The 72089-nt window shown below is 35.2% G+C and overlaps 1 long non-coding RNA gene across 2 annotated transcripts; it reads right to left on the minus strand.

The window, feature by feature from the left end:
* Window positions 1–27780: 27780 nt before the first annotated feature.
* On the minus strand, window positions 27781–30315 carry LOC113963280. 2 transcript variants are annotated; one of them, XR_003532705.1, is made up of 4 exons: window positions 30238–30315; window positions 29982–30109; window positions 28501–28590; window positions 27781–27872 (listed from the first exon to the last, which is right to left on the minus strand). It is a non-coding gene; the product is annotated as an uncharacterized LOC113963280 (long non-coding RNA). The 2 variants fall into 2 exon arrangements; XR_003532704.1 differs by lacking the exon at window positions 27781–27872 and adding an exon at window positions 28345–28418.
* Window positions 30316–72089: the final 41774 nt, after the last annotated feature.

The raw sequence follows: 72089 nt of genomic DNA on the forward strand, positions 1-72089 counted from the left end.
ATGAGAACAGAAGTTAAAGTAAGGAGCTTTTCTAAATATTAATTCAGAACAGAGGAAGGTCATTATATTGTCACTTCTGGTTTCATAATTGGATTATACGTTCAGCAGTGAAATTGATTTTTATTTTTTCAGCTGTTAAGATTGGGGATAGTTTGTGGCTTAGTGTACTTGAAAACAAATTTTTATTACTATCCTGTATGCCTTCTTTCCAGTACATTTCCTGTGACAATTATAGTTAGTGGTATGATTTTATTTATCAATTTTTTTTTTCTGGATCTGATGTAACTCAGGAATGGCACTCTTATATGATTACTGTGTATAATAAAGACATATATGGACAAATAGTGTTGTTACTAGTTCTGCAAAGAGACTTGTATAAATGGAAAATAGAAAAATAGCTCTTTAAATGTGGAAATTTATGTATCATTCATGTGGCCTTAGTATCTGAATTCCAATGGATCTTGACTTTCTGAATGCATTCCACTGTTAGTGCTGCCCATTCAGAAGCCATGCTATACCATGAGACAGTGGCGAGTACAATGAAAGCAGCCAAAACCGCTTATCTGTACAAGTTATCTATCCTTTACATGTGGCTTTTGAGACAAAACATAAAAGCCCTTGAAGTTCTGCCTCTGTTCATATGTAAGATATTTTCATGTATTCTAAGCAAGCTCTCGAGCAGGACAATTTCCTTGAAAAAAGTCCATTGGTTCTAGCCATCAGCCAGAGGAAGAACAACTTACATTTAAAATCAACACTTTCTTTGGAAAACTTGATAAATATATTTGAAACAGATCAGAAGAAATTAATAAACCCCTCTGGTTCTCAGGAAAAGTAATCAGTTTAATAGTAAGGTTTTATGTCCAGGTGGGTAGTCAGCTTTCAATCCCTACTGCCATAAATTATGAATTATCCAAATACTTTATTATAATGCCTCAAGAAAATGATTGCAACAGTGAATATATTTTTATAAACGTTGAAAAATTGCCTTTTGTTAGCTCAATAGCTCCATTAAACTGGGAATTGTGAAACTAGAGTTATTTTCTTACTCATTTACTAACAAATGTATCAATTTAACAGTTATGATGCTTCTCAATAAGTCAAAGGCAGTTCAATTCATTTACATACTTTTCAAATCTTGACTCTGTTATACCCATAATAAGTCTGTTATAAAACCTGCTCTGAGTCCCAAATGACATTAAGGAGTTTGCCACAAGAGAGACATATGCAACAAGCGGTATACATGATAGCATTTCTAATGAACTTTTGGCAATGTACATGTAGATATCATCAGGACATTACTGAAAAAAAAAGAGAATGTTGAGCAGCATTTATGATTGCTCAGTAATTTAAAGACAGGTTTTGGGATTTATTCTTCATCTTTGCCTCTGGAATATGTGGAAGTTTGGTGCATTTTAGCATAATTATTTAAGGAAATGAGGTTTTATGACTAAGGGAAAGAGACTAATATCATGGTCTTCTCTTCTTCCCCTACACCACCAAAAATTTCACCCTCAAAAAATTCTTGAATCTGTTGGTGTTGACCATGTTTGTCAAAGAGATAAGAATAAAAAAGCTATATTTCTTCAAGTGGGATGAAGCTGATATCTGGTTAGAAGGTAGATACAATGTCCAGTTCATAAGTTCATACATAGCTCTTAAGTTAGCTAAAGCTCATATTCATACTTGCTTATCGGGATGGATATGTATGGTATGAGGAGAGACAAAAACCTGTGAAGTGTACATAGGCATGGACTCGGTGGAAAATGCTTGGAAAAACATAGGGCACAAACATACAGGAAAACTCAGTTTTGCTCATTCTGCTAATGCAGAACAAAGAAGAATATGAATAACCTTTCAAACTATGTATTCAGACATACCAGAGTTGAGGCATGTATGCATGATGTTGCTTCTACAATAAGGTATTATGGGCAAAATTTATCTAATTTTGAGTCTAAGGTTCTTACAACTAATTATTATTATGCATAAAATATAATAATACCAATATACAGATCAAAGTTGAGTATTTTTCTTATTGTGAAACAATTTTTATAGTGCATCCTATGTTTATAAGGCTATCACTGAATGGAAAAACCTCATCTCATGACATTTCCTCTGTTTTCTGACTTAAGTCTGTCTTGTGCATTCAGAAAGATTTTGAAAAGCCCCTTATTCCAAAAAAGAATAAGAAGAGTAGGCGTATCTAATATCTAATTGAAAATTCTAAACTTAGTGGATTTTACCTTTGGGATGAAAGTGTGTTCTCATTCCATGGTTTGCCTTTTTTTTAATTATGTACCAACTTTACTGGATAAATGCATTCCTTCATCTTTAACGTTATAATAAATCAAGGAAGACTGGTTGTGTTGGTTATAAGTACAAAGTGAATTTGACATCATGGTAAGGCAGCTTATAAATTAATCTGCTTTAATCTGTGCTAATTTTCACTTTTCTGGTTTTTTTGTGTAAGGCAAGTGAATCTCAAGCAAGTGAATATAGCAGAGTGTTTGCCTCCCATTTGCATTTATCTTGGTAGAGCTAAAATAAAATTGAAGGGATTGTAACAGACACAGTACCAATGGAGTTGGAGGAAGAGAAGAATTTAATATGGTGTGAAACAAGAACCTCCTCTCCTCTGTTCTCTATCATTTATTCTGTAGAAATCTTTTCTTCATCAGTATTACTACCAGATCCATTTTCTATTTTGGCAAGTAAGAATATCTTGTGTTTACACAGAATGACTCTAAACAGGACCATGTGTTTTGACAGAGAGTACATTGCAGGCATTATCTGGAAAAAAATAGATTAAGCACCTTTAGATGTAGTGAGGATCTTTATTGCTGGTGTAGAATTTTCCTGCTATTGGCAGAAGTCACATTTTGGCCCTTGTTTCAATCATAAATCCTGTTCCAGACTATCTTCCCATCAGACAGTACCAGAGTCTTTTGCTCTAACACAGGAGTATGGCTCGTGGCTGGCTACCTTTATATCTATGCCACCATCCTCTGGTTCCCTGAGAATCAGTATAAGCTTTGGCATTAAGTTTTTAGCTCAGACAAGACAAAGATAAATATTTCTTTAGACAGATATTACAGACACCAAGAAGTCTGATTTACTATGGGACATGAGAATTCAACCAAAGGCTGTTTAAAAGTAGAAGTGTGACGAAAGAGGATTGTTTTCCTGTCATCAGTGATAAAGGAAAATGGAGGAACAAAAGACTAAGAAAAGTGAAGTCTAAAACTCCAAAGATTATAGTCTAAACTCAAACACTTTATATTTCCATTTGATCTTATATTATAAAGGAACAAAATGTTGTATGAAAAAAGCTATATTTTTCCTCCATATTTTAGTTTTATTGTTCCTATTCTTCTAAATTCACTCTTAGAGAAAGGAAAACCTTTTGGAAATGTAGAACTATGCTGAAACAGGAAATTTTTTTTTATTTTTCTCCTGTTATCAATCCAGCTGTTCTAATGAGAGTGGAAATGTGCTTATTAGGTCTATTGGATTAATCCAGGGCTTAATCCATACATGAATTTTTAGATGAATGTGTACTCATGGATTTAAAAAATCTTTTGAAGAAATTTGTCTTTACAAATATAATTATTTAAAAAATTATCATAATTTACCATTATTAATTTTGCTTTTTATAGTGTATTTTTCTTTTTGGTAATGTAGAAAAAAAGAGTGAGAAAAAAGTTATGAAACTTAGTCAAGTATATTTTGGTTTCTTGCTTCTTAGGTAAGCACGAGACCCTTTAAAAAAATGTATAAAGACCTACTGGCTCCTGAAAATAAATTTGAGATATCGTTTCATGTCATGAGAACTAAACCAAACAGGAGTAGGACTTTAGTCATAAGTAAAGTTTTAAAAATATTAAGTTTTGGCTCCATTCCTCTTGTACTATGAAAGGATGAATTCTCTCACTGTGTAGACTCATTATCACTTTCCGGAGCATACCACATATTTATGTCAAAATGACCATTAAATCACATAATCTTGATGGATTTTGTAAAGCCCTAACAAGTTACTCTATATTACTGTGTTCAACTCTGAAGAACATGTATCATCAACTTGAAATTTCAAGAACAGTTAATTTACCTTAGAAGTTAGTTTTGGCATAATTTCATATCTATTTATTTATACAGTATGAGGTCATGACAGAACTACCTTCCTCTTTACAGAATTTAAAGATGTTTATTACCTTGGGATTTTGACAATACAGTGACAAATATTTGGGTTTTCTTGCTTATTTTATTACAGCATTCAGGTTGAATTCAAAATAAAAATCATCTGTAATATTTCCGGAGTTTGTCAGCCAGAGAAAAAGTGAAAGTGCATTTATGTGTAAAATATACAAATATGTTTATACAATTCCTGAAAGACTTAGAACTTATTAGAGAATGCAAGGCTTCCATTTTGCCTTAACTAATTTTTAAAGCTAAGCTTAATTTTAGAAATTTCTTACTTATCTATAAATGTCTTAGCACAGTTATCCATGAAATGTCTTAGTTATCTATCATTATCTAAATTATTGGGATTAAACTGTTTTATAGTATTTTTATACTATATCTTTAATACTATAAGACAGCAACGAAAACTTGGAAAGCTAAGAACAATTTGTTCTCAGCTCAAGATAACGAGCAAGAAACCTCTTTAAAAACAAAATCTCAGTAAGATACATATATTTAAAGACTTAATATTTAAAAAGAAAATGAACTGAATTAAAGTTTGATGGTGTCACATTTGGAAAGCGCAGTTCTTTAGACTTTTTGGAAGCAGATTTTAAGTTTCTATTAAGTTCTAAAGAAGCTTTAAAATAGTATTTCAGAAAACACTTTCTTTTTTGCTTGATTTGGTATTTAATGCACTCACAGCTTTAAACATGTATTAAATAAGTGGAAATTACTATACCAGAGTATATTATCATGTCTACAAATTCTTGAATGTGATGAGTTGACCTAGGCTGGACATCAGGTGCCCACAAAGTCACTCTATCACTCTCTTCTTTAACAGGACAGCAGGGAGGAGAAAATAAGATGGAAAAACAACACATGGGTTGAGGTAAAGGCAGTTTAATAAAGCAAAAGCAAAGGATTCATGCGTGAAAAGACAGGAAAACAAAAGATTTTATTCCCTACTTCTGCTCAGCAGGTAATGTCCAGACACCCTCTGGGAAGCTGGGCTTCAGTACATGTCGCAGTTGCTCTGGAAGACAGATGTCATAAATAACAAATGTTCCTTCTCCTCTTCCTTTTGCTTAGCTTTTATTGCTGAGCAGATGTCATATGATATGGAATATCCCTTTGGCCAGTTTTGGTCAGATGTCCTGGTGGTGTCCCCTCCCAAGGTCTTGCCCACTCTCGGTCTATTTGTGTCTGTGAGACGAACGCAGGAGGGAGAGCACTGATGCTGCGGGAGCACTGCTCGGCAGTAGCCAAAATACTGGGGTGTTACAAACACCGTTCTAGCTCTCAATACACAGCAGGGCACTATGGGGCTCCTATGGGGAAAATTAATGTCATCTCAGTCAAATCCAATAGGCTGAACCAAAAAACAGGGCACATTCAAAAACTTCAAAATACAGAGTAGGCTGAAAGACATTGTTTTTCTCCATTTAGAAACTTTTGAGTAGGGATTGGTCTGCGAGTGTCCCTGAACTAAATGTTTCATAATTTCTGACTACTCTTGTCCTCACCTTTGCAAAATTTCTTGTAGTTGGTATTTCTACAAGCAAAATACTTGAGAAAAACATTGGTACACAGGAGTATTAAGCAAAACACAATTTTTTAATTGGCAAACAGTATCACAATATGGGAACTTCATGAGATTGTTGACAAGAAATATTTGTCAAGTATTACCAAGAATCTGGAGTATTTTTGTTTATGTTAATGATTTAAAAAGCTACTGAAATGCTATTGTGGCTCAAAGGAACAATCACTTTAAATACAATGTTGTTTGTCCATGGAAATTCAAACCTCATCTTGATGGCATAAGAACACATAGAATGATGGTTTGTCGAATGAAGTATTTCACTTGTCATTTGTATTTTCTCATTTCTAGAAAAGCTGATCACATTCCAAAAATCCTAATGTTAATTGGCAAATCTTGAGAGACACTGAGACAGTATAAAATAAAGAGACATGTCTCTAATTGAGTTTAAAAGAGTGAATTGCTAAAAGGTATCCAAATGTTGTCTAATGCTGAAATTTTACATTATTGCTGTCTTGCTGTAGATTCTTTTGTTTATTTGTTTGAACTAGATATTTTCATCAGAAGTCTTGTTTAATCACATGTTTTGTACTCCATCATTAATGGAATACAGCATTTATTGTCTTCGTAGTTAAATTGTCAACCTGTCATAGTTCAAGCTAAAAAATTATAATACCCAGGAATTACTGACTTCTCTTAAAAAAAAATCTTTTCCAAAACTGAAATTAATTTTAATTTTGCAAAATAAGTGAGATTTTAGTACAAGTGTTATTTTTATCAAAACTCACATTCTCTATCCTTCTGTATTTCTCTGATAGTCCTTTTTAGAAGAGCAAACTGAAAGCTGATATATGTGGAGCATACTTTCTGTGTCAGTAGCTTCTGTTTATGCATGGGAAGAAAATTAAAACAACGTGTCAAATTACTAATTATCATCTTGATTCTTAAAACAATGTTAAATCCTGTCATAAAGCTTTAGGGTACTTTGTTGGTTCCAATGCTTTAAAGTCACACAGTGGGCACAAGAAAAAGAAAATGTGCATGAAAGTTTTAGCTTGCACTTTTGATCACAGCATTTTGAAAAACAGACAGATTCCTTTTCAAATGACTCTAAATTCTTGGTTATGAATAATGATGCCTGCTCTGCTAGTGCTAAGAAAAATTCAGGAGCCATAAGCTGGGGTGAGATAAGAAAGGGTTTAATTATGCCAAGGCAATAGAGATGTTACACGACGCGCCTGCGCCGGGCTGTGCCCGAGATGTTACATTTATAACAATATCTGGCCAATCCCAAGTGTGTCCATCCTCTAACTTTTGGTCTAGTCCACCCCCTGGCCCGCCTCCTGGAATTGGGTCGGGGGGCTTTTTGGGACCCCCTCTTCATCATTCTTCATCATCTTCGGGGTACAGAGAGCAGTGTTACCTAGTTCCTTGACTCTGTCCTGCGGTTTAGGCCAAGATACAAGTGTTCTCCAAACAAGACAGGCTTCCCTTGACTAAGAGACTAAACATTTTCTACTGGATATGGGAATAGGGTGAGAGGATTAAGGAATGTATAAACTAAGGGGTACTATGGGGAGGAGGGAGAAAGGGGTTTGTTTCTAAAATCTACTTCTATTACCTATAAAACTTATAAGGTAGAAAAATAAGAAAATCATTATGGGCTTAAGGCATCAATAAATTAGCTTAATATATATGTTTGGACAAATTACTGAGAGAAATTAACATGGACATTACATTTAAGATTATAAAGCACAAAATATATGAGAAATAATAACCACTATACTTTTTTCTCTTTAGTGATTTAATTATTGCAATTCTGCTTAATGCTCAATTTAACTGTTAAAACTTTAAATTAAAATGTAAAATTAAATTCAATAAAACAAAATTCAGCAAACTGGATGGACGCTGTTCTCTCAGTAGAGATTATCTTTCACTCTACACAGATTGGCAGAAAAATTAAGGGGTTGGGACTTAAATTTAGTTGTTCTTCTTATTTAGTTTAAAACTTAAAGTGAAAAAACACACGTCTTTTTTCTTCAAATACTTTTAGTGTGTGAAATAGAATTCTAACAAATTCTGATTACGTAGTTATGACCAATAGTGCTACCAGTGAAGAATATGCTTCCAAAACTCTCCAACAATGCTGGAGATGATATCACATTCCTCCTGTCACAGCTATTACTCACTGTCCCTGAAAAATAGTCAAGAAATTGAGAAGTGATTCCTTAAGCCACTCATCTGAAAAACTTGCAGATTCTATCACCCGAAAGTCTGGTTTTCTTAGAAGGACATACATTTTCTCCTAAAAAATATCTTTCTTAACTGGAAAATGCAGCAAAATCACATTCATTATGTAGTTTTCTCTAGAAACCTGACAAAAGGAGGTTTGGAATTTCCCTACATTGTTTGTTGATGCACTTGATATTCCAAATGGAGGCCTTAATTGAACTAGATTTATTTGTATCCTTCTTAAAGAGGTAGAAAAATGCCCAAAAATGAAAGAAAACCCCCCTGTCTTACTCTTGAATGTTTTGTAGTTTTCAGTACATTATTTTTCCAAAGCCTATGCAAATCCTGAAGATATATATAGCAGAAGGTGCCTAGACCTGTGTTGTAGAGCAAGGAACAGGGAGATCAAAAGGATAATAATTGTAAATTCAGGAAAGAAAGTAATTATCTATGGATTTCTGTCAGTAATATGACATGTTCACTTACACTTCCACTTTAGAAATTTTTTCTCAGATTTGTTTGTATTTTTCTTTCTCAGCACAAAATATAGTCCATTTTCACAGTACTGTTTTTTTTCTTGTTCACTTTTTTCCTCCCTGTGACGTTAATCAGGTTACTTACAATGGTTGTATAAGCATCCCATTCTATTCGACTGTGTTCAGGCTTCTGCAAATATCTAACCTGGATTTTTCAAAAGTACTCAGAGTTAACCTCATTCATCTTCTGAAACTAGATAAATTGCAATAGTGTGTCCAATGGAGCAGATTTGGGCCAAAGTGCACAGAGTTTCTAAATAAAATATTGTTGATATTGAGCATGTTTAGAAGTCTGATGCCACATTGCAATTTCTCTGTAGCTCTTTCCATGCCAGTTACAAAATGTTGATTCTTATTCTATTTGCTTAAATTTTTTTCCTCTCAAGGTCTTGCTGATGTTTTTTCTTACTTTTCTCTTTGTCTGTTCTGATACTTCTAGGAGCTTTCCAGAAGAGAACTGCTGTAAGAGCAGTAAGCCTCAGAGAAATTGTCTGTCTTCAGTAATTTTCACTCTGCCCAACATTTAACTTGTGTGTTTGCCTAAATACACAGCAAAGTGAATCTTAGGAAACCAAGCCAGTTTTACTTGGAACAGCAGTATCTTGAAGGAGAAAAAGGAAGAGAAATGCCCAGGTAATGAGCTGAAACAGCTTTGGGTAGAGGAAGTAAGTGCTCTCATCTAGGTTGGTGAGTGTGTTTGCAAGTTCTCATGTGGGGGTTACAAAAGTACCCAACCTTTCACTTCTCTTCCTTTCAACCTCTAAGCATTACTACTAGTAAATTAATCTTAAAAATAGACTATAAAAATGGCATTAGAGGAAAATGTCCCAGTAAGTGAGGTTCATTCTTTTTATCACTTGAGTTCCAAAATCATCCAAAGTGTTTAAAATCAGAACTCCCAGGTATCAACTTAATTACCACTTAGCAATGGAAAACTTCTGAAAATGTCTGGGTGGTAGACATAAGTTATCACATTTGCTGTGACAAAAAAATTGTATGACCTGCAGCAGGAAATTTTCTAAACTTACCTATTCATAGAAACCTCTTTAAAATGTATACATTTTATTTTACAGTCCCTACAGTGTTTTTGTTTCTGTAAAAACCCAGAAATATGGGGTCATATTAAGTCCCTATTTTGCTCTCAGCTTTTTAAAATTATGAATAAATTAATCTAAAGCTAAATATATGCAAAGGAATTATAGCTAATTTTTTATGAAATTTTAAGAAAAAAAAATCACCCCAGAAGGAAATTGTTTTGTGTAATGCTGAAAATACAATGTGTACAAATGGAAAAGATTCAAGAAATTGAAAATATGACATGGTATTGAATGCTGTCATATTGCATTAAGGTTACATGAGAATTTCTTATGTATTTTCATAAGAAGGATTTAATTGAAAGAGTAGAACTTTTTGAATTACCATTATTTAAACAAAATTACCTTGGAAGTTTCCAAAGCTATCAATACCTTTTTCTTTTCTTTCTTTTTTTTTTTTCTTACCCAAAGATGGGAAGAGGGATTTTTTTCTAAGATACAGTTAACAAATTTCCTCTACTGGAGAGTTAGGATTGCAATCAGTTTGCTAGTGAGCATTTTATGAGTCTAATTACAGACCAAAATTGAGAAAAAAATTCTACTTGTTCAATTTACATTTTTATAATGTATAGGCATTTCTAATACCCGTAGAGTCTGAACACTTTTATCATAATAGCAGAATTTTGTAGGTATGATTTATGATAATTTATTCACATTCAGCAATTTCTTAGGAAATTTCTTTAGTGTATAAATCTGTAGGCTTGAAAGCCAATCAATGGTTTTTCTAATATTCAACATTGAAAATTCTTGTGAAAACAGAAAAAAAGATTACTTTTTTTCTTATGTAAGCGGTGACTTTAGAACATGTCGGATATTTCAGCTGGTGATATCCGATGCAGGACAGAACCTAGTTTACTCTGCTCTTCCAAGGAGTCTGCATCTCCTGTTCTGTCATTAGAGAAGTTCAGAGCAATTTGGAACCTAATATTTTTGAGCTTGTTTCAGGTCAGTTGTTGCCATGGATGTAGCAATTAGGTTGCATTACTTGTGGGGGTTCATAATCTTTTCTTTGACCATGCTTTTTCTTTCTCCCTATCACAGAAGAGGCTCAAAAATGGAGAGCAGCAGTCAGACAAAAGCAACTGTAACATGACAGAAATTATTTACCAGAGCAAACTTATCTCTGGTTTATGGTTAGAGTACTGAACTATGTTTCTCCTCTAGTACCAAAGGGATTAAACTTTAGGGTTGAAAGTTTCCAGATCTCAGGTTGTTCTCGAATTCCCAGATAACCTGATAGTTCAACTTTCTTATCATGATGTAACTTGAACTTCAAGAAAATTCTATTTGATACAATTCTATTCACTGGAATTGTCTTCTGTCTGCTGTGACAATTTCTATGTTTTCCAGGTATGGAATCTCCCCAAAACAATGGAAGATCCCAAAGCTGGTCTGACTCTTGGTTAATCCAATTAATGTATCTCATTCCAGAAGTGATTTGTATTCATTCAGTCATGGAAATGATAACACATTTCTAACGTCTTTGGCATCATGAAGATCACCTTTTTGAGTGATCCAGGACAAGAAAGCTGTATTTTTAGTATAGTAGAGACATAATATAAATGTAATGCACCTGAGACTTTATCAAATCAATATAGATCAGAAAAGGAGACAAATATTAATATTTCAGTTACGTAATAGGAATTTTCCATACTTTTTTTCTGGAATTCTTTGAATGCACCTCTGCTGGGATTTTAATACTGAGATCCACTTTGCCACAGAAGCATATCTGTGATAGATTTTCATCAATTTTTTGATAAATATCCATACAGATTTATTAGTGCATTTGTCTATGAAGCATAATGCCTATGCCATTATGCTTCACTCTCAATTAGAGATTGAAAGCTCACAAATATCCCACAAAGCAGTGGGAGGTCTATCAGAAATGCTATGATGTACAACTACAGTAAACCCCTTAGGAGTGCTGGTTTGTTGGTTTTTGTTTGTTTGTCTCTGTTCCATCATCTCACAGGAAAATAGCCAGTAGTAACAATTGTTCTAATTTGTAACTTTCATTCAAAGGAAATTATAGGGATGCACAGCATGCTGGCTTTGGTGTTTGGTTTTGGCTCCTAATATGCTCCATTCTTGCCTCCTTCAGACAACCCCTATTAAGAACCTGGTGATACTGAGTTTGTCCTCTTAAAGCAGTTTTGGATACCATTAAACCACCATAGCTAAAATATCCCACATACTTCAAAGTGTTCGCTCTGCCACGTGCAGAAGCATTGGGAGATCAGAGAACTAACAAACCAAGGTCAAAAATGAAAGTTTTTCTAGGAGTTATGACCTGAGTGCCTGATGATCTTCTAGTGGACCCCACAGCTCTCCTTGAAAGCCTTCCATATCTGGAATGATGGGAAACAGCAATGTAGTAGCACTCAGGTCCAACTCATGCCACTTAGCTGAAAAGTTATCTGCTAAACTTTTCTCTAGTTTGTCAAAAATGAAGGCATATCTATATGTGGAAAAAAAGAAATTAAACATTGTTCTGGTAACAATAAATTTTATTGGTTTCTGAGAAACCAGAAAACTACTGTCATCATAACTAGATCTATATCCTAATAAACAACTCAGTAACTCAGAAGGGCTCTTATTATGCATCAGCTGTTCCTGAAAGATTATACATGTGGACATAATAATTGCCCAGAGAATCAAAACCAAAAAGAAATAAGCTTGCTTTTAATTGAAAAGACACTGAGCAAAAAAATTCAAATGTAAAGTAAAAGAAGATATTTTTCAGTCTCACTTGACTAACATAGGAAATCCATGCTATTTCTGAATTGTTTGCTTTGGTAAAGGCTTGTTTTTTGGTTGTTGGTTGTTTTGTTTTTGGGTGGGTAAACAGTGCAGCATTCTTGAAAAGGTTGTAATAAGAGAAGAAGATTGTCTTGGTCACCTACATATTAAGACTGCTGTTCAATGAATAAGACTGTCAGCTCTCCCTGCAGTTCAGCCACTTGCCAACTGCATGTGTGACATTTCCTTAAAAATCCCTAAGGGCACCCAATAATGCACTTTGCTTTAATATATGTGCTCTGTGTGTAGAGGGAAAAGAGAAAACCCTAGATTTATTCATTGTTTCAGATATATAGCAAAAATTTAACTTTGAATGGAAGATATAATATTTTCATTTTCAAATTTGTATCTAGTTTGACACCCTCTTGGCCACGACAAGTAACAGATGCTGTCAATAGACATTTACAGCACTTACTATGGTATACCTGAGTGAATTCAAGCATTCATCTGAACTGACTGCCTCTTACAAGGGCAACTCTTCACATTTGTCCTTCTGCTTTCTTATAGTATCAGCCCCACTGTTTAGAAAATAAAAAATACTGCATTACCTATGAAAATCCCTTGTCTGGAATGTAGTAGATGAGTATCTTTGTTTTCTCCTGGAAATTTTGTGTATGAAAACTCTTTACTCAGAATATTACAGATGTTGATACTAAAGGGAACCATGCAGTGAGAGTGGTACATTTCAATCTTGCCTTTAGAATCCACTTATTTTGCTGAGAACATCTCCACTTCTTTGCTTTTTCAACCATTTACCTTAGTACTGCACTCTAATCACACCTATTTGCCAGAAATAACACAATCTCCTTTTGCTGGGCTTGGAATGATATACAAGAAGATAGGTACCCTTCCTCACCATTTCATTTGAAAAAAAATGCAAAAGAGACTAACGGAACAAAAGGAAAAATATAAACAACAGGTGATGTAACTTTTTGCACAGTACATTTATCTTCAATTACAGATCATGAGTACCATTAAACTATCAGCAATAATCAGGATGATGACTATAGTGGGAGTTTTTTTGCTCCCTGTTGGAAGTAGTATTGCGCTCAAGTTGAATTAACTATGAGAAAGGGATAAAAAATAGAGTAACTTTTATGACAGGGTCTGGAACTTATATGGATTCTCTAACAAGTGCTTATCTTAAATAGTTAATATCAGTTTCTCCAAATGGCTTACCTAAATCAATGCAAGGCTGTCTCAAGACACATGTTCCAAATTTTTGAAATCATTAGCCAGTGAAAGAAAAACTCAGCTAAGACAGATGGTTAAAAGTGCCCTAGGAATGTAAGTGGAATTGAATACCATTATTATGAAATTCATTAATCTAAATGGCTTTGCTGATTTGGGGTTTATTTTTTTGTTTTATTTTGTTTGGATGGTTGTTTGTTTGGTTGATTTGGTCTGGTTTGTTTTAATTCAAAGAAAGTGCTAGTTGTATATATGAAAATTATGTATTTATCTTAGCAGCCCCACCAGTACTCTGTGATAGACTTTATATAATTCCATCAGGAATATTAAGTGCTAACATTGGAAGCATTTTTGAAATTATTTTTTCAATTATTCACTTTTCCTAAAAGTGTATGAACAATACACAATTAATTACTCACACAGATGTCTACTACATTGCAAGCCCTGTCAACCAGGTGTTCAGCTAAGCTTTTGGAAGCAACTGTTAGAACTTATCTACAACATCAGGTCCATGATAATAATGCAAATTGTGTAAGGGAAACAGTTAAAAACTAGGATATCAAGGCTCCTCAAAAAAAGGAATAAAAATATAGAGCACAACTGCTGTCAAAGGGCAACTTTGTTCCAGTATTCCTACTCTTTTGCATAAAGAACATCTGAAATTTATCACAAATCATTCCATTCATGCCTGGGTGGTAAACAAATTCTGGTCTTAAAAAATGCCATTACTTATGGGGAAATGACAAAAGATTCTCTCTCAGTGAATATTATTCAAAGCGCAACATACAGGAATATTTTAATTTTTTTTTTACCAAATTTTGAATGTTCCATGTTTGTCAAAGTATCTCTGGACAACTGGAGCATAGGCACACTTGCTGCAAAACTTTCTTGCTTATGTAAGTCTGCATAAGTAGAATCACCAGTCACTCCAAATATCCCTAAAACAACTTGGACATCTTCTAGAAGTGGTCTATGTTATTCTTTAAATAGCCAGGAATATTCCATTGGGGAATTCCTCAGATTTTTTTTTTTGCTCATTAACTTCTCTTGTCTTTTTCAATATACCTTTGTTTTGTTCAGAGATGTCTTTGGCTCTGTTTCTGTGTTTCCTTTTCAGATACCAGTTTTATTCTTCTCTGATACTGTTTCAGGCTCTTCTTAACAAAGTAGAGTGAGCAGAGCACTCAGGGCCACAGATATGTTGGAACAAAATTTTGAGAAAATGTAAAGAGTCTGAAAGTGCTCATCTGATATGAAGTCTGAGTATGTTACAGAAAGTAACTTCTCTTTTTATAAATATAAGCAGGTATTTTCCAACCACATGACCTCAGTTTTACATCTATTCACATTTAATATCACCAGGAGCATGCACTGGTGCAGCATTATGGTTGAGTAACAATTTATTGTAGGAACCTTCTCTCTACTAAATTCTTTCAGTACATATTTTCCTCTTTCCTTACAGGACCTATTATTGTAAAACACAAGTAAGTAATTACAGTCCAAATTCTTACGTCAAGTGCTCCCAAATAAAGTAAATGTTCATTAATAATGGGTTATTATTTGCAAAATAAATAGTATGCATAATAAAATTAATATGAGCTTATAATTTAGGCAATGGCAGTTAAAATTATCATGGTCAATTTTCGTACGAGAATTGTAGGCACTAAAAGTCGTCCTAAAATACAACCTGGCAAAGACAGTACACAGCCATTAAATGGCATGCTGTGAGGCTATACAGGACACTGGAAGACAAGACATCTTAAATCAGTATCTAGTGTCAGTGACTCCCATCTCACTCACCTGGCGGACAAAATTTTGGAAGGACTGAAAACCAGAGAATATTCCCTTTCAGAGGCAAAATACCACAGGAGACTACCAGCAACAACTTAACTATTTGAAAGGCAGAAATTTGGAAATTCAAAAGTCAGTCTGGCAAGCTCTCTGTGAAAGGTTTTCAACCGCTCTACTAAGCTGCACACACAGAGAAAGCCTGACACAAAAAAGAATGTGATTCATTTTTTTCTAAACAAGTTCTAATATCTATTTTAACAGCAAGAACTATCATCATTTCATGTTTATTTTCCATGTAGAATGGTTTTTGCAGTTTTATCTCCTAGTTTTCCTTAACTGAGACACATAAAAGTGAAATTAAGCAAATTATAACTGCCTAACTATTCACAGTATTAAACTTCTAATGTGTTTTCAGCATATCAGAGCACTGGTTTAGCTTTTCCTGTATTCCTATCTCCAGTTTACACACACCTACATATGCATATTAAAGGCAGAAAATAAATTTGACTGTTACATTGTAAATAGTAAGAAGAGTATATATTAGACCAATGAAAATGTTTCCTTTGTGTTAGTGTTTCTTTTGTATCAGTATTGGTGTTCACAGGACATATCTTTCCATCTATATTGTTTTCCCTTATTGATAATTGTATCACATCTTCATATTACTATTCACGTTTTTCTGTTTCATCCACTTAACTGGTATGTTCTGTGATGTTCCATATTACAGAAATTCGTCTTATTTAATGTATTTAAAGTTCAGTTCTGAAAATCTTCAAACTGCTTACCTCTTCTTATGAAGATACCTGTTATTGTGACCTCTATCTGTGAAATCTAACTTATTCTATGATGTATAACATAAAGAATGCCATTTATTATTTCTCTTGGAAAATATATGTTTAATCTTCCAGTAGAAAGCTTCCTAAAGCAAGATTTATTTTTTTTTTTGGCATATATCGCCTGTGACAACAGCATTGTGTAACAGATAGGTTAGATGCAAAATTTGGTTTATCATCTAGGTTTCAGTCCTGCCACCTGTCCCAAAATTGTTGGCTAAGTGTATTGGACGATTCCATGTTAAGAACAGACAACAGTCACAGATTCAAGAGAGATCTAAATATTCATGAAACTCAAGACTCTTTGTAATAAGGCATAATAAACAAGGATGATGGAATAATATTTTTTAAATTTAAATTAATATCATCTTGAGCTACAATGATTAATGTATCAACATTTAAGAGCATTGACAAATCTCATTGGGAAAATCAAAATCAGAAAGCAAGTGGAATTGGAACAAAAAAGTTCCATTTTTTATTGGATTTTACATGATCTATCATTAATTATTTTTCAAGAAAAAGGTATTCTAAGGATCCTGCCTCTGTAAAACAAAGAGCTGTTTTAACAAACAGCACAATTTTGAGGGTCAAGAAAATGTAATCCTGAATGACTACAGATGTTTTTCAAGAGTAAGTTTGTTATCTAGAATATCAAAAGAGATAAATAAATGAAACGGTTTGATGATTTGAACAGGCCAATCACAGAAGCTGCATACGTTCCCACAGTGGTTATAAATTTGCTGTTGTCTTGTCACAGGGTATGCCAACTGCTCCCTAAGACACAGGTTGCCAGGAATGACGGGGGGTCCCCAAAGGGGCAAGGCAGGGACCTGACCAGACAGGGATTCTTCCATTGACTTCAGGGAGGCAGAAGGGCAGGCCACATTTGGAGGAACAGCCAGCTTCAACTGAGAGCCCAGATTGCCACGCAATTCCTTGTCCAGCAAGGCAGGACAGGAACTCACGGGCTAGCCAGGGTCAGGGACAGGCATGGTGACAGTGAACAGGGTCAGACACAGCCTCATCACTGGGTCACCGCAAGTCTGCAGTGGCGAGGCAGGTGGGGATCAAGCCAGGAATTCAGCCAGTGGTTTGCATCCCAGCTACAAGGTGGTAGGAATGGAGCTCCAGTGGGGCCCAGCACTGGAGCCTAGGGCAGAAGTGTTTCCCGTGAGACAGGTGTCCCGTCTGGGCCCAGGCTTCGCCGCCGCAGCGCTGCCAGGGAGCGCTGGCTGTGGGGAGGGGGCAGCTCTCACATGCACCAGCTCTAGGCCCCCCCACTGCCAAACCCCCAGGAGCAGGGACACGTTCAGGGCCCTGGAACCAGCTTCTTTCAGCAAGGTTTGCCCTCATGCCTTACACAGCTCTGCAGGCACTTGGTTATGAAATGCTGTGGTCACAGTCAGGGCATGCACAATGTCAGCTGGATCCCAGGCCAGGTCAAGGGTCCCAATAGCTTTATTTCAGGGATTCATGGGGCTCTGTGGGTTCACATGATCATGGATCAGACCCCAAACACCATGGTGTGCCCAGGCAAGAGTTGCCAGGGGACATTGTCAGGTCACAGGGTGGGCAGAGACATCAAACCACCACCACTGAAGGGTTTTCAAGGCCAAGTGGAGGGTTCCGTCTGTCCCTGAGAGGCCTTCCAGGATAGTCCTAAGGCAGGCAGGAAGAGCAGGATGCTTACAGCGACTGCTTCTACTGACAGCCCAGTGATCCAAGTAAACACGAGGTCACAAACCAGGTCCAAGGTCAATCCAGGAAATCCAGGCAATCCAAGAATGGGGTTGAAGACTGGCACTGCAATGATTAGCTTGACAGCAACTGGTGGCCTTGGGCTGAGCAGGAAGGGGGCTCCTGGGACCATTGACAGGAGTAGGTGGAGTCTCCAGGGGAGAAGGCTGCTCAGGGGTGTGGAGCCCTGTAAGTGCACCCTGACCCTGACAGTGGTATTAAACCTTTGCTCCAGTGAATAAGTCTGCTTGTTCACAGATGTGTCAGACACCCCCCTCTCGTGGGTCAAGCACACAGATGGACAACAGCACCTGAAATACCAGACTATTTCAGTGGAAATGCCTGATCCAGTGAACGCCCCCTTATCTCAACACAGGGAGTGAGTCTAGGGAACTGTGTATGATCTAATTCAGAAGAAAGAATGGGAGGTGTAGGTATTCCACTGTGAAAATTACAGAAATGAGAGAGAATTGATGAAACTCACAGAACAAAGGGTTTGTCCCAACAGAAAAAAGATGAAAAGTAGGTATTAGCAGCAGGCAGAAACTCCATTTCAGAAAAATACCTAAAAAAGCAGCTAAAATAATTTTCTACAGAGCAGGGGGTGGGGGGGAAAGAAGAGATTTTTATTTCATTTGTGGACAATTCCTGAGCTACAAGGGAAAGTTCATGTGTCTGTGACCTCGGCCTATTGAATGCTCAAGACAAATACTGAAACACACCATTAACGTGAAGCTTTTTGTTTTGAAAGTATCAGTATATATCATTAAAAAAGAAACGCTTTCAGGATCTGACACAATAACTGCTTTTTGTTGGAATTTTTGATGGACATTTGTTTGGGTTTTTTTTAAATCTTTTCAACCACGTTGTCCTAAATAGTCTAACTGAAAAGCTAAAATCCCAAGAAAAATAATTGAAAAAATCATGCATTTAAGATTCTGGACAGTCTAGGTACATGTTGCTAGTCCTCGTGGAAGAGAGAAAAATAGTTGAGTTTGGAATGAGAGACGGATATTCTTTGCCCAGAATATTTGCCTAACATGTCACAAAAATAACTGTAGAACAGTCTGTTAATGACAAGGATTGCATGAATCAGTCCACTGGTATTCAGTAGAATGACCTAGAAAAAGTCTACACTGTTATCCTTTTAATACAGAAAGGTATCCTTCCTATTTAAGTCTGTTTTGTAAATAGATCTTGGTTTCTATGTCATCCTACTCAAATAATAAAAAATCAAAATATATGTCAAACAAACTGAACATATTTTCCCCAGGCCAAAATTTTCCAAAATAAAAACTACAGCTTTTTTTTTCTCTCTTTCCATTAAAAAAAAACCATTTACATTGCAACCTTTCTACAGTTTGATTATAACTGATAAATAAAGAGGAATGTTCAGATTGAAAGGTTTATTATGTCATCAATATACAAAGTCTCCTTTCAACTATTCAAGTCACTTGGGCAAGACAGATGTGTGTTGTTAATTTGATGTTTTCCAGTAATTATGAATGATTTGCTACTATTGATGTTTACTATCCTGAAATAGAAGTTGTTATCTATTACTAATGATGACAACCCTTAAAGTGACTGCTAATCATCTTTCAGAATATCATTTCAGTTAATCATCATTTCAGAAATGTCTCTGAACTTTCAGAAACACAACATTTAAAATTGTCATCGCAACTTGATTGTCTTTATATCTGACTGCTCTCATTCAGGGAATCATAGAATCACAGGATCATTAAAGTTGTAAGACATCTCCAATATCATGGAGTACAACCTTTGACCAAACACCACCACGTCAACTAAACCATAGCATCTGGTTGTTTCTTTAGCACTTCAAGAGATAGTGAGTCCACCGCCTCCCTGGGTATCATTTACAGTCCAGGCATAATTCTGGGTACCCTTTCTCTTCCCTTTCTTATTTATACTGGAAACAGCACAATCAATTGGCACAGTATTGGAGATTTTCCTGAGGCATATTCTAACAGTTGCCTTTGGCCAAATTGACGGACTAAAGTGGCTTCAGCAGGAAAAAAATATTTTTAATCAGAATTTTTTTAATCTTACTTCTGAATATGAAATTCTTACTGATCAATCTGGTTTTTCTTATAGATGATTAGTCTTGCATAGACTTCTAAAAATCATGCAAATGCCTATTAAAAAAAAAAGTCTATATATTTAGTCTTAGTACATCTTTTCCTTCATTTTAATTGTATGCTCAGTGGTCAAAATAAGCACAAAAGTCTCTTCTGCCTCCAAAATTAGCCCAATTTATAGACATTCTAATATCTTCTTTTTGCTGAATTTCTGACAAAATAGACCCTAAAAGACAGGTTAATAGTTGAATCAAATTTATATCTATGAAAAATGTAATACTGAATACTTTGTAATGTATTTTGAAAACTAGCTCAGTTGAAAATCTAGCCAAGTGTTTTCAAGATACCAACACTTAAAAAAAAGGTATGATGTTTCTTTGTTTCACAAATTATTTGCTTTACCAATTTGAAAACAACTCATAAATACATACTTATCTGGCATTAATAAGATGCAGATATAATGAGGAAGGGAAAGTAACAGGACAAATGTAGTTTTGTCATGCTCTGCTGTTTCTATGGCATAAGACTTTCTGGATAGATTTCTTATAGAGACTAAACTTCTGATTCTACAATAGTTCCATGAAAGCTGAACTGAATACGACTCATATGTCCTAACTCTTTAGATATCTTAATAATTTATGAAGAAATAGCTTTAGAAATTGAAGATAAATTTCAGATTGGACAATTACAGAGGAAATATTTATTTTAAAAAAAATTTGAATTGTTTGGTTTTTTGGTGGAGCAGAATAAAAATGAAATTAGGTTGACTTCTCTAATTTTAGTATATAGGAAATACCAGTGTGGTTCCAGATCATTTCACAGAACACAATCACATCAGTTTTTTGACCTCTTTTGCTAACAGTAGCAGAAAAGATATTAAAACCTGAGATTGAAATAAAAACTGATCAATTTCCTTGAGTTATGAGCTCCCAGTAAAGGTTCAGCATTTATTTTCAGGACGTTTCATGGAGAAACTGATGTCAGATCATATTCTAAAAATGAAAATAATCTTCAGAACAAGCTTTAGTCCTCTCTTTTATTCTCCATTGATGAAGTAATTTTAACCTCTGGGATTTAAATGCATTTCACATAGTAAAAAACAAAGTAATGGTAAGTAGCAAATCCTAATGCCTGTCCCCCATAACAATAATTTCTAAAGCACAAAATTGGCAACAGGAACAGATTCCTCTCACACATAAGATGTTTTGTCTTCCCCATTATCTGCCACTTTCATCTTTCTCTATGTTCCAAACATTTCCCTGCAGATCTCCAATGTCTTCCATGCTTGCTTCTTATATGACAGTTCTAACTGGCATTTTTGTTACTCCAATGATATTCTTCAATGATAATTCTTCTTTGCATCACCTTATTTTATGATTCTTGTCAAATCAAAGCTTAAAGGCTTTTGTTGTTGTGCTGACTTTGCATTTGTATCCGTTAAACTACACTGAATGAATGGACAAAAGAAAATAAAAGGAAAATTTGATTGGAAGCTTAGGGACTCAATTGCCAGACCCAACAGTTCAGCAGCAGAGTCAGGGTTAAGTGTATTTTACAGTTAATGAACATTCTCTCTTATTCCCTAGTGTTTTCAGCACTACTCATCTCGTACTCAGTACTACTCTTCTATTTATTTTTATTTATTTACTTTTTTATTTTACTTTTCAGTTTAAATTCCTATGAGTTTTTGGAACCAATGGATTAAAAAACATAAGGAATCCTATGAAAACCTGTTGGTACTGTACCCAGTGTACAATAAAAAAGAATTAAAAAAAAAATAAAATTGAAACTACAGAAACCTAAAAAGTATCAGTTGTTATATAAATTCATTCCTTTTGTGATTTTTATTTCTTAAATTAAATTACTCAAAGAGTAAACTCTCAAGAAAAAACATATTGTTCCAGTTCAAATATGGAATGAAAGCTGAAGACTAAATATATTTGTAATGGATAAAGAAAGATTCAAAGTAATTAATTCAGTCAGTGGCTAGCCTATAAAAGCATAGAGCAAAATTAATTTATGATTTGTTATCCCAGTACAACTGAGAGGAAAATTTTAAGTGAAAATCTCATTAAAGAGCTTTCTTTATGCCTCAAATTTTAAAATAGCTTTCTGTCATGTTCCTTACTATATTGTCAAGTTCCTTACTATATGCTTTTCCTTGTTTTCTGACATTGGAGATGTGCAAGGGAGTTAATGTTCAAAAGTGAAATTCCTTAAAACAGGGCTTACTGAAGTAAAGCACAGTTTTTATTCCTATGTAATGCTAGATACTGTATCTTCTCTTGAGCTTGACATATACAGGAGTTTTATTTGCTTCTTTTAGAACAAAAATCACAATCTGGCTCTAATCATATACCACATATAACCAGCTGCCAAATGCTGCTGTAGGCCCTCACACTGATTACCATTTTGCTGAAGCTTGAAAGTGTTATTCATAAGAATCACAGTATCATTTAGGTTGGAAAAGACCTCCAAGATCATCGAGTCCAACCTTTAAATGATCACCACCTTGTCAATGAGACTATAGAACTAAGTGCCATGTCCAGTCTTTTACAGTAAAAAAACGCCTCTGTGGATGGTGACTCCACCACGTCCCTGAGCAGTCCATTTCAGTGCTTAACGGTCCTTTCCATGAAGAAATTCTTCTTGATGCCCAATCTGAACATCCCTTAGTTGCCTCAAAGAAGAAGCCACCCCCCATCTTGCTACACCCTCCTTTCACGTAGCTGTAGAGTGATAAGGTCTCCCCTGAGCCTCCTTTTAACCAGGCTAAACAACCCCAGCTCCCTCAGCCACTACTCATACGACTTATTCTCTAGACCCTTCAGAAGGTGGGCTCATTAAAATTTGAAATCAATTTATTAATCTATATATGGATAGGCAATGTAGCTTCATATTTCTGCATACTACTGCCTTTTACATACACTTGATTGAATGTTTCTACTTCCAGACTTCTAAAAGTAAAACTAAAATGTTAGCCTGCTGCTATGTTTTCTCTCTGTCAATGGAAATAAAACATATCTGAATATAGAAGATAGAAGAGTTCAAAAAGCAAGGAGAAGTGCTTCAAAAGGTCAACATGCCAATGAAAGACAGATTTTGAGAAGAATAAATAAAACTACAAAAATATGTCTGCAGTCAGCTTGATGGTATATTTCAATTTTGTAAAACATACCTGCTCAGTCCTCTTCTTCTTCTGAGGTGATCCAGTTTGTTTGGTATATATTTTTTTTGGAGGACTGGGAACACTAATGTTCTTAAATCTTCTTATTATGAATCCACACTGTTTTGCTTCTCAGGCCTCTGTTTCAAGGAATATAACTTGAAATCATCACTTGCATTGTACAAGATAAAGGGTTATTTTTTCGAATATGCAGGCTAGAATTCAATGGTCACTCAGTTCAGTGATAAATTATAACAGCATTAATAATTTTAAAAGCACCTCTTACATATCTGTGTGTGTCTTAATAATAACATACATAGTTGTGTTGTTGAAGCACTACTGTGAACCCTATTGGATATCAGTTAAAAATAACAGCAAATTTAATGAGTATTTACTTTGAAACACCAGTGTGTTATTGTGTGGTTTTGTGTGATAGCTCTGTACCTAACACAGCTGTTATTTGAGTATCAGCATTTTCTTTACATAGTTCTGAAGGTGTAATAGCAAGATATTATAGCATATTCAAGCACATGTACATATCTGAAATGCTTTGAAAACATTTAATATTAAAAAATATTTGAGGTGCTAAAATAAAAGCTAAATGTATATCTCTCCCTTCACTGTAGAAATTTTCATACATCTTGACTAAAACTACTTTCATCCTCCTCGAGGTTAAAATTTCTAGGTGTTAATCCCCTTACATACCTTAATATGCATACCTAATAGCAACTTTACCTTAAATGGATAAATTTTTTGGAGATTAATGTCTCCAATAGCTCAATAACTTCTGAGTGTAAGCCTCTGTTTCTGCAAAAATAGGATTAAATCCTATTCACCGCTATGATAAATAGCTCATAAATAATAGTAGCTTGAAAGGAAAACCCACCGATTACACATTTTCCCACTCTTTTGTGGATGACTGCTCATTCTGTTTCAGGGCAAGACACGATTATTCTGACCAAAAATTTTCAGGTTTTGGATCTATGCTGACAAGCTTTTCCAAGCTTCATTAAAGTGTAGCCAAAAGCTTATTAAAACACATAAATAAAGACAATTAACTTAAGTGTGGTTTCAGGCAAGGTTCGAACTGGATTTCAATTGTGATGCCACGAAAGCAGCCCAAATGGGAGTTACCTATATTTCATATCAGAAATGTAAATGTGCTTCACAGTCTTCTATGAAATAGCTATTTTATTTATCATATTTAATGCATCTTAAGGTCATAGAAAAATATAGCAGCAATAAAAAGTCATAAAATAATGAGATATGGTGCACTCTATATTGTGCAGTATATTGTTCAGAATGCTTCCAAGAGGCTAGCAGTAAGTCATGAGGAGGAATAGACTAAACGATCCAGAAAAATTAAGTTAGTGGTGCCCATCAACTCAAGTACTTCATTCTTAGAAACAAATGTTAAATCATTCCAGAAGTCAATCTAAACCAAACTTTTCAGAAAGAATAAATACTAAGTGAAATTATCAATTTTTATTCACTATACTCTAAGGCATAACCTTGAATTGGCACTATGATACAAGTGGTATGCCATACTCTGAGAAGACAAACTTGAGGTTTTTTTGATGTGTTTCCTATTCAGATGGATGTCCTTTTGCATTTAATATTCAGAAAGTGGTTACTGAAAGTACAGATGTCACAATGCACTAGGCTGCACTAGGCTGCATTCATGTTTGTTCAGTAGCCTTTAAATTGCATCACTTCTGAAAGAAAGACATTTACCTATAACATAAATTTTAAAATATATAACTTTTTTATAGGGAATAAAAATAAGAAAACTAAAGAACCAAGGCCTAATAAGTAAAAATGCAAATCTATTTTGCCTTTTGCAATGCATTCAGAAAAAAAAATCCCCAAATTTTGGCAATTATCGCTAGCATAGTTAATTTTTTCTATCCGCCCTCATTTGTTTAACAAACAGCAGATACACTGTTCCTTGCCACTGGGTTGCTCTGTGCAGTGACTAAGATGAGGTCAGGTTGCAGTCAGACTGGAGACTCCCTAGGGATCAGGAGTGGGGGGATTCCCCAAGGCAGCAACACAGAGCCTCAACTTCCAGGGCCCATCCTACTGTCATACTACAGAGAACAAGACTCTCCTAGCATAAGTATTCCAACGTGGAATATATATGCCTATAATGAGAATTCAGTGTAGCAGACTTTTTGTTAATATTTTAGAGTAATAACAATGAATTTATTAACTTATTAAATTGTGCTTGATATTATTTGCTGTTTATGGCAGAATAGTTTGTTGTTATGACTATGACTATTACTTTTATTAACTGTAGTTAGAATTATTTTTAAAATTAATATTTAACAAACTATGAGCACAATGAAATGTTAATAGTTTACAGTTAATAGCTTATGTACTTAATAGTTTATTCAGTTAATAGTTTATAATTAGCAACATGGACAGTGGGACCAAGTGTACCCTCAGCACGTTTTCTGACATCAAGCTATGTGGTACAGTCGACACACTGCAGAGAAAGAATGTCATCCAGAGGGACATTGACAGGCTTAAGAGGTGGGTCTGTGCAAATATCATGAAGTTCAACAAGGTCAAATGAAAGGTCCTGCACCTGGATTGGGGCAATCCCTAGCACAAATAAAGGCTGGGCCAAGAACGGATTGAGAGCAGACCTGAGGAGAAGGACTTGGGGATGTTGGTGAATGAAAGGTTTGACACGACCCAGCAATGTGCAGTTGCAGCCCAGAAAGGCTGCATCCAGTGTGGCCAGCGGGTTAAAGGAGATGATACTCCTCCTCTACTCTGCTCATACAAGAACCCAATCATAGTACTCCATCCAGTTCTGGGTCCCCCAACACAATTAGGACAAGGACCTGCTGGATTGAGTCCAGAGGAGAGCCACAAAGATGATCAGAGTACTGGACCACCTCTCCTACACAGACAAGCTGAGAGAGTTGGGGTTCAGCCTGGAGAAGAGAAGACTCTGGGGAGACCTTGTAGCAGCCTTCCAGTACGTAAAGGGTTCCTAAAAGAAAGATGGAGAGGGACATTTTACAAGGGTGTGTAGGGATAGGGCAAGGGAGAATGGCTTCAAACTCGCAGAATGTAGGTTTATGTTAGATATTCTTTATTGTGAGAGTGGTGAGGCGCTGGTGCAGATTGCCCAAAGAAGTTGTAGATGCCCCATCTCTGGAAGTGTTGAATGTCAGGTTGGGTGGAGCTTTGAGCAACCCAGTCTAGTGAAAGGTGTCCCTGCCCATGGCAGGGAAGTTTGGAAGTAGATGACCTTTAATCAACCCAGACCATTCTATGATGCTATGATCTTATGTTCCTCCTTTCATTCATTCACTAACACTTATTCTGTTAGTTTTTGGTAATTTGAAAACTAGTCAATTCAGGGAGTTGTTAACTTTGGTGTGAGATGACTTTTCTATTTCTGTACCTAAAAATTTGTTTTCTGGGAGGAGGAGGAAGGGGATAGAAATGAAAACCTACTTCTATTATATATTATATATTTATCAAACAGAGATAAAGATTGAGGATTGCTTAAGCATCCTCACTAAAGAAAACAGAAAACTTGTTTTGATGAAGTGCATAATAGACATTTGCTAGTTGCTGAGACCTTAAGGTAATTTGATTTAGATTACTGACTTTTAAAGAGAGCATTAGGAAGAATCTCTGTTTTAATAGCTATTTAATTAATTTTTAATTCCTGATGAGAGGAAACGTACTCATATTCCTACATGTAGTTACAGTTAGTGAATGTACATTCTCATTGACATCTTGTATAAACAAGACCACTCATATTGTGTTTGAGTTGATGCAAAATAATCTTTTCTTTTTTGGTTCCATGCTCGTCACATTGTGTGACCCAGTTTCATAGAATACACTGTTACTACCTAAGTGTAGCAGAATTCTTGAAATGGAATAGGTGTATTGCACCCTATGCATGAGTTATCAGAGAAAAAAAAAGTTGCACAATGTGAAGCACAAGTGAATATGGTAGTGTCCAAAAGTAAAAGCTCTGATTATCCTCTTCATCTTTCCCTTTGACACAGTCCTGCCAGAACTGGATACAAAGTGTGTGAAGTCATAGTCACAGTAATTTCTTTCCTTTCACCCCATTGAATTTTTGAATTTTACCCCCTCCTCCTTTTAGCACAAGTTCCTACTCTAAAAAAGTTGCTGAAAATTTCTGATCATAATTGTTCTTCAAGAAATATTTAAAGCTTTCCAGACAAGATAGTCTCATTGCAAACCTCAAATCTGGAAATTTCTGTCAGCTTTCCTTACAAGATTGGTATCCTTTTTCTTCTCCTGTTCCAATATTTGTTCTGATGGAGATGTCATCCTTCATCTACTTCTCCATTGGGTGTTTCTCATTGTTCCATTGCATCTTATTATACATGATATTACTTCCAAACCAAATCACTATAATTTTATTTCTCTAAAATCCACCCTCCACTCTCCATAACTGCTTATGCCACATTCAAATATCAGAAGACGAGACAATTAAGACATCTGAAATTCACCTTGAGTTTATTATTTTTGTAAATACCAAAATAAGAATTCAGAATTATCAGTAGTGAATGCTGATAGCATACACAAATAGATAATACTCCTATTATCTTCATTTTCGCTTCTTTTCTCAGTATTATTCTGTCTTGGATCTGTGTGGCTGCACTTTGGGAAAGGTACAAAACTGTACTCAAAAACACAAGTGTTAAATTGAAATTGTATGAGCTACTTCAAATCAGACAGTAAAGATGAGTATTTCATTCCAAGTAAAGTCAACAAACACCAATTTCTTAAACTTTGTTAAATTAAATATAGTTCTGCAATAAATTTAATGACACTTGATTTCATCTTATTTTCAGGTACATTTCAGAATTGAGTTTCCAGCTCAAAACAAAAAGCAGTGGATGTCCTGTGACATTATGCAGCTTATCAATGACAGAACTAAATGGCAAGTTACTGAAAATAGCCATCATAGTACTCCCTTTACAGCAAGCCTTTGCTTTGAATGTCATCTAACATTCTTAGCAAAAACATCCTGTATATGTTTTGATATAAGATAGCAGAGCTCAATTGTGCTGAATGACCTTTTGAAAATAATGCTGATTATTCATGGTTCTTTTTGCTCTTAAAATTATTGGTAATATTGGTATTGCTATCTCTGAACCTTCAATATTGCACTGACAAGTGTTCAAAGGTGTACTGAAAATATTTTTCCTGAACTATGGGGCACCTCAAAATGATAGCAGGTTATGTAGGAAAACTTAGAAAGAATAAAGAGAAGGGCAGAAAATCATCTTCCTTTTTTCACGTACCTGCTAGGACCAGATTTTGCATTTCCATGAATCAGCTACTCTTGCATTCAACTGGCAGATAATTTTCAAAGGGAAAAAAATATTCAACCTCTAAAAAAAAGTCAAAGAAGAGAGTAATAATATCCATTATCTGAGAGAACTGAATGTTTTGGGAAAAAATAAAGTAAAGCAAGTATTTCTGTAGGCCACTCCCAGTGCATGCAAGTCTGTATTCAGGAGAAAATTGGCCATTATAACTGAAAAAATGATTCTTGATGTCAATTTACATGGCAACATTTGTCAAAGATGCCATTTTCTTGATGATGTAATGATTCTGAAATAAAATATTTGCTTGTTTCTTGTTATTTTCCTTCCTATTCATGACATTTTTCTGTTCTTCCTTTTCCTTTGGTAGGAAGGAAATATGATTCGTTATACAGATGGTAGGGTGATTAGTGAATTAGCCATGTTTAGGATGGGAATTATTCTACTCATCCTCATTTGCATAAAAGACTTATCCCAAATACAGACATTTTCTTGAGTGGTCAACATCAAAGAGATATTTTCTCTTTAAATATGATTATGTGCACAAGGAAGAAAAACTTACTATGTAATGAACATGACTGCCACTTGTTAAGGGGGTACATAAGATAGCATCTAGTAGATACTTCTTGACATAGTCACTACACAAAGCAGCAATAAATTCATTCAAAATGTCTATTCAGACCTTTGGGGCATTAACTTATGTATAGGTTTGTGTGAAAATCCTCATAATAAAACCTATGAAACTAATCATTTCAGCTGAGCCAGTATTTCATTTTGAGTCTGCCTAAATGAAGAAAGTGATATATAAAGTAAAAAATATGTTTGAAAATGTGTGACAATTCAGGTAAATTCTGTGGCCTAATCTCTAATTTCATTGTTATATATTGGGTGATGAGTATCTCTTTGATTACATCCTCTTTAAGACTCAAGACTACATTTAAATTGCCGTTAGAAACTACTCCTTTTCTATGAATGTGTAATAAAATTCAAATTTTTAAACCTTGATCGAGAAGTTTCCTTAAGCACTCTGTTGAAAGGGACAATTCGCATATATTAATTTAGGAGCAATGTTTACTGTGTATTGAGAAATACACAGAAAACAAATCCAAATTAGATATGTTGCCTTAAGCAAGCAATGTTACTCCTCTGCCTACCATAATGCTTTAATGTTCCAGATAAAGGAAGAAAATGTGCTACAAAGCAAATTTAGGCTTTTATGGTAGGTAACAGCACAGCTCCCAGAGGCAGCCAATAGATGCAGTGGTTTGCACAGAAGTTTCTGGGCTCTGCTTCTTTCAGATTTTCTCTAGATCTTGTCAAGATTTCTGGGCACCTTGCCTGGGATACCCTCTGAAGGTTTCTGCTTCTAAGAGGTAAGGCTAAGAACAAAGGGGAGCCCTAGCAGCTCCTAAGGAACTCTGTCAGCTGTCATTGATCAAGGCTTTGTTCCAGCTAACCCTGGACTGGGGAGGATCAAGCTCTCTCATCCTGTTAAGTGCCAGGCAGTTTATGCATAAGGGTGATGTCAGAGTTTAACTCCAGCTAGCGGCTAAGCACCACACAGACACACTTAACTCACTCAACCCTGGTGGGATGGGGGAAACAATCAGAAGGATAAAAGTGAGAAAGCTCAGGGGTTGAGATAAAGACAGTTCGATAGGTAAAGCAAAAGCCGAGTACACACAAGCAAAATAAAATAAGGAACTAATTCACCACTTCCTTTTGGCAGGCAGGTGTTCAACCATCCTCAGAAAGGCAGGGCTCCATCGCTCGTAATGGTTACTTGGTAAGACAAACATCGTAAGGCTGATCATCCCAGCCCCCTGCCTCCTTCTTCTTCCCCCAGCTATGATGTCACATTGTGTGGGATATCTCTTTGGCTAGTTGGTGTCTGTTGTCCCAGTGTGCCCTCCCAACTTCTTGAGATCCCTCAACCTCCTTTCTGGTGGGGTGAGGAGCTGAAATAGCCCTGATTCTGTGTGAGCACAATAATACAGGCTATTTTGCAACAAGGCTTCTAGGGTGTTTGAATGGACTTTTTATCGTCTCTCACCTTGATGTAATACAGGATACATAGTAAATGACATGGGTTTTAACAAAAGTTTTGTGAAATATTGCTTCATGGATACTTGTAGATGGACCAGTAAATGAAACAGAAAATAATCTGAAATTACCGGTAAGTATGAACAGTTATATAACATATCTTTACTTGCAATACCATTTTCAGTGTTATTTATGCCAATGTCACTTTATAGATGTGGTTTGTATACTGTAGACACATTGCTAGGGTACAGAATCAATATGGTGTATTATTGCAAATCAAGATGTTCAGGATGGTTCTGGAGTTTGCTTGAAACTGTATATAAAAACAAGGAGTGAATGGCATGATAAACTTTGGTTCTTTGCCTGTTGCGCCTTTCCTCTCCTTCCCCATTTGGCTGCTACTTGAGATTATCATCTCTTCTAATATCTGAAAGCAGCAATATCTAGGAAAAAGAATGTAAGTGAACACAGACTCCTGTAGGTATTTTTTCCCAGCTTTATAGCTAGTATGGGTAGTTTTGGATAAAATGGAAGTGTGTTAAGAAAATGAGACTTGTGGCCTAAGAGACAACTGACATAGTAGAAAATAAAACTATGAATATAAAATGTAGTAGAATATGAATGTAGTAGAATATAAAAATATGCATTTTGCCTTATCCTTTGGCCAAAGGGAAGTAAGTCATACATGACATTTAATAAAAACTGAATCTTAAAGTAGATAATTAAGTGCTAAATTTCTAAACCAATTTATGTGTTTGATATAAACAATCCCTGTTAATATTTAATTGTTAGAGGCCAAATTTAGACTATTTTTAGAGTAACCTATGTAAATTTTCAGTCTTTTTAACAACATGCTCTGACCGTACCTCTGTGTCGCATATTCATGAAGCACATCCAACTGTCTTAATGAAGACTTATCTTACTGTCAACATGTCTGTGCCCCTAAGTCCAAGTTGATATTGTAGATACTGCTTCCAGGAATCCAAACCCCATTTTTAACAAGTACAGTTAATGACTTCATGTTTACTGAGTTGAAATTTCTCAAGCAAATCCACATCTCAAAAATGCTATTTTAATTTGTAGCAAATTGGTCCTACTATGAAATGTTAAATTCAAGTCTTCCATCTTCTAAATTCTCAATGGGTCAGGTGAGTTAGGTAATGTATACAGAATTGTTTTCAAGGATTCTGTTAGATGTCATCCTGCCATTTCATATGCCATTCTTCCTGTTTGTTCAAACCAAACAAGTAGACTTTCAAGCAGAACAGAAAAATCTATATCTGAATTAATTTCAGAATAAACTATACTCCCTTCTATGAAAAAAACTTTTTAATTTGTTTCTATAAACTCATATGGTTCCACAACTATTCTCAGGAAGGCTATCTACAATAACAGTTTCTTGCTATGGTTAAGTTTGTGTGTTTATTCTACCTCTCCTTCTTTGAACTTTTTTATTTCTTATGCCTGAAAAGAAAAAAAAAAAAGTTGAAAAAGAGCTCCAAGGTAAAGTTTCAAAGAATTTAGAGGACATAAAATGTTTCATGGTAAAAATATAAGTATAATTGTTTTGAACTTATTTATAACATAACAATCAGAATAGCATTCAAGAAATCAGTGCTATATAGGGAGGGTATGTATGTGTCATTTAATCTTCTTTAGCCCAAAGAGATTAAAGTATTTATAACTTAAGTATATAATCTACAAATGATTTAACACAGTTATTGAAATAGTTTCTAAACTTTGGAAATTATACTGTATCCCAAAACATACTTTTAACTAAAATGTCAAATACCAAGAATGAATAAAAGGTACAAAGAAGATTGGTACAAAGAAGATTTTTTTAGAAGTAGTAGTAATTTTCCTTTTAATAAAGTATCAACCATTTTAAAAGAAAGCAGAACAAACAAAAAAAACCAACAAACTTGAAGGCCAAACTTCTATCTGAAGCTGTGCTCAGAGAAAACCCATCAAAATTAATGAGAGTTCCTAAGATACCTGTAGTGAGGGGGAGAGTTAGGTTTAGATTTGTCCATTTATTACATTTAGTTTAGGGAGAAAGAAGCATTCTGCGATTAAGATGCAGGGTTGGGAGTTAAGCAATCCAAGGTAAATGTTTTACTATAGATTTCCCATGTAATCTGTTGCAAATTATTTGAATGTTCTGGGTCTTCTCCTCCTCAGGAATGCAGGTTTTGCACTGCTGTATTTCTAGTGGTACTGTTGCAGTGAATTGAGGTCCAAGAGTTTTCATTTTTCAACTGTGAAATAATTGAGAAAGTGATGTTTCTTATCTGCTTATCCTTGGTTTATGGGTCTTCATTAATTCATACCTATGTATTCTTCTCTGGCACAAAGTTGTAAATATAGCACTACAGCGTTGATATATTGATTAACTGAATACAAGAGGCAACATAGTTCCAGGAAGAAGGCAACTGCACAGGCTTATAAGAAGTACAGTCTTCATTGTCCACTTACACTAGTGTACTGTGTAACCCTGGCAATCATTTTGCTATTCTGTACCTCTTCTTTTGTGACTCCATCTCTTCTTTTCAGAGAACAGACTTTTTTTGCACAGGTGTTGTATCTTAGAATTTCTTTCCTTAGGATAATCATACTTTTCTTTGTTATGGTTTCTAGGTGCCTCCTTAACACAAACAACACAGAAGAAAAACATTTTACTTAGTTTCTCTTTTCTTCAAATCTAGGGGTTTAAGTGCAATGAGGTATGCACTATAACAATAAAATTAAAATAGGTTAATACTTATCCCCTCTGTTAAAACAATTTTCCTTCTTCCTACTTGTAATTAAAAAAAAAATAGTCAAAAACATTTAAAATGTGAAGCTTTGAGTTCCAAGAAATGCTAAAAAAGTAAGGAAAACTTAAAGAACAGTATTTTAAAACATATTCATAGGAAATTCAACTGAAAATATTAGAAAGCTGTATTTGGACTCTAGTCAGTCAGTCAGTCAAAGTTCGTGGCTAGGCTTCGCGAACAAAGATTTGGGAAGAGCACTACCCACATTTGTTGCAAGCATGTTCATGGCTATAAAGGCCAATACGAGATAGACATGTTCGGTTGCAAAAGGCACAGTAGAAAGACTCCTTAGGAGGTATATTCTGCAAGGCACGATTTGGACTCTAGTCTTCAATGGAAAAAAAACTCAGATTAAAAAAAACAATCCTTTGGATAAAGTATTGTAATGGTTTTGAGTCTAGGCCTTCCTTCCTGGCAACCAGGAAGGAAGGAAGGAAGTATTCCATCCTATTCCTTTACGGAATCAAAGATATAAATAAGACAGAGAGAGAAGTCTCTTCCTCTCTCCTCTTCCGGTGAGGTTTGGAGACAGCAGACTCCCGCAGCCGGTCTCACTCATTGTGGGGGAGCTGAGGCCTCGTCGGGCCAATGGGGCCCGTTGTTTGTGCTGATCCGGGGTCCGGTAGTGTGGTGGCGGCGTTTGGTGCATTTGTGCTATCTCAAGGAAAGTATTAAGATTTTCTTTGGCTAGTTCTTTATTGACTGTGTATACCTGGTATTTTTTGGTTTGGTTTGGTTTTTTTGTCCCTTTTTCCTTTTCCTTTGGGGGTGTTAGGGGTTTCTTTCTTATGAGTATACAGTTTTTGTAATTGTATATAAATGTAGTGTAAGTGTAATATATATTTATATATTGCTTTAGCGCTCTTATTTTGGTTCTCTTTTTTTTGTTTTTTTTTTTCTCTTTTCCCTTGTTTTTTGGGGGGGGAAGCTTTTGCTGTGGTGTTGGAGACTTGACAGGGAGCCAGCTCCAAACCACAACAACTATTCCCTACCAGATTGTTTTCTTGGTTATGATATGAACTAAAGAGACGATGTCACTGGAGAATTGTAAGAATATTTTTTTTTATTTGAATAGAAAATACAGTGCAAAATATTTCCTACAGAAATTTTCTTATTACTATTCATTGGAGACTTCCTCACTTTTGGATTTGTTGATGGGAACTTAGCTGCAGAATTAAGGTACAGGAATTGAGTACTCATAATGAAAAAGTTACTCTTGTTTAACTGAAACATTCTACAAAGCGCTAAGGATAACTGGAAACTTACAAAATCAAATTCTCAAACTCTTATTCTGACAAAAATCTCTGACAAAATTCAAGGTAATGTGAGGTTTGCCTAGGGAAGAGCAATTTTTGGTTTTTTTGCCTGATTATTACAGGCAAATTCTCAAGTATTTAATGGCATAAACTCTAAAGAACTTGATCTATGCAGTGCTATTGATTCCATCCAAAAATCATGGAAGGACTGCAATGTTCTTTTAATTCATTAAATTTTCAGTTCATGCTTCTTTTAATTTGCTTCTTTAAAAAGCATCTTTAGAAACTAGATTTTCAAGCTATTTTCAGCATTGCTGCCCCAACCTTTCGTTTTCCTAGGTAGTGCTCTGTTTTGATCTGCTGCAGTTCTAAAAAGAGCACAAGGTACCATAAGAAGCACTAATAATTCATAATATCATTTCATGATTTGGATTGAAAAAATATACTTTTGAAATGGTACACTAATGAAGATTCCTTGTAATTCTTTTGACAAGGGAGTTCTATTTATACAGAACTTTCCACAAGATAACTTCATGTCTGACATCACTACAATACATTTTGCCTGATGATTCCTGTTCCAGATCAAGTGTGTCTAGGAAGCTACTTATTAACTAAGTTATCAGACCAAAAAAGAATGTATTTGGTTTGAAGGTAGCAACACAGAGGAACAAATGTATTTGGTAAAGCCTTCCTCTTGACCTTCAGGAGACCAAAAGGCCCATTATTAAAAAAATCTGACAACATAGAAACAGGAAATACATTATTTTTGAGGTTTTTTTAGTTTCATGTGCCCATGGACCCACAGTATTTTATCTAGTGATTGTTTTTTGATTCAGTGTTTGGAATCATGATTCTTCAAAGTCCACTGGAGAAATAATTGCTAAGGTTTGAATTTTCTTAATGGAGAGATAAGTACAAGAAGGCATATTTTAAATAAGTCAAAATATACACCAAAAATATTTCTACAGGATTTATCACATTTATTTGATTCTTAGCTAGAATATGTCATTAAGGTGGTTTTTACTAAAATTTTGGAATACTTTTAAAACTAATTGTTCTAGATATTGCACAAAAACCAATAAAATTATCTGACACCAATATGCATGCTGATGCTTGATGAATATTTTTAATTTTTAATTCTGTCTGTGTTTAGAGAGTTGGACCGGACACTTGTCTGCATAGGTTCTGTCAATATATTTTTGGAGACCAAGTTTTGTCTTCAGTTTTGCACAGTCATATATCAAAATTGGATTTCATATGAAATGCAAGGCAAACACCACGTATTTCAAGAAAGCAGTTGACTGTTTCTTGAAGTGTTATGCCAATAAAAAAAATTATAATTAAGGCCTTCACCTTAAGATTCAGTTTCTCAGTTAAAGTACAGTTTAACAGAAGTTTTTATTCACATTGGATCATAAAAGGGGCATGGCAACATAGAACATATTCACTATTAATATTTTATTCATAACTACAGATTATTGAATTGCCTAATTTACTGTGTTTATTAGTAACTTAATTATGATCATGATTAACCTAACCTGTGCTGTTAGGTTGCAACACAACTGAAACCATTTCAGTCTTCACTTTCTACAACTTGGTTGCCTTAGCTAAGCTATTTGCTTAGACTTCTGCTATAATTGGCAGCAAATCAAATGAACAAATTTATTGTAGATATGTTTTTCACTGTTATCATTGACTAGACAAAGGATATATAATTCTGTGAAATACTGGAAAGCTACTGAGGGTAGTCCAGAGCAATCAAAACCCTAAAGTGAACTTCTGCCCAGTAGAAGGCATCTGTCTTCATAGACAATATGGATAGTCTCCTAATTCAAGTTAGGTGCCTAAGTATAGCACATGTAAGTATCCTTCAGCAACACTAAAACAGAATTTTATTTTTGTGCACTCTCGATCCCTTGAAGTGTTCAAGACAAGGCTGCATGGGGCTCTGAGCAACCCTATGTAGTGAAAGTTTCCCAGTCCATGGCAGGGAGGATTGGAACTAGATGATCTTTATGGTCCCTTTCAGCCCAAGCCATTCTGTGATTCTGTGAGTCCATATTCTCTTCTACATTTTAAAATTATATCAGGAATAGGAAGTCCACATTAAGCTCTGTAGATGACAATGATTCAATTTCCATGTAAAAGTTAAATGTTTCCTCCAGCCATCTCTCCGTGGTGCACTCAGTGATTTGCTGAGAGGTGCCAGTAGAGGTTGTCAGCACCCTCAAAGTCAGAGGGGAAAATCAGATGGTAGGGCAAGAAGGAAAAGAGGAATTGTAAATGCTTTTCTTCAAAGGCAGTTGACAGAGAACTTTGATCTAGTTTATACATAAATGGAGCTTTGAAGAGCTTAGATATTCCCTACCTAATTGGGTGCTAAAGTTCATTATTATTCTCACAGTCCCTGACTATTCTAAAATTTGCTATTTTTTTTCTAACGTTGATTTTTGTCTAAAAAGTGCTGCAATGACTTTCCCAGAGGCAAGTTCTACCTTCTGGAGTACAAAGTAACATTTTTGATTTCTAAAAGTGGTAGACTACAGTATCTTTTTCTCTTTATCGTTGTAAGATTGGGGTTTGTTTTTTGGTTGTTTTATTTTCTCCAGTGAGATATCATTTGAATTATGTTTAAAGTCTGAACTGCCATGGGGAACTACTGGGATATGATTGTGTTTGTCACGTATTTTTCAGCCTAAGAAGTGAACTGAGGTGGCAAGTTTTAGCTCACAGTGTCTGCTGTGGAAAAGAACTTCAGTTCTGCTATAACTGTACTGAATTGAAATTTAAAAAAATCCAGTTTATAGTTTTAGGGGTCATATAAAGTACAAAATTTACATTAGCATGTTTGATATATTAAGGAAGAAAAACCCTTTAAGTATTTGAAACATTTCTGATAATTAGAATATATAGAAATGTGTTACATATATAACCATAGATACTTAGTTAAAGATAGATGCAGTGAAGAAATTTTATACACAATAATTTCCTATTATTGCTGTGAGTACTAGGAGGATTTAATAATTTATTACAGTCCAATTATTTTATATTGTCATGGTTAAACTCTGGCTGGCAACTAAGCCCCACACAACTGCTAGGTCACTTCACACCAGTGCGATGAGGGAGAAAATCAAGAGAGTAAAAGTGAGAAAACTCATGAATTGAGATAAAGACAGTTCAATGGGTAAAGCAAAAGCTGCATATAGAAACAAAGCAAAACAAGGAATTTGCTCACCATTTCCCATGGGCAGACATGTGCTCACCTCCCTAGGAAAGCAGGGCTCCATCACACAGAACAGTGAATTGGTAAGGCAAACACCATAATTCTGATCATCTTCCTTCTACTTCCTCCGGCTTTATAGGCTGAGCATGACATTACATGGTCTGGAATATCTCCGTGGTCAGCTGGGGTCAGCTGTCCCAGCTGCATTCCCTCACAACTTCTTGTGCACCCCCAGACTCCTCATTGGTGAGGTGGTGTGGGGAGCAGATAAGTCCTTGACCTCATGTAAAGGCTGCTCACCAGTATGTAAAACATCCCTGATATCCACACTCTTTCTAGTACAAATCCAAACACAGTGCCATACCAGCTACTCTGAAGAAAATTAACTCTATCCCAGCAAAAACCAGCACATATATATAGAGTAGATTGATAGTGACGATTAACAATAAAATCAGTAACCCTAATGAAACTATTAAATGAGTCTTACAGAATTAGTTTAGTTAAAGAGATTAAATTTTTAAACTATTACGAAACTAGAGAGTTTTGTGTGATCATTACCAGTAGTAGTAACCGTGCAGACCTTTACTTAAGAAGAATTAGGTGTGCTGAAATCAGACTTTAAAATACTTTGCAACTGTCAAATAACTGTTATCAACGACTTGCTTCAATATTGCATTGAGAACCCATCGCACAAACACTTGTTGTATGTTGTGTTTCTGAGGATTACAAATGAGCAAATTAGCTTCTTTTGTAAAGGTAATCATAAACATCAGATCTAATTTTTGCATGACAATGTGTAAACAGAGGAGCAGAAACAGTAGAAAATTTTGAAAATATTTTTATATTGAAATCTACTAACTCCTTTTTCTCATTAGCACACCTACATTTAAGGAAAAATTTAAAAAATAATTTAGTGGATTTAATGGTAATGACATTGGATGCAGATCTGTCCTTTTAAGTCTGACTTGGAGACTTTCAAAATGGCTGGTTTTAATTGGAAAACTTCTGTATATTTTTTTCTTTATGCAATGTAGCTCTAATATAGCCTAATATGTTTTTCCATCGATATTTTTCCTTAATTTATTTTGCAGGGCAGCAAGAATAGTGTGAAAATAATGGAAGCTTCATAAGCACCTTAAAGGAAGTCCTTTCCCTTAGAATATTGTTTTTCATTAACATTGGTCAACAGATGTGTTGTAGTTATACTAGGAAGGGTGCTAATTTTAGCTTTAATTTTTTATAAAATATGTTTTCAGACAGCTGGTTCATTCACTATTTTTCCTCAGCAAATGTCTTCTTTTTGAGCAAAGAAACCATAGTTTCTGTCTGCTGATTGATTTGAAAGATGTTTGTCAAATATACATAGCTTTTCAAAGCTCCTACACATTTTTTTTAAAAGTGACTGCTGGATAGAAATGATCCTTGTAGTAGTGCCACTTCTACTGGGAAAACAGGGAATTAATTCAGTGGTTATTAGACATCAAAGAATCCAAAGAGAAAGGCATTAAAACACCCTAATTGTAATATGTCCTATTACTGACATTGGCAGCTGACTAGATATCATAATTTCTACCATAAGATATAAATACTGAGGAAAAAAACAAACTTTGTAATTTCTGCTGTTTGTAAATTACTTTTTGGCCTTACATTGCATCTTACTAAGTGAAAGTAATTTTAACTAAGTATTTTTAATAAATATTTTTACTTTTTAATGAAAGTTAAAACCATCAGTCTTAGGCAATTTGTAATGAAAAATTGTGGTATTTATAAAAGTACAAATTAAACTAACATTATCAATACTTTTTTTAACTGAGTTATCCACAGAGGAAAAAAAATAGAATTAGTCCAGTCAAGAAATGACAATATCAATATACTTTGCTCTTTTTGTTGGTAACTGTGCACTGGGTTGACCTTGATCAGATGCCAAGGTCAACCCAGCCTATCCAGCCCCTCCCTCACTCTTCCTCCTCAACAGAACACAGAGAGAAAATAAGATGAAAGAGCATGTGGGTTAAGATAAAGACAGGGAGATCATTTACCAGTTCCTGTTGCAGACAAAACAGACTCATCTTGGGGAAAATTAATTTCATCTACTGCCGGTTAAAATGGATTTGGATAATGACAAAGACAAAATTAAACCATCACCTTCCCCTTTCCCAGGCTCAACATCACTCCTTCGCTCCTGATTCTTTTAACTCCCCCCACACCTCCCCTGAGCAGTGCCTTTCTTGAGCTCCTTCCTGTCCACACTTTTCCCTTGCTCCAGCACGGGCTTTCCACTGGTTACAGTTCCTTCAGGGAATACCCTACTGCTCCAGCAGTGTCCTTCGTGGGCTGCAGTGTGGATATCTGCTCAGTGAGGACTTGTCTGCAGGAAAATACCATCTCCACTCCACAGGGGGCTCTTTCACAGGCTGCAAGAGAATCTCTGCTCTGCCTGGAGCACCTCCTCCCCCTCTCCACTCTTTTGCTGACCTTGCTGTTCACACTGTTGTTTCACAGACCTTTTTTTTTCTTCTCTGCTCAGCTTTCTGGCTTTTTTACCTTTCCTGAAATATACTCTTACAGAGAGATTTTTCCTCAGGTTCTTTGGGAGTTGCTTTTAATCTTGCAGCCTTACAACTAAAATTATTTTCCTTGTCTTTGTTATTTCCTATTTTCCAATTTTGTTTTGTTTTGGTTTGGTTGGTCTGTTGTTTTGACATGTTTTGGGGTTTTTTTTTGACATCATTTTCTTTGTTACTTATTCTTCAACTTTCCCACTATTGTCCCATTTTGTTCATCAGAAATTATTTTTTCTAATCAGCCTGACTTTATTCCTCTTCCTTTGGTCTCATCAGTTAAAATCCAAATGTGTTTCCCATATTCACTTTTTGAATTAGCAAATCTTTTATTGCATCAGAAATAGCGTCTTTTTTTCAAGTGGGTTTTCTCTTACATCTCTCTGAGGTACATATTCTCTGTAATATCCTACTTGCTAACTTTCACATTTAATGTGTTTTCTCTACATGACACCATAAAAAATGGATTGTACTTCTAGACTGAATGTGTAGAGACACGAGGAAGATAGCCTTCAAAAGCTATTATGGTTATTCAGTAAAGACCTCTGCATAACCCTATGTTTGTTTACAGCATTTGTTAATCTTCCGTTTTGATATGCATTTATCCTTGCCAAGTAAAAACACATTGAAAAAGGTAAATATAAGTCATTTGCTCAAACTTAGACAGTACTGGAATAATAATCTTTAAATTTCTCATTTTGAACCAAGAAAGGTGCTGTTATCTTACAGACTCATGTATTTTTTTGAAAATGTATTAATTAATTAATTTAGAAAACTTGTTTGTTTCCCTAAAGTAAATATCAATGGTTGCTTAAGGAACCTTCCGTTCAGGGAAAATGAGTAAACAGTCCCATTTCAAAACTACTCATTAGTGGTTGTGATTAATTAGTGTGAGGAATAATAAGGTATCTGAACTAAGAGTACTAATAAATAAATTGATTGCATGAATTCTTGGATTAATAAAATCCAATTATTCTCATATGTAATTGGCACAAATTTTGTTTGTATCTCCTTTTTAATATGTTTGCTAATGCCATCAGAAAGTAAACAAAACAAACTAATTGTAAATTAAAACAAAGTTCAATTAAATCTCAAAACCCTGCCAAGCCAGCTTTGTGTCAGATTAGTTCAAAGACCTTATTTATCCATGAATGCATTCAAAGCTAATAGACACAACAATACTCATTTGTGAGTGGATGATATAGAGAAACAGTATCTTTCATGTCTGTGGAGAAAACTAGGTTTCTGGGTTTTGTAATGGTACAGATTTTTCAGATTGTGAAATCATAGAATTTTTATTTGTTATATGAGGAATTTTAGTTGCTTTTATTGAATACATAAGTTTGATTTACAGGAGCTAAAGCCAGTTGACAATATTCCAACAAAGCAGAGGAATGTTTTTTTTATTTCAAGCAGACTATTACATTGATTCCCCTTTGTTTCTGCCAACAGGTTCTGCTTTGTTAATCATCACTGGAGAATAAGATGAGAATGATCAAGAAATGTTTATGACGAGCAATCTGAACTAGAATTAAAAAATGTCTCAAAAAATTGTCGTGGGTTGACCTTGGCTGGATTCTAGGCACCCACTGAAGTCACTCTGAGCTGGGAGAGGTCACACAGGCAAACCAAAAACTCAACGTGGGGTTAATACTAAAATTTATTACTAGCAGGATAAGATCTAAAGAGCGAGAAATAAAACAGTCTTAAACACACTTTCCACCCACCCCTCCTTCCTTCCGTGTTCTCCCTCCTCCCCCCGCAGCGGGGCAGGGAGACAAGTCCATCCCCTTGGGCAACAGGCCTTTCAGATCTGATGTCCTGTAGGTCACTCTTCCATGGGCTGCAGGGGGACAGCCTGCTTCACCATGGTCCTCACCACGGATTACAGGGGGGGGCTGTTGAAGCCAGACAAGGCCCAGAAAGCAAATATAACTATATAAAAGTAAAGAGCTAAATTCATAATATAGGTATAAGTAAGAGCAGAAAAGATTAGTCTTAGAAATATTAGAGGCAATAATTCATTAAGGTATGCAGAACATACTGGTACAGCAGAACAGAAACTCATGTACTCAGAGGAACAAACTGATAAAGAAGGAAGATGAGCCAAGATCTGGGTATCCCTGCAAAATCATCAGAAACTCTTGCCAGATGCACTAGAAAGTCAGCCAAAGTAAGAAAGTTCACAAAGTTCATGATGATGATGGGAGGCGGGCAGGGGGATTCCCCGAGACTGAAGGCCGGAACTCCCTCCCAGATTCTCCCCAAATTGAAGACCACACCTCTAACTCCGCCTAAAGTCCACCTGTTATGAATATTGATAATGTATGTTGCAATTCTATGAATATACATGCAGAAATGTTGTAATCACTTGTAAAAATCATATATAAACCTATTCCTTTACTGATAAGGTAGAGCGGTTCTTCCAGGATGACCTGACCGTTCCCCGGCCCGCAGGGCCCGCGAAATAAAGTACCTCCTGCTTAAAGGCTACAAACTCTGTCTCTAAGCAGTTTCTTTTCGTTCGTGCCTTTTTGGGGGCAAAATCTTGGCATCACTGTAACTCTGAGTCCTTCACCTGCTTCGTAGGGTCTCTCCCACGAGTAACAGTCCTTGACGGACCTCTCCAGCGTGGGTCCATCCCTCATGCAGTAGTTCTTCCGTATCTACTGTCCCGAGGGTCACTTCTCCATCCTTCATAGGATGCAGCCCCCGTAGGGTGAGCTGCACTGATGTGGATCCCCCACAGGGCCATGAGTCCTACCCGGAAATAACCTGTTCTTAAATAACTTGTTCTTAAATATGTTATCACAGAGGCACAATTATTGGCTCTCCTTTGGGAAGCAGCAGGAAGTCCCTCCTGTAGCCAGCTATCATTGACTTCACGGGGGGGAAACTTCTAGCAGCTTCCAACTGGAGCCACCCTATGTAGCCCCCCCACTATCAAAAAAAAGAGAGTTAAAACATTCAACTCTTTCTTAACTTCAGTCTGTCAAAATAAGTAAAGTGTAACTGCATAATTAATGGAATTCATTTTAGCAGAATACTACAGGATGAAAATGTTTTTTGTTTTTCTTACCATACTTGAAACTCAGATTTTATCAACCAGTGCCATAAGAAAAATGCAACAGCCTGATTACAGCAAGAAAGGCTTTTCCATTACGCATTATGTATATTTTATTTCTAATAAAACACCCCAACCTATTTATTTGCTTTCTAACAGACTAATGTTTATGTCTGGTTTGAGAGTATCCAAATCATCAATACCATCATGAGTCAAAGTACTCACTATTATAAAGTGAATTAGGACTTACCATTTTTTTATATGCCAGACAAAATGGTTGTTATTTCTTGAATTTTTTTTTGTTCTCATTCAATATTTGTGTAGGCGGGAAACAAGAAGGGACTCCATGTTACCTTTCTGAATAAGAAATGCTAAAGACAGTCCATTCACTGAAAATTTTTACTTTTCAACATTTGAGAGGTTCATTGCACTCATATGAATAAATATGTGTAAGTATTTACAAATGTTAGTGCTCAATAAAAAAGGAAGAGTGAAGGAAAGAAGAAATATCTTTTTCAAGAGGAAGAATGTAAAGACTAACTATGTATAGGTGGTTTTGCAGGTATTAGATAGCAACGCCTCTTTAGGCTCTTTTGTTGTTTTAATGTGCTTTAAGTCTGCATTAAATACCTATGATTAAAAATAAAAATATCTGCTCTATGAAACTGCATGTTCAAACTGCCTGAGATTGTTCTTAATGAACTGTGATGAACAATAACAATCACAGATGTTTTTGTCTGTTCTTGCTTTCTCTACAGCTTTATTAATCCATAGATAACATACCATGATTTTGTTGTTTTTCCACTGCTGCTGTTCAAATAAATTTGTTCCTTTTTCAGATTTTCTTTCCTGTATAGAAATATAGTGAGTTTCTAAAGTTGTCACAAATACACAAGCCTAATGCCTTCCTGATCACTCAGAATCCATGTCAAAGAAGCCATAATCCTAAATAGAGATGGTCTGATACCATCCTAGAAGATATTGCTGTTGCTAAGTTTAATAAAATGACATTAACTTGCTCTCTATATCATGACCAAGATCACATTCTTATAACAATCGAAAATGACACACTGAAACCACAACTGAAATGCAGAACTTGGAGACTTGACCCTCAGTTCAGTAAAAACTCTGCTGTTGAAAGTCGTTTGCTCCTCTGTTGCACTCAGAACACAAGCTCTCTTTTCTGTGTAGTCAGACTGAAGACACATTTCCAACTCTTTGAAACAGTCCCCACCATGACTTCAGTGTCAGAGGAAGCCTGCTTGGTTTCTTCCTGTCTGATACTACACCTTCAGTAACTGTGATCTTGTCTGAATTCTCCAGAGTCCATAGAAACAACTGTGCTAAAACTCCTAGTTTCTGAAGAAATAATGTGATCAAAAACAATTACACAGAATCAGGAAACCTTATTAAAAAAAAAAAAACAAAAACAAAACAATGTTATTGGTTAACTGAAATATACTTTACAAAGTCCTGCTGCTTACAGGACCAAGCCGTATCTTGACCTGGACTCACTTAGCAAAGTTGTCTGCCTTGCTTGCCCAAAGAATCTTAATTTCTCTGTTCTGAGAATTTCTCTGTAAAAGTTAATAGCCAAGGTGTTCTCACTTGAATCCCTGGCTTCCACTTGTTAAAAACATGATGTCTTGTCATTGCTCCCCAAGATAGGTGGATAGCTCTTCATTTCTGTTCAGAGCAACAGAAGCACAAACATGCTCTGTTTTTCACTTTTCTCAGAGGAATGCTCTCCAGCAAAGATTTAAGTCATTTAACTCAGGTAATTTTACAGGCAAGTGAGTACACTCAGTCAATTATCTTATTCAGAAAAACATTATAAAACCTCTCCCTATTGTACATTAGAATTTAATTTTCCCTACAGAAGGGAAGAAGTAGATAACCTGTGTTACAGAGAAAACTTAAAAAATGAAAGTTCTAGAAGTTCAATCATTACAGGAGCTTCTAAAAGTTTAAAGGCTATACTATATCAAAACATCGTAATCTTTGGCTTCTTGAAATTTTCTGGAACCTGAAAAATGTCTTATGGAAGTAAGGAGATTGATTTTTCATTTTGTAAAATTTTCAGTTAAAGCTGATTTTCTCATATTAAATATGAGCACAATTTTCAAGCTTGCAGAAAATAGAAATTATGTTAAAGTCACAAATTTTGTGTTGATAACATTCAGCCATCATTTTTCTCTGTTTTTTTTAAGGTTTACTCAGATGAGACATAAGACGCATGCACAGGAAGGTTTATTTTTCTGGTGATGTATTCTTGTGGAGGCACGAAGATATCTATGCAACCATCTGTAACCAAAGCAATATTAATGGGATGTTTGGAACGCAGTACTTCTGAAATACTGAGGCAGAGTTTATCACAAGTTGCCATGAATTTGGCAAATTCTTAGTCTTCCATTTGAGTGAGGTAAAAATCATTCATGAGCCTGTCTGATAAATAAGTAATTGTTCTAAAACCCGGAACACTTTTTTTTTAATTTATCTATTATTTTTCATTTACTAAATGGAATCTGCCATAGGAATGTATTACTCATTTTAAAAACTGCACAATTCCTCTATTTTACTCTCAGGTTGGCCACATATGCACAAACTCTCCCCACTCTGCAACAACAAAACTTCCAATAGTTCTTTGATAAGGTCATAAAAAGTCAAGGCTTATCAGCTATAATTCATGAAGTCTCTTCTAGAGTGCTATGTTAAGGATGCAGAGTATCAAATAGAAAAGTCTAAAGAAAACACAGTTTGAGGATAATATGTTTTTTTTACTAAAGGATGCCAAAGATAATATACTAATGATAAGGATATTCTTTTTCTACTAAAATCTTGTCCTTACACTTCTCTTGTCACTTTTCTGTTCCCAATGCATGCAGTCTTTCAATAAGCATTTAGTTACCCCTGAACACTGAAAATAACATGATAATTGCAGTATGCCAACTATCAGTTGAAGCAGAGTTCCTCTTTAATTCTAAAATCCAGATGCAAGCTCTTATCTTTGAGATCCCACTAGGACCAGTTCCATTGTGAAAAATAGGTGGTGTTGTAAGCATTATAACGCACTTGCTTTGTAGTTCAGATTTAACCAAAGCGCTGATCTAAGTAGGCCCAACAGTATTCTGGTGTTGGTTTACTGTCAGAAAAATAGAACATAATATCATACACATATATAAGTTAGCAGCTCAGGCCAAATTTTCCACTGATTTCTGGTTTTGCTGCTGAACAGGTTAAATTGACATATATTTTTCTGCATGTGTTTTAAAGTATATTTGCAAATGTTTCAGTTGTGGAATGCTGGTGTCCCTAAATTTCTTCAATAACCTATGATGAGAGATAGTTTCTGTCGAGGTCTGAATAACCCTTGGAGAAGCCTTCCATTGTTTAATGAACATAGAAGGATCCTAGAAAAACTAGTGTTCATATGACAAAATTAGATGTCATTTTTTAAAATTTGTTTTTTAACCAGAATACTTTATTTTTAAGTGACTACAAGAAAATCAGGTATCAAACAGCTGGATGTTCATGGCTAGATTCTCTAGTCACTAGCAAATTGTATATTAAGAAATCTAGGTCATATTCACTTTTCTACACAGAAGTCCTACAGCTCCTGATGTTGAAAACAGAGTAGATTTAGTTAACTCTTTTCAAAGCTCTATGGTGAAAATGCGAGACAACACTCCTGCGAGACAACACTGCAGAATCTGGTAATTAGTTTACTTTTTATTGCTGATATTTATTTTTATCTTACCTACTGATCTGATTTTTTTTTTGTCAGCCTAAATCTTAAATGCTTCGAAAGTGTCACAATGCAGTTAAGTGATTTGGCATTCAATAATTTTTATTGCAATTGAAGCTCTTCAGTTAATCAGACACAAACTATTTGTCACGTTTTAAGGCTACTAGCCACTTTATCAAAAAGTTTCAAAACAAACAAACTAACAACAAAAACAAACAAAACAAAAAAATAGACAAGAAAGCCACTAATACAGATGTCATCTTATAGTCTAAATGAAACCACACAACTGCAAGGTTTGAGAAAATTGTGGTGTGCAATGTGTGAGTTTTGATAAGGGAGGCCAATATTAGAATTTATGTTAGTTTTATCTTCTTTTGATAACAAAGCGGAACATACAAGACATTCATAAAGTCATAAACCAGATCCTCATTCTCTTAACAGAGGTTGTTGACATTCCTAGAGTAACTCTCAATTAGTAGCAGTGGGAGGATAACAAGTTCATTTTTTTCTTTTTTTCCTTTTTTCAGGATAAATTGCTAAAAGGCAGATATAAAAAAAAAAAGCTTTTCTATATTTGAGATGAGATCCACTTTACTCTTTTCCCTGAGAGGTTTTCTTTTTTCATAACTAAGCTTTTATAAGAGTGAATCATGAGAACTTTCTCTGCAATTATTCTGGTTTGGGAACATTTTCCTAGGAACTGACAGATATGACTTCTAAATTTTCCTGAGTAGGTGCATAAGCAGTGCTTTCCCACATGATCACTTTTCACTTTTCTTCCTGAAGAGGATGGTCAGTTAAAACGTAGGCATGTAGAATTAATGTATGTTCGCAGGATCCTAACTTACCTTAATAACTTTCAGGTTCACAAGGTTATGCAAAAACTCAAACCCTTAAAGCAATGAACGTCCTCTTCAAGGACTGAGAACTCTCAACTCTTATTCAAAAATTACATTCCAGCATCAGAATTATCTGGACTGGAAGAGACCTTAATGATCATCCAGTTTCAACCCCCCTGTCATTGGCAGGGACAGCTTTCAGTTGCTGAGAGCCCCATCCAACTTGGCCTTGAACACTCACAGAGATAGGACATCCACAGCTTCTCTGGGCAACCTGTTCCATTGCCTCACCACCCTCACAGTAAAGAATCATGAAAACAAACATGAAAACATCTCTTGTTCTCATCATGAAAGCAAACATAATATTAATGTTTTAAAATATAGAGTCAGTATACAGAATGTATGCTGTAACTATATTGACACATATCCAGAACCTGTTTCATACCTTTCTGTTTATGTTGATACAATACACTTCACACCAAAGTGAGTATTTCAAACAGAACTATTAGCAGAATTTATGACAAGATTCTTCACAAAAGTTAGCAATAAGTTGCTAAAAATATAGCAATGAGAAGATGAAGACTTTAGCTTGATGATTTGTATAGCACTAAATCTGCAATTCCCAAACCCTCTGTCTGAGATAACAGATTCCTCTAAATCAACAAAACAGGAAAACAAACACAATGTGCATTACAACACAGAGTCATCCTCTCTGCTATCTTCACATCTTACAAAAAGGAAGGAAAAAAAAGGGTCAAACATGATACTTGCCTTTAATTCTACTTCAAGTCCTTGAAATAAACATTAAAATTAAAGCCCTGATGAAACATTGATGTGTTAACTCTACTATAAACTGTTCCCTATTAGCAGCATGGTTCTTTGTTACGTTTCAATAAGCTTTCAAAATCAATAGCTGCCAGTTGCACCAATGGAAGTTATATTAAAATTTATCTAGTGTTTTTCTTTTACATACTGTGAAAGAACTCTGCAGTGTTTCAACAAAACCTTTTACTTGTTTTCTGTTGAACAGATATTCATGTCCTCTACAGAAGGGAAATCTCATTCTGGGCACAGTGATATGGATCATATTGCCAGAGCAAATTATTGTAGGTTAGTTCACAGCTGAATTTTACCCTGATTTGCCCCAAAATGCTCATTTTAAATAGCTGGAGTACTGGATAGAAAATAAGTTTTTTTCCTAATCTAGTCCAGTCACAATTTCTGTAACAGCAAGAACAGAGAAACATGACACATAGTACCAAAAAGTATACCCAAGGTACTTTCACCTATGCTTCTCAAAGGTGCATTCAATTTTTCTAGCCCATTAACACATCATTTAGAAGAATAGCAGAGATGATCTTGACAACTCTTTTACATCTATACACAGTAGATTTCATTGTTTCCTGGAAAGGATGCAGCTGAAATGTTTCATGGTTCTTCAGAGACATAAGGTAAGGATAAGCTATACAAAATACTAAGGTATTACTTAGAGTGTTCTAAACTACATTACCAACTCTACTCTGACAGCATTTGTCTGTGAAGTGACCACATCTTGTACTTGTGGTCAAAAAACTCTTAGACCAGAAGAGAATCAGGGCTAACCTGTGCCCAGCTCATGAATTAACTGCACCAAGTTTTAGCTAAGCCACTAAATATGACAGGCCTGAGAAATGTCTAGGTATAGTTAAAAAAAATCAGAAACATGGAGAGACTTGAATCTTACATTACTTGTCTATATAAAGTTATGTAGACTCATTTGGGTCCCTCTGAAAGGTTTTCCTGTATGATCTTCAGCTGAAAGAAATCAGGACCTCTTTCCTGTTCTTGACTTAATATCTGGTGTTTTCTTTATTATAACATACAGAAATGTAGCCTGAGTTGATTTCAGAATATCCCTTTCCTTAGTACCAAATTCTACTTGGTATTCTGCTTTCACTTACTGGTGAAGGCAGTTTCCTTTCTGGTCAATATTTGGAAGTTAAAAGATGAGGCTTATTGCTTACTGAAATCACCAACAAAAGAATATTATCAGATCTTTGAATACTTAAGGAAAAAGAAATAGTGTCTTCAGATTCAAAGTCCTTGTCTTGACTAAACAAGACTTCATCAAGTAAATACCAGACACTGGTGTTTGTTTTATAGCCACTGTTGACTTTTTTGTAAAAAGAATTGAAATGGATTAATTTTACATTTTGTTTCAAGAACAATCAGCACCCAACTCACACACCAGAAAATCCCTCAGAAAACAAAAAACATTGAACAGTATGGATATAAGCCAGTGGAAAATTTGCTGACTACCTGTCCTCTGCTGTAAATTCCCATTAGTTGCAGCAAGGTAAAGAGCATCTCATTTGATGTAATGAGGAACATTCACAGAGGAATCATTTCTGAACTGTAATCGAATACAACTGTATTTATTGTAACATTTGGCTTTACAAGTCTCTCTTCCATTTTATTTAGTGACAGTATTGTAAATCTTGGAGCCAAAAAATCCTTTTTTTTTTGTCCGCTTGGATTGATAAATTTGAATTAAAAAAAGTGGGAATAAGATAGTAAGTGTACGCCTGTGGGCTTTGTGTTGCTGTTGTAAGTACACCCAGTTGCAGTTAAAGTATCTGAAGTGGTTTCATTGGTATATCCTAGTCATAATATAGTGTGCAGACGAGGAGAAAAAATGTACTTGAGCTAAAGAGTCCCTGTTTTGAGAGATTGTGAGTCTCTTCACTCCTTGTGGCAATGGTTGAAATTGTGACTACTCAAGAGTGTCTGAAAATCAAAATTTGAGCACAAGAGAAATAACTGATCTTTTACAGATGTTTTTAACAAAAGTCCTAATTCCACTAAGAGCAGAATCTGGCTTTCAATCAGCAGGTTTGGTCCATCTGTAAATAGTCCAATTCCTGCTGTTTGATACTTTCAAGTAAAAGGTTAGTCATGCTCCAAAAATAATGTAAATGTAACTAAAGGTTAATCTTCCTCTCAGGATTACATTGCCTCAAGGTTACACATGCAATTTCTTTAAAGAAGATTTGTTCAAGCATATGTAACCTGGCAGTGCTTGGAAAAGCATCTGAAAATAGCGTTCTAAAGACGGTAATGTATTATTAATTCCAGAAAATAAAATAGAAAAATTAAAGCAGCCACCTGACAAATTGAGACGTAATTTGTCTTCTGTACTTTGTTCAAAGGACTTAAGTGTAATTGGCCAGTGATATGTAGCTCCAGCAATTATATAGAGAAAACTGTCATTAAACTAGATTGTGTCCCTTGGAAACTATTCTTAATAAAGGATCAAATGTTTCTGGTCAGCTCCCAGTTTGCTACTGGACAATCACATGTCCCCTTTACTACAGTTTAGCTAAACTGAGAGGGGTTTGAAATTAGTCTTCACTTCTTCTTATAGTCCCTCCCCATTCACTTCTACAAGTTCAGAATTGCTTTATATGCTGAGACAAGGACTTGGCAAGAGATTTTGGACTGACCAGTTTTCTAACCCCCTCCATAACTTGCAGACCACTTAAGACACTAATTATTTTTAGTAATGACTGTTCTTTTCTTTTCAGACTATATTTCAAAGTCCTGATATTTTGAACTTTATACTTCTAGTTTTCTGGCCACTGGTGCAGGAATTTAACATCAAAGAAATGTCTTTCCTATTGCCTTTACAGTTTGTCTGTTTTCCTCATTTAATAAACCAAGGGATTATTTTTTTCTCTTAAATATTCTTCTCCTCATTCTCCACAGAAATACATGTGCTAACAAATCTATCCTTGCATTTAATGTCAAAGTAGTCTGTACTTGGAAGATGCAGTCTGAGAAAAGTCTGTAAATTCTCTGACTCTGGTTTATGACAATAAAACAAGAAAACAGCAAGAACACTGTGTCATTGGGGAAGTGGACAGCATGTCTAGTTTCAGTGAAAGTGGTCAAAACTAAATAGACATTATTGTATTCAACATTTTTTTAAATAAAATACCAGTTGGCAGACAAAAAAAAAATCTCAGTCTTCAGAAGTAGTTAACTAGTGGTTGACTTCCAAAATCTTCTGATAATCAAAACAGTAAAATACAATCATAAGTGTAAAATAGAATAAATACTATTCTAACACTAAGAGGAGAATGGGAGCAACATAAGACAAAGCAAATACCTGAAATGAGAATCCACGTATCCTTATGTTTTCTGTATTGATACAAAAAAATATTCCATTTATTTTAAAATATCTAATTTTGGACTATGAATTAAAGATTTTTTTTATATCTTACTGGGACATTTACTAACTTAGTGATTTATTCTTTACTATGTTATGTCTTAATGATTGGTTTATATTTTATTTTCTGACAGAATGAATGGGATGGAGAATCAGAACTTTCTCACAGGGTTTTCTGAAAGTTAAATATTTTCCAAAATATTTTGAGACTCTAAACTTACAGCTTCCTTGGAACTACAGCATTTTCCTTGTCCCATTAAAACCTTCACTACCTTTTTTCTCTTGTACATTCTTTTCTGTTATTTAAAATATTTGAGGGGGATTAGGGGCATTATATACAATAACATCTATCTGTCAGCATCTGCTACTTGATAGGAATGTCTGTGTCAGCTTAATGGAGAGCATTTTGCAAGTGGCTGGGTGAAATTCTACCATTCAAAACCGAGTGGAGTGCTCCCTGGCTTCAGTGTTCTTGCACAGCTGATTTCAGCTACAACATTTAAGCAACAGTCGCAACATCAGACCATATGTTTGATAACTGAAACATTTGCAGCAGGGCAAAGCTGGGCTGTGTGTTGATCACTTGGCTGCTGGGTTCTACATCTGCTATAACAAAGAAAATACATGTCTAATGCTGCACCTCATCTGAAAGGAAAATTAGTTCTTCTGAAATTGTAACAATCTGACAGACTGCCAGATATATCAAGGGGTACTGCCAAAATCTGATCAGCATAGTATCTGAAGCAAGGATCAGCTTTAATGGGGTTGAAGTTCCTTGTGTAACTGAATAGAAAAACATCGCTGCCATGTATATCTTTGAGCACTCAAAATTGCCATAATATTCTTTTGTAAAAAACGGGCATATTATGAAAAAATAACAATGCTTTTCCTTTCACAGTATTTTCCTTCCAAGGATTGACATGTATTTTAATGATCAATAATGAAATTTCAAAATATCCTTCCTAGTTTCAGGTATATGAGGAACTGAGGGAGAAGAAAGTAAAGATATTTGCAAAACTGCATCAGGGACAAAACAAAGATTCTGGGAAACCTGAGTCAGTGTTTCCTGGGTATGAGAGTTTTACTGTTGTTGTTTTGGTTGGTTGGTTTTGCTGCTTTTTTAATAAAAAGAAAATCTCATTCCTTAGTATTTTTAGATTTTTAATTATTAAGACAAATAAAATAGTAAAGTAAAAGTGAGATTTGTTTTATGAATGTTTTTATCACTTTATGTTCTTTTTAAAACACAAGCTTTCAGTTTCCTTAAGTCTCTCCCTTTTTTCTTTTTTTCTTTTTTAATTTAGATTTTGTTAATGAAGTAAATTAATCTACACTGTAAAGTTATAGTTCTTTCTTCTTTGATTTATAGCAGACACAACTACCACATAGATTTAAATTTTTATGATGTTCCAGAGATTCCAAAAGACAAGCTCAAGCTTATTTTAGTGTACTTGATTTTAATTAAATTCACTGATATAGGTAAAAAAACTTCTGACCAGAGGATGTTACTGTATGCTAGTGCTGAAAAGAACTAAGAAATACTTGTTTAAAATGTAAAAGTATCAGTTCATACCAAGGAAAAGAGTCTTAAATCACTAGTCAGCTTCACATAAGAAACCATATAAACACAACTGTAAGTGTTATGGATAAGGCATTATATTCTTTTCTAACATAAATACACCCATATGCCTTAAAAAGGTTAGGAATATTAGGCACGGGTTTTTTTGAAAATCTGTATTAATATTTCTCTGTGTCTTTAAGGAAATTGTTAATTTAAATGTGGGGTTTGAAAGAGGAAAGAAATACCTCTCATTCTTCAGTCATAAAAAGTTAGAGCTCTAGGCTGGAGCAGAGTTCAGAAGCCAAGCTCATTTTTCTGCCAAAGGCATATTAATTCTTTTGGTTTTGTTAGATATTTGTCTACCAACTCTTAAAATTCACCAGTCACAGTGTTTGCAATTTTGCCAGGAATTCGACTCATTATTAAAACAAACAAAGAAACAAAGAAACATCCCTCCCTGAGCATCATACTTATTAGATTTATACTCACACTCGGTGCACACCTCTGTCCTCAATAACCCTTCTTGAAATGTTAGTTTGAAAACAGGACTCCAGCTGAGATTTTGTGAATATCCATTGAAAATGTACTTTGTTTAAATCTGCCACATGCTTTTTCTTTTCCCAAAAAGCACAACACCATGGTCAGCTGGCAGACAACTAAATCTCTTAAATCTCTTTCTTCAAAGCAACTGTCTAACCAGCTGATCTCATTCACTGTTTCCCCTCTACACATGAGGCTTTTCACTTTGTCATAGGAAGAAATCAGACTAATCAGTATTTGCCATCAATCATTTCCCTGTTTGTTATTAGGAAGTGATTTTCTTTTTAAAGTGTTTGCTAATGTAATCGTAGCAAGGGTAGCAATATAGTACCAATTTGATGAAAATTTTCCTTATATCTACATATGAAGTCCTGTAGTACTTACACAAGCACACCACTGATGCTCTTGAGTCAGTTTCCCTCTCAGAAGAACAAAGACCAAAGTCACACATTGAAGTACCAGATAGATGTTCCACTTGCAATGTAGGTACAAGGTCCTTCAATACATCTAAATATTTTCTTACTACAATTTAATTTCTTTGTATCTGGAATTAGTGGTACTTCCTACCTGTGTTGCTGTTTTTGTGAGTGTAACTAATGTAGAGACATACTAAAAATATTAGCCCACTAGACTACATTTTGTCGAAGTTTGCCTGATGAAGTGATATTTTCCTAGGGCTTTCTTTTTTTGTTAGGGTTCTGATTGATTGTTTTCTAGATGTTTGGCTATTTTTTTTCCTTGTTTTCTATGTCCTAAGTATTTGCATATGTTCTTGAAACAAGACTTAATTAAATTGAAAGTGGAATTCAGATGAGATCAAAATATTTGAAATATATAAGAAATTGAAAATCTAGAATCTAAAATCTTAATAAAACCTAAGCAGCAGTTCAAAACTTGGGATTAAATTGGAAACAGGTAAAGTTTTTGTAACTTCACTGTTGAACCACTTCATTGTTTTAAACTACTGTTTCAGGAGAAAGTTAGACTGATTGAAGGTAAGCAAAAGCAATACTACTATACTAGTCAGGTGACAGAAAGAAAACATGATTAAAAAGTGTGTTACAGAACACTTAATTCCTTTTTTCAGTAACACCATGAATGCAAACTTAGGGTTAATACATTTTAGAAGTTCCCTGGAAACAAGAATTTTCCTGGCATTTGTGCAAAATATTAAATTATAAATATAGTTCAGTTTCATTCGATTCTGTTCTGCCAGATTAGTAGTGTGACTTCTCATGTTTTCTGTGTCATACTGTATATGTATAAAGAGGTTTGTCTTCTCAATGCAAACCTCAGCATAATAGATTCCAAATTCTTTATTTTCAATGTGCAAAAGGGGAAAAGGCATCATGAAATATTATTTAATTATGAACAAAATCCTTTTTGATCTAGAGATGATATAGTGGTTTACCAGTCCATTTTGATCACAAGAACTTTGGACGTAAACATAGGAAGCTGAGAAATAAAATCTGTGTTCTATGAGAACAGAAGCATTATATATAAAAGGAAGAAGAAAATATACAATACCAGAAGACAGAAGTTTGAGAAGTTGTTCTATCAAGTTAGAAAAGAGGAGGATGTAAATTACTTCCTCTTCAAATTTTTGATCATACAGTTTTCCAAATTTTACAAGCCCTACTCGTCAGTTCTGATGAACATGTAGGGAGTTTTGAGCCTCTTCATTGCAGAACACCAAAAGAAGGGGCAGCTTGTGATGACATTTGTCTCAAACTGAAGTTTGTTCTCTGAGATAAGTTACCAGTGGAATGCTATTGCGATCTGTGCTGGAATATATGTAAAGGTAGTAAGTAAGTCCCATTAGTAAAAGGGACTACTATGTGAATTAACAAAGTTTGCTGATGATATAAATTGATTCAGACTAACCAAAACTAAAATTGTCGAGAGTTAGTCTTTTACTGAGAGACTTGGCAATGAAATGGCAAATGAAACCCAGTGTCATAAGTGCAAAATAAGGCACACAGGTGAGAACAGTCCTGTGAAACACTAAAATAAATTTTTTTTAATTTTATTTTTACTTGCTTAAGAAAGTGATTTGGTGTGTCACCATCAGCTGAAAATTCAGCAACTGTAAAAAAAATTCCCAAACTGAACATCAGCAATTATTAGCAAAGGAACTGAGAAGCAAACAGAAAAACTGTACTGCTGAATGAAGCAAAATCTAGGGTATTGCATGCAGTTCTTTCGAAATAGGTATGATAGAGCTAGGAAGACATGGAAAAAGCCACTAAAATTCTCAACTTATGGAAAGTCTAATGTATGAATTAAGAGCTATTTAACTTTAAAAAACAGATAAGTGGAGAGGGAGATTGATCATGAACAACTTGTAAAAAGAATAAATTCTCCCAACAGAGAAAATTCAGGGAGAAGGGTTCAAGCATAGAAGTTTAGTATCTTTTTAAGAAGTTTAAAGGAGATTTATTTTTTCCTCTATAACATGCAATAGTGATTACTACAACTCACTGACACAAATGTGTTGTCCATGATAATACGAATGGGTTAAAAAACCAAAATAGACAGTTTTCTTGAAGAAAAGTTAGTAGGGATTATTACATCCTAATACGCATTGATAGGGGTATAACCTCCCTTTAGGATAATTCATGTAATACATAACTCTGGGAGCTAGCAAGGTATAGAAAATCAGTCACATTCTTTATGTATCTTTCTGTACCATCAGCTTCTGGTTACTGCCAATGACAGCACACCAGGTTAGAGGGACCAGCTTTCACACAGCACCACTTATTTTTTACTTTTTTTAACTGAAATATAGTCACAATATTTTGCAATGGATAAATCGCTCTAGATAAACAAAGAGATAATGATAGTCATGTTGTTCGAAATATTTATCTTCTTAGTAGTTTGAAGGTATTTTAATATTTGCACAGAAAAAGGAAGTTTCATGGGTGGATATTGCCTATTTTTGTGAGAATAGTAGCCATTTTTAGTGAATGGTGGCATGAGGCAGAAAAATGTATCCCTGTCTCTAGGTTCTTTCTACCCAAATAGTGTCTAAATCTGAATCAGGTACCCTGTATGAAGAATTTATGGCCAGATTATATACGTTAAGAAGATAACTGTAGGAGAATCAGAAGGAAAATATATGTGTCATAGTTACCTCAGGGAATGGAAGGGAAAAGAAGGAATTCAGAATATATTTTATATTTTGAGATCTCCAGGTACACTGCCATTGGTATTACTGATAATAAAATTCAACCACACTCATTTTGAGACAGACAGTTTAATGCATATAGGAATTCCTTCATCTATTAATAATAAATAAATCTTATACCAATTGCAGAAGATCCCATATTAATGCACAGAAAAAAATTGCTTTGTCCTGTCTATAGCTAACTTTTTCTCTGTTCTAATCACCTTCATATTGCACACGTAGTATTGGATTCATTATGTCAGTGGAAGTGAAATATTCCGCAATTACTGCATATGTCACCAGGGCCAAGAACGATGGCACAACTTCTCTGATGGAACTGAAAGAGTTTCGCAGAAACCTGCTTGGCCAGCAAGTGCTCTTTCTCTCTTTATAGCTTACTAAGCTCATTATGTAAACATGCAGGATGATGTCAAGCAAAGAAATTTAAGACTGAACACTAAGAAAAATTTCCCATGATGACGATTCTACCAATTTCCAAAGAGAAATATGAAATACATAAAACTGGACTAGATAAAAGATTGGTAAATGTGGCCCAGGAACATTTATCCATCTCTCTGGTATTGAAAGATGATAAGATATCCTGAAGGATCTTCTTCATCTCTGATTTCTATGATCACAAGAAACCAATGTCATAATGCTCCTGAACCATTGTTCGTACACTCTGCAAAGTGATTTTTGTTATCTGATTGGACCCCCAATGCCTGTGCAGTAGTCCACTGTTGTGGCAAATATCAAAGTATATTAAGACAGTTTGAGGGAAAACAAGACAGGCAGCAATGAAGCTCAATATAAACTGTCCCTGCTCCTGACCAGCCTTCTCAGGAGAGAGTTACTGCGTCTCCCTCACTGCTCAGGGGAGGTAACATATGAAGAGAAAGAAAGGCTGGTAGTGTGATGGTGTAAGAAGAGCCTGAGTGACAGTGAAAAGAACACATTATGGTGGAGAATGTCCGCATTGTTTTCTTTTATGAGTTTGGTACCTAAGCACTTATTCAGCAGTGAGGGACTTTTTGAAGATAATGGATGAACATCTCATACCTGCTTATATGTGGAAATTCCAGTTGAAATTATCTGTTGGAGAACAGCATTGGATTTGAGAGTGGTGGTCTGGAAAGCTCAGAGACAGACTAATAAGGGGAAGATTTTTGGCAGGAAAACTGCAAGGGACAAGGGGTAAGAAACAGGACTATGGGCTCTTTTTTTTGAGAGCCACTTGGTGTGAAATGGCAAGTCGGTGCTATTGTGGGCCCTGACGTCAGTTTCAGTAGGCGTTACTGTTCCTCCTGTGACACTGAAACTCTTATCATGGACATGTTACCAAGCAAGCTAATGTTGCTGTGTCTTGTTCTAGAATCTCATAACTTATGAGATGCAAAATTCTAGAAAGTATTTTAGTTTCAGGCTTAATTACAAAATTAGGAGTATATTTAATTTTATCCTTGCGACAGACCTTGTCCAAGCTTAGAATTGGTAACAAATGAAATCTCTTTTAGCACATTTTTGTACCTTCTGAGTATCATGCTCATCCTCATACCTGTTAGCAGATCCTGAGAAATTAGTCTCATAAAGTCTGTTCTCCCCATCCTGTTTCTCCATTTCCTTGATGTAGTAATTTACCCCTTTATTCCTATGAGTAGTATCTGCAAGAAAGTCATGGACTACTATAATTAATTTTTTTTATTTTCTGTGCCATATATCCAATCAGATCTTAACTATCTTAAGTTATCTTGTTTATTGTAGCACAGTTTTCTAATGGATTACAGTTATGTAAATGAGAACACACAGCTTCTTTAGTCTTGCTTGATTTCTTCCTCCCAGATCAGTTTAGAATAATAGAAGTAAGTTGCTCATTTTATATCCACTAGATGCCTCATGGTAAGCCAACACCAGGACTTTTTTTAATTTGAAATTCATTGCTGTGTCAAGCAGAAAGATGCTTTTATTTAACACAGGAAAACAATTGGATGCCTGAGGCACCTGTGCTCTATTTTCTCATCTGTCATTAATTCACTATGTGTCTTAAGCAATTCACTGAGACCAAGCTGTTTATATTCAATCAGCCAAATATATCTGAATAAAGAGCATGATTTTACAATTTTTTAAATGAATCTGTGGATGTTTCTTGTCTAAAAAAATTGCATCTCACCACCAAGTGCTTTCATGTGGTTTGAATTCTTAACTTTTTATAAATGAAGATTTTGATTTTTCCCTTGGTTTCAATATTTGTTTCATGGATACAAAATATACACATTGTAGGATGCTTTAAGAAATCCTTCACCTTTTAAAGGGCTTTAAGACCTTCAGATAAAAATGTTCTCTAGAAATAAAATATAGTAATGTTCATGGAGAAGGGAAAAATTATGGAGTGTAGGAAATAGTAAGGAATAGTTACTGAGTTCTCTTTCTCCTTGTTCCATCTACGTCCCTCCTACAAAATCAGGAACTCATTTCCTGTTTGCTAATTCCTATGATTCTCATCAGCAATCAAGCTCACTGATGATTTTCTGCTCAGCAGTGTTAAATATTGCACCAGAATAAAATCATCTGGATCATTTTCAGCCAGTTCAGTTCCCTGTTACGCATTTGTCCCTTATTTACATTTGACCAATCTTATTAGCCCACAAATCAAACCAAGTTACTGGTTTTTTAATGAAATCTACAAATTTATAAAGCAAAGTTTTGGATCAGACACTAGACTTTGGACTGGCCTGAAACATTAGGTAGTACTTTCAGATTCTACTTGCAACCTTATAGTCTGCATGCATTTGAAAATATTTTCTAAGCTCAGCTATATTTTAAATGAGGATAGTAAAAGTCAAGAATATCTTTAAAGCTTCGATTCATTCTGCTGATGTTACAAAAATATGAAATAAAAACACCAAACTTGAATTACACTTGTGTCAAGAGAAGCCAGTTACTAAGTGCTGATCATACAACCTGTGCTCTGGCTACCACAAACAGATGGGATTAAAAAGCCTCTCTCTATATTTACCCCAAGGAACAGATGGATATGAGTACTCAGATCCCATTTTCTCTGACCCATCAGCAATTTCTCATCTCCTACCATGAAATTAAACTGACATGACCTTTTGGGTTTGACCCATTCATCTGCAAGTCACTATTTGTATGCTGTGTTTTGAAAATGTTTTCTGGCATAGCAACTAGTGTTGCAAAGAAAGAAAAGTGTTTCCGTGGCCAGGAAACTTTAAAACACATTTCTTTACACTATGTAAGCATTTTTATATTGTTATATCTAAGTAGATGGCAACTCGAAAGAGTCAGAACCTGCAACTCTATAAAATATTTGTTACTTTTATTTCATTTTTGCATTTACTCTAAGTTTTGAAACACTTTTTACTTCTTTGAACTAGTTTATCAAGTTCCCTAGTCCATATAATTTATTTTCAAAATTACATTGTCGAAGATCGATATGGATTAAGATGCTATAAGTCGGATGTAGCTCCAGTGAAATGACTGTGTGAATCAAATCTGTTACACAAAATAATATATTTTCTTCATAATTGAGCATTGTCCAAAATCCTAATTAGGCAATTTAGATTTTAGTTTTTACCTATTTCTATTGCATCTGCAACTCCAGGTCTGATTTCTCTTATAATGAGAAGAGAAAATTTAATCTTAGCTTGCCTGTGGACTTTACAATAGGTGTTCCAAAACCACAAGCTACCTTCTGTACACTGCCCATTATATTACTTTTTATCATGAATCCCTTCAAGAACACATCTTGCCTTTTTTTTGCAAGAACATGTCTTTTAAGTCATCAGATGCAGGTATTTCTGTTGCTATTTCTGGTTGGTTTTTTTGAGGTCAATATTTCTCTACTTCTTTCTTTCTCTTTTCCCAAAACCTGGTTAGTCTGCATTTGTTAATCATTCTGGGCCCATAGTGTTTGACATATTTTCAAATCTTTCTTAATGTAATGGTATTGTCTACACCTTCATTCATTGTTTCCTAAATCCAAAATCCAAGTCTCCAAAAATTCCAGGAACCATAAAGCTTACCTCACACATTCAAGCCTAATAATTCCTTTGAAAACCAGAATGAATAATTAAAAACAAGCAATTTTAACAAAGATCAGATAAATTAACATGATCAGTCTTTGAAAACTTAAGTATGTGAAGGCATCTCTGTGTTTTTTGTTAGTTTCAGTGTAGACTGATAGCACTTCATGTACTTCTTACACAAACAATTTCTCTTTGAATTGAAGAATGATTCTATTAGTCTGCTTCATTATGCAATCTGAAGAGCATGAAAAAGAAACATCTAAAAAAACATAAACAAAGAGTCATGATTATATGCTTACAACAGGTTCCAATATATTATGTCAGACAAAAGGGGCCTAAGTCCTAAAGTTATGTACATATAAACTGGAGAAATCTTGCAGCTGAGCACATACCATCCCCATTCAGGATTTCATAACTTCCATAATGCCTTTCCAGCATCAGTCATGTATCATCAAGATAAGCTTTATTGGCTTTTCATACTTTTGAAATGATCCTTCAAAACTTGTTTTCTTCAAGTACATCCAGTCTTTGATAGCAAAGGAGACCTCTCTTTTTTGCTTTCTTCTGATTTTTAAGGTAGATGATAGCTTCTGATTTAACCTTGACTAGTTTTTACTGTTACCTGTAATCATCTGGCAACTTATAATTTAACCAGTCAAGTACTCGATAGATGGGTGAATTAAACATTAGTGTACAACTGAGTTATTCATTTCTGCTTCTTGGTGGGTAAAAATTGAGCAGTAACTCTTCTTTTGCCTATAAAAAACTTAGACATAAATTTGGAAGGATTTTCTTTTTGATGGCTACAGTCCACCTAAAGTTAGTCATCAATCTTTAAGGAGTAATGCAAGGTGTGTCATAGTAGTATGCTGACCAATTTACTTATTATTATTATTATTATTATTATTATTATTATTACCACATAAATTATTATTTACCAGCTAATTCTAAATATTTAGAAAATTCTATGATGATTTACTGTATTTCTGTAATACACTGTTGAAACTGAGGCAAATTCAGTTAAAATTGTGGTGTACAGAAAATACATGTTACCTTCTAACTTTGTGAGTTGAAGTCCAGGGTTCTAACTGGGTCAGACATGCAGTCTGCACAAGGTGTGGAAAACTCAACCCAAAGCTTCAAGGCGTCACTATTGAATTACTTATTTCGCTTTTATATTCCTCGTGTATTTTGAATGAATCTGAAATAAAAGCAGTGTTTCTTAATATTGCTATGTCTGGCTGGTTAAGGCCATCTAGTTTATCTCCTAGTTGATAACAAACCTGAAAGACACATTCTGGATGATGAAAAAGACAGCACAGAGTCAAATAAGGACAAGATCAGTGTCTGTGCATTAAGTAGCAGCAAATAAACATGAAGTTTCCTTAGAAATCTTCAGGAACTTTGTATCAATTATTTATGACAAACTTCCTTAACAAGGAAGTTTAACAACTTTAAATGAGGACACTTATATCAGGTAAAAAAAAAAAAAAAGAAGTCGTGTTAATAAGGCTGTGGAATGATCTCACATGAGTTTATGAAAGGCATGATATATATATGTCAGAGGCCTACTAATGCCAGACTATTTCTGGCCAGTTTAGAGTTTTATTTACTACACAATTAACAACTACTGTTTTTACTTTATAGAGTTGGTTTGTTTTTCTTCTGCACTGATTATGTACTGTATAAACTGCAGGAGGAAATAATCTTTGATGGATGATTGCAATCAGGATGATAATATATCATTTTGATTAACCAAGGGAGTTTGAATAATTTTGATGTTGGAATTAGAATAATCCTATGCTGGAAGAAAGAGCTGTTTGCTGTCATTCAAGAACAGTAATAATATAGATAGAGGAATGTTTATTTAAAACTCATCCAAACACTGGATGCAGCTTTCCTAAATTTTGTCTGGAAAAGGTAAACAAGACAATACTAAAAGCGAATTCAACATCAGTGATATATTTACAGGAATATATTGTATATAATGCCTGTCTATTGCCCAAGATCTCTGGAACAGCCCTCATTTATCTATATGCACCATTTTGTAATGTCTTAAAGAGTTTTGTGACTATTGCATTCAGTATCTTTCTTTCTACTTTTTTTTTCCTGTGCTACCTATGGTGCCATTCCCACAAAAGTCACACTAAATGCAACTCTCTGCAATCCACAACCATGCTCTCTTTATGATCTCTTATACACTGTATGCATAAGTGAGAGTAATTTTTAATTGGAAGTCAGTTCTCTGTGTTAATTTTTGTAGATTTTTCTAAGTTTCACTAGAATTTTCAAGGAACATATTGCATATTTATTTAGTTAATCTTTTTTGCCATTATTCCATAGTTAACATGGGTTTTCTACTTCTTTTACAAATAGGACAATCACATGTAGCATGAAAAACCAGGAGAAACAGTACTGGCCAATGCACACTGCATATGATCAAGATGATTAAGGAAAGAAGCCCATAAAGTTACAATGGGCAGGTGGCTATCATTAAAATCAAAACATGACCCTATAATAGGCATTCCTATTAATTTGAGAACAAGTAGTAGAATAAATGGTTATTCAAATAAAACAGAGGAGGTACCCAAATTTGGAGCTGACACAGATTGTGATGGAGTAAAGGAATACAATTTTAATTGCAGCATGTGTTAGACTCACCTTACAGATTGCATTTGTTTATCTTGTATTCTCCTGAATTAATTCTGTGGCAATAATTAACTTTATGCAAAAAATCAATATTCCAGTGCCAAGCAGAATCACATCTACTCTGATAGAAAGACACTTATAATGCATTTCATTCTGTTTTATTGATTTAGTTGGTGTTTTCTACTGTAAATTTAGGCAGAACTGCTAGGGTTATAGAGACTAGGAGAAGTGATAAAGATACCTTTCAATCACTTTCTGTGCATGCCTGGATGAATGTGGGGCAAAGAGCATATATTCTAAACCATTTAGACACAAAGTCCATTATAAAAGCACAACCTAATGCTCTCTTCTGGCCTCAGTGTTTGGTCTGACATAGAGACATTCTCATCTCTATTATATGTAGCTAGGAAAAGTGCACTGAAAATCTGTTATGGTAATGTCACCATTTGCAATTGCAGCTTATTGGAAAACTGCTAAATATTATGCATAAAGGTTAGCATACAGTGATAAATAGAAGCATGTTTTCAATGCTATTGCTCCATACACAGCCAAAGAACACTGAAGGTTAAATACAAGTTGAGCCACAGACACGAGATATGAAATGCATTACAAGTTTTATTACTATTGTAATAACAGCAAGGAGCATTCCAGCTATATTGGATAAGAAACACTTCAAACAGTTGAGGAGATGTTCCTAGGGATAATTTTTAAACTAATTTGCTCATAGATTTTGGCTACAACCCCTGCATGTAAATACAGAGGCTTGTAACAAAAAATTAATCTACATTAGAAAAATTTAAAATCTAAGTAGTGAATTTTTTTCAAGAGTGTGTCTGTTTTAAGTGTTCTACTTTGTTCTTTAAGTGTTCTTTTGAATACCTCTTTGTGACTCATTGTGAGGCTTGCTTACATTCCTACCTGCCCTCCGGTGCATGATGTGATCATGGCTACAAACGTTCCCCTCAGAAATAAGATGCTTCAGATTCCAAGGTCTCAGTCAATGCATTCACTCCTTACAGTTCTGAGAACTCCCAGAGGTGCTTTTCACTGTAAGCAAAAAACACAGAAATCTAGACTGATGAATACAGCATACGGATAAACTAGAGAAAAATGTTCTAATTTAGATGTAAGCACAAGCATGATATTTTTGTTCTAGTTTCAAAAAAAAAGTTTTACAGTTCATTTTTTATGTTTTTTAAATTTAAAGGACATTTGGATTACACTATATTAATTTAAAATACTAAAATCAGGAGTTTAAGGACCATGTCTTGGTCTTAAAAGTGTGGACTAGATTTCCATGATTTATTCAGGCAAATAGACCTTTCAGGTTCTGGAGGTAGTGTTAGACACAATTTATCCATGCAGTCATTCTCATCAGGCTCTTGTCATTTAATATGGTGGTTGCGAACTTTTCCTTCTTTTGCTCCAATTTTTTATCACAGTTTCTGAAAACGACTATATTGTTTTAATTCAGTATCTACATAGCACTATTCTCAGTGAGAGACCACAAATACTAACTCTGGTTTGGGTCTAATCATTGCAGAATATCAGACGGAGGAAATAATTTCAACACAGATTTTTTTTCTTTTTGAGAAAACCATTGCATTTTAAAACCCATTAACATTGGAAGATAATGATGAGCTGCTTCTGGCTTCTGGATCCTGCAGCATTGAGAAGTCAGAATCAACTAGTTCTCACCTATTATTGAAGTCTAAATCAACCGTAAAACTTTTGTACAATTGTATAATTTTATCACCATGACAGTTTATTACTCTGGCTGAATTCAGAACTAAAAATGAGCTGTAATGACCAAAATTTTCTTCCTCATATATAGGCAAGATACCTGCAATCATCTGAGAAAGCTTCTTATAAGAATGGCTTAAAGGTGTTATAGTAGTGGCTAAAATATTGTGACATGAGACAGACAAGAGAGGTTAGACTCTAAAAAGATTTATTTGAGAAAGCACAGAAGAAATAAGTATTATCATTTTTTACATGTGCTGAACCAAGGGAAAGAGTTTTAGTTAGAACCTTGAACAGAATGACACTTCATGCTGTAAGCTAAAATTTGTGCCAGAACTGGGATGTGCAACCAGCACTTTCAAGGTCTCCTTTTGACATTTAAACCTCAAGGATAACCTTTGTTTTATTCTATAGTATGCTAGAAGGATTTTATTTACTGGAAGCAAAATCTTACTCTCTTGTTAAAGCCTGGGGCAGTTAGCGTGATTTCACAGTAGAGCAAGGAAGTGCAGCAGGATTTTTGCAGCTGTACAAAAAGGTACACACATTTTCCTTTGTATCCCAGAAACACAGAACAGACTTCTCATGGTATTACACTTCAGTTATAGCAGAGGTGATCTGGAAAGGAATCATGAGCACAATCTGTGGTGTTGTCTTGGTTGTTGGTTGTCAACACTGAAACATCAACCAGTCTCTCGTTCACTGCCCTCCCACCTTTCCTTTGCTTCCCCCTTAGTAGGGTGGGGGAGAGAACTGGAAGAGCAAAAGTGAGAAAAAAAATTGTTTAAATAAACAAAGAGACAAAAAGCAAGTGATACGAAGGTATCACACACCAGCTTCCACAAGCAGACCTGTGTCCAGTCAGCCTCAACTCAATGGCTACCTTAAAAAGATTACTCCCTAGTTTTACTGCTCTAAAGATGAAAGATGGAGGTCAAACTACTACTAGCAAGCCCTGACACCTTCCTTGTCTTTTTAAAATTTTTTTTCCATTTTTTTATTATTTTCATCTGCCTCTCTTATTCTTCTCCAAAGGACTTATATTAATAAAGTAAAATCTGACCTTATAAATTTCTTTTTCAGTTTTACAGGTCATAAGGTTTGAGCTATTCAGATAATGTCAGCAGCTGTTCTTGATGTTTATTTTACCCAGTGTGAACTGCCCCTGAACTGAATGTTTATCACTAAGAAATAGAAAGTCGATTGTTAAATTTTTTCTTTTTGGAATTTGCTGTCATACACATGGACAAGAATACTTTGCACCGTGATAACTCAGTATGTGCATGACGGGTAAGTTTCTGTTCTAACAACTACTGTCATGTAAAATATTATTTCACATCCTTTAGAGGTGTAGGAAAAGTTGTAGCTGAAAGAAGGACCTTGACTTTTGCCATTTAGGACTATTCCGTTTTGTTAGCTTAGTCACTTGACACAGAAGGCCTGAACATATTTACAGAGATCATAAAATTTAGATAATCTCTCTTGGGGATGAAAAATGTGACCTTCTGTTTAGTGTTCTAGATTACTGACAACTAACTTAATGTGAGTGTTTAAACAAGTCACTTTTTCATTGTTCATTTCCAAAAAGGTGGTAAAACAACCCTCACTTACATTTAAATCAAATATATGTGAATGCCTTGATAGATGTCTATCTCAGGCATGTAGGTTTGTATGTTCTAATGCAATTGCTGTTAATTCATTTCCTACAAGAGTTGGACATTTGTAGGAATTCTTTGCCTATCACTCATAAGAGTGATAATTTCACTTTCAAGATGTCCATCAATAGCTTTAAGTCATAATAATGTAGCTGTCTATACACATTGGATTTTAAGATATAAAACTACTACTTTATGCTTACTGTCCAGAAACTAAGGCAACAACAACTATTACTTTGATAGCTTTACCTTGTAGCTTTTTTAGGTCTCCTTTTTGTCTCTCAAAATTATGATACAAGAGGTTCTTGCCAGGGAGCTGCAAAATTGGCTCTGGAAAGAAAATTGAGCTGGGAGCCAAGGATGACCGTAGCAGAGACAGAAGCAGTGCCCTGCCAGGTGAGAAGTGCAACCTCAGCATACCTGACAGGAAGGACAGAACAGACCTTGAGATCAGCCAACATTTCAGTGTTCGGTGGATAAGTCCTCAGTGATAGACCAGATCCAAGATCAGGTGCAAGGTACAAGGCTGAGCACAAATACAACTGCCACAGGTAAGGATAAGTCTTGATAAGAATCAAGGGCAAAGGCCTGAATTTAATGCAGCTCTCAAAGAGAAGGACAGTATGGGAGAATCTGGACAAGGCTTCTAATGGTTCTTTTTGATTAAAGCATCTTCCAAGGTCTCACAGCTGCACCATATCAGCCCAGACTAAGGGCCTAGGGGGAGAAGAGATTGTAGGGTCTGCTGATGTAAGTAGAACCCTGACAGCTGTACAGTTACAGCGAGTCTTAGAAAGTATAGAACTAGTGAAGGCTTCTCATTTATTTAGGGAAAATTCAGACTCAGTACAGTGTTAGACTAGATTTGGGTGGCTGAAGACAGGTGAGTAAAAGTTTCAGACAAGGTAATGTATCCTGCAGAAGCTAGCAGTGAGTACTTTGTACTTCTTGCACTCTCTTCAGCTATTCTGCTGTATTACTTGGCCTGGGCTTGGGCTGTTTGCCTTTCAGCCTGGATTCAAATATGCAAATATGCAGCCTGGATTCAAATATGCAATTGAAGATTTTGTGCATTGACAATGAGCAGCACCTGGCTATGCTGCATTCTTTAGCAAAGCCATTTCTACTCAAAGATTACTTTGAGTTGTAAATGCAGAAAGAATTTGTAAAGGGTTACCAAAAAAATAATATTTTTTTCATGAAGATGTTATTCTGATAAGATTCTGTGTGAAATATCTAGTTCTTGCTTGATTAAATATAAATTGAGACCCCTGGTGGCCTAGTGGTTAGCGTGCAGGACTTTCACTGCTGCGACCACGGGTTCAAATCCCGGTCTCCTGGCCTGATGGAGGTCGTTAGCCCTGTGTGGCCATCCATCTATGAGAAGGACACTCTAAACAAACCTACGTCCTGAGGACCTCACTGCCATTGTCCAAGCTTGCTTGGCCCCGGCAGATGAACCTTAGGATTAAAGGGTGGGCTCAGTTCAGCGCAGGCTGTGTCTCACCAAAAAAATCCATTGCGCAGGCTGGAAAGGTAAAAGACCTTTCCCCAAATCTTCGTTCGCGAAGATGGGCCATTATTATTATTAAATATAAATTGAAGCTTCAAAAAAGGTAAGTTCAGTGGATTTGAGCTTATTTGCTTTTATGTTTATAAGAATCAAAGTACTACTTTCTAAACAAAACATTGCAGTATCAAATAAAATGTGAATTGTATTTTGTCAAATACTTCATTTTTTATACCTTTTCCTTTCCTAATCCACTGGAATAGAGTAACATTACTGCCTCTTCAAATGCATAGTAAGTTTAAAACTGTTGCCTGAACCACAGGTGGCAGTACATGTTTAAGCATGAATATATATAAGCAGCTCGTGTCAGTACAGGAGCAACTTGATTGTTGCTTGTTCTCGTTCAGTTAATCAAGATCAAATAGTATATTTCTTACACTGTGTGAAGACAAACCTGAGTTTAATAGATTGGACTACATGTAGTAGAGTAATATTACAGACCACAGGAATGTCCTGAAGTAACTGTGGTTATAACAAGTGACACTGTAGAATAGGAAAAGGTTCTGTATGTTGTCTGTTCTGAGTTCTGCTTGACTTTTTTAGTCAAATGAATTAGCTTATCAAAGCTAGGCATGGATGAATTTATTAATGGTCATGTTCCTACCCATGCATCTATGAGACTGAGCATTTTTCTAATCTACTTTGGATTTGTTTACTTTTTTCTAAAAGGAGACAGTGATTATTGACAGCTTTTAATATAACTACCAGAGGCTGACCCAAGCTTTCAAGAGACTATTATTCCGACCTAAAGTCAGAATGCTAGAAAAAGTTTGGAAGCTATTTGCATCCAATAAGAAAATACTATTTTTGTCTGTAATAATAAATAATATATCTGCACTAAATAAATATTTTCATTTTTGTAGCACCCTTTACTACAGATGTCCAACAAATTCTGAGGTAAAACACTCATAGTGAAATCATACAATGGAAAAAAGTAGTAAGAGAAGAGTTTTTAAGCTTTATTTTTACATTTGAGATTCATCCTTCCTTGATAAAGCAGCATCTAAGTATTCAGGAAGAGTGATCCAAGGCTTCCTTCTACCTGCTAATCTGGACAGAGAGCGGTATGGGGGAGAGAGTGTTTGAAAAATGATGTAGCTACTACACCATTTTACCGTATTCTTCCAGATATTATTTACTAATTTTTTTTATAGTGTCAGAAAATAAGGATAAAAACGGTCATGTTTACATGTATGAAAAGAGCTGTGGTCGAATTTCTTGTCTCTAGAAGGAAATGGCCTTGAATTCAATGTCTGCAAAATACAGAAGTATCTTTTTATTGCTAAAAAGCTGATTAGTTTTCCAATGTAAAGATGGTATCTGGCTCATAGATCTGTTTTTAAAATGCCATCATGTCACTATTCTCCAACTCTAATGACTAGTTTACTTGAAAAACTGTGTTTATAGAGTTTATACTAAAGAGGTTTCGTACCATCATTGTCCAAATGTGAAAGATGTTTTTTCCTTGGACATTTATACAGAAAAGTCTAGTCTTCTTTTGTCTTTGTATTGCAAGGTTAACATAAAACAAGTGATGCTTTAAATGAGCAACTCTCCAAGGACCATATTTTGGAGTCTTTTCTGAGCATTTTCTTGATTAATTTCTTTTTCTTAAATATATGCACATATTATATATATATAAAATACTATATATATATATATATGTTGAATACAGTATTACATTAAGACTCCTAATAATAAGTAATTATTAACTTATTTCCTTTTGTGAAAATACCTTACCAAAAAATGCAGGATACATCCTAGGATTACATTTATCTTCTCCACAATGCCTGAAATTCAGCTGCTGATTAATTGGTATCCTCATGTTTTATCTGGCTTTTACTTCTAATTCATAATCTCAGAACAATACTTTAGCTCTATCATCTTCAAGTACTGAACTTTGCATGCAATATCACTACACTTCTAACCTTTTTTCTCTGTAGTATCAGTCACCTCAAGGTTAACTAGGCTTTTTGGTTTGGTCTGGTTTGATTTGGTTTGTTGGGTTTGCTTTGTGGGGCTTTTTGGTTGTTTTTTTGGTTTGGGAGGGGGTTTTGTTTGTTGTGCTGGATAAGAACACAGACTGGGAAAGATATGTTGCCTGGAAAAGCATAAATGGGATCTAAAGGGACCTGTTACTTGATAATTCACCCACCAGACTGACAGTTTTTCTCCAGTCTATTGTTGTGTGTTTATGAATTCTTATGCACCTCAGTTTATTGTTAAACTTTATGAATTCTGTCATATCTCCATATTGCCCCCCTTTTCTCCCTCAGATTTTCCCTCCAAAAGTTGTTTGTTACCCTGTCTCCCCAGTTTTCCCGCTCCTCTGCTGCTCATTGGTCTCAGCCTGCCACCATGCAGGGAGAGCTACTATTGGCTCATTTCCTCAGAGACCCGGGAGTTCCGCCCACCTTTCCCCTATCCCCCTATCACATTTTTCCCTGAGTTGTCAATCTCTTGCGCCTCCCCAGGTTAGAATCCACCCCTCAAACCTACGTTATTTAAACCCTTGTTCCCCCCAAATAAACGGCATTGCTGCACGAGACCTCAACTGTGTCAGAACCCTTATTGCAGTGCCCGGTCCCATTTCCCTTCCCCCCGCGAACCGCGGCAGTTTGTTTTATTTTTGTGTATTTTTGTTTGTTTGTTTGTTTGTTTGTGGGGGTTTTGCAGTAACAGTGCTCCTCCTGTGTTTAATCTTAGCATATTTCATTAGTACTCCTGACCTTTGTGTAAACATCATTAATGAACAACGTGATAAAATCCAGCACTTAAGAAAGGATATCCCTAGACAGAAAATAAAGATCTTGTGGTGTGGATGGGACATTGAAAAAGTGTAGATGCTTAGACGCACAAAGTAGAAGAGTTGTATGAACTTGTA

The sequence above is a fragment of the Neopelma chrysocephalum genome, unplaced genomic scaffold (genome assembly GCF_003984885.1).
Source record: "Neopelma chrysocephalum unplaced genomic scaffold, ASM398488v2 Primary Assembly neopelma1_24, whole genome shotgun sequence".
In the NCBI taxonomy this organism is placed as follows: domain Eukaryota; kingdom Metazoa; phylum Chordata; class Aves; order Passeriformes; family Pipridae; genus Neopelma; species Neopelma chrysocephalum.